At 41.0% G+C, this 65,633-nt stretch overlaps 1 protein-coding gene and 2 pseudogenes across 1 annotated transcript; 1 reads left to right on the forward strand and 2 right to left on the reverse strand.

The window, feature by feature from the left end:
* Positions 1-533: 533 nt before the first annotated feature.
* On the reverse strand, positions 534-37,228 carry TSEN2 (tRNA splicing endonuclease subunit 2). Its single transcript, XM_043978960.1, has 12 exons — positions 36,978-37,228; positions 33,685-33,901; positions 32,444-32,525; positions 29,979-30,015; positions 26,162-26,690; positions 24,176-24,253; positions 21,009-21,059; positions 19,443-19,581; positions 15,123-15,159; positions 14,098-14,209; positions 3,885-3,974; positions 534-1,057 (listed from the first exon to the last, which is right to left on the reverse strand). The coding sequence occupies exons 2-12, from the start codon at positions 33,871-33,873 to the stop codon at positions 998-1,000; spliced, it is 1,404 nt and encodes a 467-aa protein (XP_043834895.1). The 5' UTR covers positions 33,874-33,901; positions 36,978-37,228; the 3' UTR covers positions 534-997.
* On the reverse strand, positions 6,997-7,854 carry LOC122743746 (annotated as a pseudogene).
* LOC122736618 lies at positions 8,819-9,445 on the forward strand (annotated as a pseudogene).
* Positions 37,229-65,633: the final 28,405 nt, after the last annotated feature.

A 65,633-nucleotide genomic window follows, 5' to 3' on the forward strand; every position in this document is an offset into this window, starting at 1 on the left:
TGATTAATCACAGTTCTGGTTAAAAGTGAGATGATTGCTTAATGTTCTCTAACACAAAGTATTATGCTAGTTCTGCACGATTCCTGTAACACCAAGATTTCTTTTTTTTTCCTGGATAATTTGATCATTTTATTAATAATGCCAGCATTTTAATAAAAGGACCAGTGGCACTCTCGAATGCCAAAGGCAATCATGGTGGGGTAGGCTCCCATTTTATATGCCTATCACAAGAGGGTTGCTCCAAGGTGGCGATCAAGCCTGATTGGTTAACAATTAATGAGAGAATGGATATTAAAATGAGGGGCTGAGCAACATCATGTCACAGAGCGACTACTCCTATACCCAGACCAGGGCAATCTATTGAAAGAATTTATGCCTACCCAAACCCAAGGAGAGCATGATGGCTTCCCGACCTGGGTGGAATCTGAAAAAGATTAACACTAAGATTTCTTTTGTGCTGTGGAGAGAAAAGGAGGAATCCCAAGACCTCATCTCTGCCACTCATTTGCTGTGACCTTGGAGAAGTAATTTCACTTACCTGGGCCTCAGTTTTCTCATCTGTAAAATGAGAGGTCTGCAGGAGAACTTCTTCAAGGCAGCCTCAAGTTCTGACATTCTGTGGCTCCAAGTAAGATAACAGAATACAGACTTTTCCAGAGAGGATGCGTCTCCTATTTGATAGAGAAGGTCTCCGAGGTTTGGAGAGGGGAAATGACTTGCCCAAAGTCAGCAAATTCGTGTAGAGACAAGACCCAGCACCTAGATTTTTGGATCTTAGGAATCCAGGATTCTTTTTTACCTACATCCATCTAAAGCTTACATTTTTAGGATACTAACATGACCTTTATGTTGGAATATTACCAAGAAAAGAGCAGGTACTTTTACTTTTTAATTAATGAGCATGACATTATTTTTACCTTGCCCAGGACTGGGCACATAATTGTTGTTCAGTAAATACTTATTAGTGAATCAAGAATTTGGATTTGGGGCTTGTGTGTTAAATTTCCTCTTGGTCGCTTCGCTCACGGGAAGAAACCCAACGATTCAGGATGACTTCCTGAAATAAAAACAAACCAGAAAACTCCCATCAATCAACCAATCAACAAGCACTACCCTGTGCCAGGCGCTACAAATACAAAGACAAAAATGAAACCAGGGGAGGAAACATGTACATTTCTAAGCATACACAAAATAGAAACACACACACACAAGGCACAATTTTAGGGAAGAAAGCCCTGGTGGCGGGGGAATCACAAAAAAAGCAGAGATGTTGAAATTGTCAGTTGTGCATTGTTTGGGAGGACACGTAGGATTCTAAGAGGCCCTGGGAGATGCCAGCACCTTCTAGGCACTGAGAGAGCCAGAGCAACAGTAGAGGGGGAAGTGGACGTTACGGGTGAGGACGAGCAAAGTCAAGCTGGTTGTGATGTCCGGTGCAGGATGGGAGCAATGAACAGCAATGCTGAAAAGGGAGGCTGGGGCCAGGCTGTGAGGGGCCTTCAAAATTAAATAGAGGATCTCAGAGTTAATCCTGGAGGCTCAGATTTACTGAGTCAGGGAGTGACATGGTCAGATCAGCCCCTCAGAAAATCACTTTGGCAGCTCTATGGATGACAGACCACAGAAGGGAGAGACAATTAGGGAGAAAAATGAGGAGACTACTGCAAAAGTCCAGACAAAAGGGGACAAGAGCCAGAAATAGGGTGAAGAGTTGTGTGAGAATAGAAGGGGTTGGATTCCAGAGATGCTGCAGAAGTGGGAATGTAAGGACTTGGCAAATGATTAGATATGTGGGGCAAGGGAGGGTGAGGAACCGAGGATAACACAGAGGTCATAAATCTGGGTGGTTGGAAAGAAAGTGGCGCCCTCAAGAGAATTACTGAAGTCTGGAAGGTGGGGTGAGTCTGGGCATAAATGAGTTTCGTTTTGGACATGTTGAGTTTGAGATGACTATTGTGAGAAAAGAATGACTAAAAATGGATTTCTGGGAGAAACCCAGATATTAGTTTAGCTGCTCTCCCCGCCTCCTCAGAAACCAGCCTGGGATGAGCCTTCAGCTTAACAAAAGGAGGGCAGATTGAGCCTTCTGATTAGCTAGGGGAAGAAGCACACCTAGATGGTTGGAATTTGATCTCTAGACCACCCCCCCAAATCATGCCAATAAATGGAGCAGAATGATGCTAACCAATTAGCTTAGATCAATGTGTGGTGACCTGCCTCTAACCAGAATGAGGATAAAGTCCCTGGGGACATGAAGGTCTTTTTCTTTTCTCTTGGATCTTCTTCCTGGGACTCTTATTCTCCAAGCTGGATATGTAATTGCTTAGGCCTGTAAGCCTGTGACTAATGGGGAAGTTAGGGAGATATGTGGTCAATACTTTATTAATATGTGATATTAATTAATAATAAATGCTTACTGCCAAACTGGTGCAATAGCCATTAATTTATAAGTAGCAATATTTTAGAAACCCCAGTATTTTTTTTTTTTGTGGGGCAATGAGGGTTAAGTGACTTGCCCAGGGTCACACACAGCTAGTAAGTGTCTGAGGCTAGATTTGAACTCAGGTCCTCCTGAATCCAGGGCTGGTGCTTTATCCACTGTGCCACCTAGCTGCCCCCTGAAACCCCAGTATCTTAAATAACACATGATGGTAAATCCAGTTTAAACTATCCAATAGGCAATCAGATAAAGTTCACCGGAAATAATTAACTATTAATCACCCCACTCCCCCCAAACCCAGAAATAATCACGACAAAACAAAAATGCTCTACAAATATTGTGCATGTTCTTATCTTTAGTTTTATTTTCATTAGAATGAGACTGGTTAATACCCTCAAATGTGTTGACAACCTGTTGCTTTTTAAACAATGGCCTTTATGAGGCTAGGAAATTATTTCATAAGCGGCAATTTATCCTTGAAGGAAATGAAATAAGGCTTTTATCTGTTTATATTCCTTGAAACTGTGTCCACTGCAGTAAACTCCTGTTGCTAATGTAGCCTGATCTATGGGGCTCCAACTTTTCAGAAAGAGCACTAGCCATACGAAAGCCAGGACTTGATCCTTCTGAGCAGAAATAATGTGCAAATGTGCATGGGTGTGTGTATAAAAATAGACACATTACATAATACAGAGTTACCTTCCAAATATCAGAGTTAAAATATGGGAGATTAAATTAGACTACATAATGCGGCAGAGAACACTGCAGGAGTTTTGCTAGTTGCCATAAAGAAGATATCACTTCATCCTCAGTTAGTTTACAATACCAACAAGGAGACAAAAAGAATATATGTGAAAAAATCAGAAGACAGTTCAAGGTGGTACATAACAAAGTTGACAATTATTCGGTACAGAGAAAAGAACCCAGCAAACGTGACAGACAAGAAAAAAGCAGATGCAGCAGAATAATGCAATATCAAAGAAGTCAAAGGAAATGAGAGTGGTTCAACAGTGGCAAATGTAAGCGAGAAGTCAAAGGGAGTGAGAGCTTAAGAAAAGGCTCCCGGGTTTGACAAGTAGTTTGTTATTAGCAACCTTCAAAAAAGCAGCTTCAGGAGAAAGAGGGGAATGGTTGGGAGCCAAATTTCAGGATATTCATGTTGAAAAGAATGCTGAGGAAATCTAGACAACAGACAGACCCTTCGTGTTCAATGGGTCTGGCAAAGTATAAGAAGATAACCAGGAAGGACTGAAAGACTACAGAAAAGATTTTCAAGTGGGGGAAGGTCCATTTAGATATGAAGGCAGAAGAGAAAGAATCACTGGAGAGAGATTAAAGTTGTAACAAAGGGAGGTTTTATTTCTGTTCTGCAACAGACGTCGTAGCTAATTTCCCACCACAAACAGAACCTTTTGGGTGCTAATCTGAAACTGAATCAACTCACCTGAACTTTAATTCTTTTCAGGCATTCTGGTGACTCCATTTCCTTGTCAGTCATGTTAGATGGTCTAATCAAGTAGCATAACATAAGCTCCTGTTGAAAAAAACAAACCAAACCCCACAACTTAAAAAGAATTCACTTTATTAGAAACTTAGATGATTCTATTACAAATACAGGAGGTCTCTCCTTTTCACCATGATGTGCTTATGGACCTTGTCATAAAGGAGAACACTCTACAGTGAATCACAGGAACAATCTTTTCTGTAGTCTTTCAGTCCTTCCTGGTTATCTTCTTATACTTTGCCAATGTTAAATTTGGGGAGTTTGTTCCTCGCCAAGAACCTGACATCAAATAAATTACACCCATGGTTCAAGCAGCATGTCACAAAATCAAAGATATAACAACTATAAATATCCACGATAATTGAACACAGCAAAATTGTGCTCCAAATCCTATCCTGTATGCAGTTATTTCCCTGTATCAAGGATACTTCGATAGATCCACGACCTCACTGAGGTAGGCACTGCTTCCAACTGCATACATCACTGCCCATCCATAATGTTTAAAAACATCCTGTGCAGGGGGCAGTTAGATGGCGCAGTGGTTAAAGCACTGGCCCTGGATTCAGGAGTACCTGAGTTCAAATCTGGCCTTAGACACTTGACACTTACTAGCTGTGTGACCCTGGGCAAGTGACTTAACCCCCATTGCCTGCAAAAAACAAAAAAAAACCCAAAACACACATCCTGTGCAGCGTTAGTCTATGTCCACCCATACATTCTTTTTTAACTTTTATTTGTTAATCAATATTACTTTCAAAGCTGTCCTACTTGTCTGTTTCCTCCTGTTCTCTTTGGTGCATTTTAAAATGCTATGGTGACCCTTTCCTTGGCATTCCAGTCGCTAATCCCTTTCTTCCCTTCCCTTGCCCCCATTCCTTCAATAAAACAACAAACCTTCCTTGTAACAAAGAAGAATTAAACAAAACAAATTCACACAATGACCATGTCTGAAAATGTGTCTCACTCTGCCCTGTGAATCCTTCACCTCTTTGCAGACTGGTATGTGGCATGTTTATTACCAGTCTTCTGGGGCAGTGGTCACTGCACTGAGAAGCCTTCTTAGTCTCTCGGTTTTTTCCTTTAAGTGTTGTAGTTATTTTATAAATTGTTCTCCTGGTTATGCTCACTTCACTCTGCATCAGTTCATAAAAGTTTTCCCAGGTTTCTCTGAAATTGTCCCTTCTGTCATCCATATGACAATCTGTTCTGTCACTCTCCAATTGCTAGCCACCCTATAAGTTTTCAGTTCTCTGCCACTACAAAAAGAGCTGCTACAAATATTTTTGTACAGATGAGTCCTTTTCTTTTTCCTTTTATCTTTTCGGGGGGGGGGGTATGTGCCTAGTAGAGATATTAATGGGCCAAAGAGTTTGCAAGTTTAGTGGCTTTTTTGTTCAGAAATTCTTCATAAAAAACCTACCTGTTTCAATACAGCAGGAGTTAATAGGATGGCTCTGCCTCAATTTCTGATTACACATTTCCTTGGTAATTTTTTTGCATGTGAGTCAGCACTGGTAATACTTATGTCCACCACATGCTCCTTCCCTTTGATTCACCCACAGTTTTGATTCTTCAGAGACCGTGGTGTTCCACAATTTGCAGTGTCATAGCAAGACTGAAAGACTACTGGCAAGCTCAATCTTTGTTTCAATGAAGAGCCTGGAATTGCTAAAAGTGTTGTACAATTTCCTAAATACGACCCCATTCAATTCTGGCCCCAGCTCACTGCCCATCTTCTTTGTCTGTCATTGTCTGATTTTTGTAGAAATGCACTGACCAAATGGGCTACCTATTCAACTTCATGTCATAGTCCAGAGAACAGGTATTCTTCTTCCAGTTGTTTTTTTTCTGTATCAATTGTTATGCTGGTCTCTTTTTCACTGGTCGTGAATCTCAGAGATGGCACTGTAGAATTCCGGGGCTTGATGCAAGCAGCAAAATACCATCCAAAACCTTGAGCACATGAAAAATTTCACTACCAACAGGGAATTCTTCTGTTAAGACTCTATGTAGGTACTTCGTCAATGACTATGATAAAATGGCACTTGTATGGATATATCTTGTTAGTGTGATTCTGGTACTCTATGTATTACTGAACAAAGTCCTCTGTCATTAAATCTATCCAGGAATCTCATATGACCTTAACATTCACAAGAGTTACTTTGTTGGAGTAAAGTCTTTTAAAATTGTACTTTGTTCAAGTAAAGTGCTTTCTACAGATCAATAAACAATTAATGGGATATTTTTCCTTTTCACCTTTCAGTTAACTCTGTGCCTGTGGAGATGTGGTCTGTGGCAGAACATTATTTGTGGCCTGCCCATTTCCTTTTCAGGTTTTCATCATGCATATTCTTGATACACTTATAGGTTGTGCTGAAAGTTTTTCAAAAAGAAGAGAAAACAGGCCTGCATTTGTGTTGTAGGGCACGTTCAACTACAATGGCTATAATTCATTTTATAGAGTTTGGTGTGTATTTACTATGACCCTTCTGATGATAACACGACATTATGTTTGTTTCTCATGTTTGTTAATAGACTATTTCTTAGAAGTTTTTGGACTATAAGAGCTATCCTTCCTCCAATAATGTCAACTACTTTATATTGCTATAGAATGTAAAAAGACACACATTATAGTTATAATATACTTCACTATATTAAGAGTTGAGGCCCTTTTCCCCTTCCAAGTTAGGATTCATGTTCATTGGAAAGTATTTCTACCCCTAGAAAATCTGATTCAGTATTTAGTATATAAGAATATAAGTATATTCTCTCACTTGGTGACCTTATCAAATCTTATCGGTTTAATCATTATCTCTATGAGGATGACTCAGAGCCCTAATATCTCTCTTGAGCTCTAGTCCCATATCACTAACTACCTACTGGACATTTTGAACTAGATATCCCACAGGCATCTCAAATTTGAGACGCCCACAAAAGAGTTCATGATCCTTTCCTCAAAATCTATTTTTCTCTTGAATTTCCTTATTACGTAGAAGAGGGCACCATCATCATTTTAACCACCTAGATTTGCAACCTTGATGTCATTCTCGACTTTTTTTTTTTTTTTTTTGCCAAATGTTAATTTATTGCCATAGTCTCCTTTGTAGTTTAACTTGCTGGGCATTCCACAGCACCACTATTGATGTCATCAATAACATCATGAGGATGCCTGCCATCAATGTTCAATGTTGCAGCCCACAGACTAGGCTGTTCTAAGGATCTCTTTAATGGTTCCAGAGAGCTCTTTTTTTTTTTTTTTTTTGTGGGGCAATGAGGGTTAAGTGACTTGCGCAGGGTCACATAGCTAGTAAGTGTCAAGTGTCTGAGGCCGAATTTGAACTCAGGTCCTTCTGAATCCAGGGCCAGTGCTTTATCCACTGTTCCACCTAGCTGCCCCTCCAGAGAGCTCTTTTGCCAAGGATTGGTGCCTCATCTGTTGAGCAATGTTGATGACCTCATTGAGACTGATGTTTCCACTGTGTTTAATATTTTTCTGCTTCTTTCTGTCCCGAGGAGGTTCCTTTAGGGCTTTGATGATCAAGGCTGAAGCAAAAGGCACAACCTCAACCTGGGCCTGTATGTTCTGAATGCTAAGTTACACTGTGATCCTCAGCCCTTTCCAGTCACCAGTTGCTTTGGCAATGTCATCACCAATTTTTTTTGGAGGCAAACCCAAGGGACCAATTTTGGGGGCCAGAGCTGATGTGGCACCGACTTCACCACCAGTGCACCTTAAAAAAATGACTTTAATTTTGTTAGGGTCAAACTTGGGCGGCACGGCAGCGACAAAGGTGGAGGATCGGCCTGGACGCTGCGGGATGCCTGCTGGTGACGGATGAACTCAGATTCAGGACGACTGAAAGAAGTTGCGCCTTCACCACCATGAGCTGGGAGCCAAAAGACTGGCCATTCTCGACTCTTTACTCCAACTCATGCCATATATCTAATCAGTTGCTGTATCTTGTCTTCGCAATCTCTCTTACATATGCCCCGCTCTTCTCCAGTCAAGCAGCTATCGCCATAGTTCAGATCCTTAACACCATTAACCTCCTATTTGGTCTCCCGGCTGCACATCTTTTCCCCATTCAAATCCATTCTACATACAATGATTTCCTTAAAGCTCAGGTCCTGACTATATCACCACCCTGCACCCCATTCAATAAGTTCCAGCAGCTAATTCCTACCCCAGGATCAAATACCAACTGCTCTTGTTTGGCATTTAAAAGTCTTCACCACCATATCCCTTTCTACCTATCTAGTCTCCTCACAAATTACTCCTCTTTGATGCATTTTATGGTCTGGCTACAGTGGCCCACTTACTGCTCCTGACACAATACATTCCTGTCTCTATGTATGTCTCCCTTTCTCTCCCTCCTATATCACCATCTCAAAGCACTACATTCTTTTTTTTTTGGGGGGGGGAAGGGGAATGAGGGTTAAGTGACTTACCCAGGGTCACACAGCTAGTAAGTGTCAAGTGTCTGAGACCGGACTTGAACTCAGGTCCTCCTGAATCCAGGGCCGGTGCTTTATCCACTGCGCCACCTAGCTGCCCCCAAAGTACTATATTCTGCAGGAGGTCTTTCTTGGTTCCCTCTTTCCCCCTTCTTATTCAAGGTTAACCTGTGTCTACTTTGTGCTTCATATATTTCTATGTACATGTTGTCTCTTCATTTGGAATGTAAGGTCTTTGAGGTCATGGAAGTTTTCCAATTTTGTCTTGTCATCTGCAGTGTTTAGCATGGTAAGTGGGATATAAAAAGCTCAATCATAAATGTTGCTGATTGTTCATGGATTGAAATTTCATAAGAAAGCTCTATTAAAAAGACTTTGATACCTTCCCGCTCAGCCCGTGAGGAGGGCTCTAAGCAGCCATGGCACCCAGCTGAAATGGCATGATTCTGAAGCCCCATTTCCACAAAGACTGGCAAAGACAAGTCGCCACATGGTTTAACCAGCCAGCCAGGAAGATCAGGAGATGAAAGGCCCGTCAAGCAAAAGCCCGTTGAATTGCCCCTCGCCCTGCCTCTGGTCCTATCCAGCCCATTGTGAGGTACCCTACTATCTGATACCACACCAAAGTACGTGCTAGCAGAGGATTCAGCTTGGAAGAGCTTCGGGTGGCTGGAATCCATAAAAAAGTGGCACAGACCATTGGTATCTCTGTGGACTCTCGTTGCCAAAATAAGTCTACAGAATTTCTCCAGGCAAACGTGCAGCGGCTGAAAGAATCCAAACTGATCCTCTTCCCAAGGAAACCATCTGCACTGAAGAAGGAAGATAGCTCTGCTGAAGAACTCAAATTGGCAACTCAGCTTACAGGACCAGTTATGCCAATCAGAAATGTCTTCAAGAAAGAGAAAGCTCGTGTCATTACTGAAGATGAGAAGAATTTCAAGGCCTTTGCTAATCTTTGAATGGCCTGGGCCAATGCCCGTCTCTTTGGCATGTGGCCAAAACGAGCCAAGGAGGCTGCAGAGCAGGATGTGGAGAAGAAGTAAACAGCCTCTGAGAACTTTCAATAAAATAATACCAAAAAAAAGACTTTGATCTCTCAGTTGAGAAAATACTTCAAGGTCATTTTTTCTGGCATTGTAGACACAGACCTCCCTGGGAAGATTTTTTTTGCAGGGCAATGAGGGTTAAGTGACTTACCCAGGGTAACATAGCTAGTAAATGTCAAGTGTCTGAGGCTGGCTTTGAACTCAGGTCCTCCTGAATCCAGGGCCAGTGCTTTATCCACTGTGCCACCTAGCTGCCTCTCCTGGGAATATTAATGGCCACACAAACTGCTAAAGTTATTTGCTTTTTTGCCTCAAGCAGACTGGGGAAAGAAGCATTCCAATCCTATAATTCTCATTCCTCTCAACTAATTATAATACTCAAAAATCCCAAAGCATAGTCTGGAAATGGAGGTAAATAGACACTACTTTGTTTCCCCATCAATCAGACTATCTTTTTCAGCTCATTGAAAAAGCAAAATAGCTTCATTAACACATATTAGAGATGTTAGGAGTTGCTTCCTCCTTCCCATCCCCACCAATCTAAAGGAACACTTCAAAACTGTAGCATCTCTGTCTCCAGATGGCTATAAAAATATCCTTTGCATATCAAAGTTTTGTGCATGTATTTTTTCCTTTTCTTATCTCTGTCTTGAATATGAATTTACTACATAACCACTCATCTGAAGGGATCTTTGTCACCAAATAAAATAATGAAATAGGTGACAAAAGCTGATCAACTATCCCCTATTTAAAATTCTTTGAACTTAATGGAAATACCTGTGATTCAGGTACATTAAAGCTGAAATGGCTGCATTAAATTGTCCTAATTTAGTTGGTAGTTACTGATATTCTCTCAAGTGCCTTTCAGAACACTGCCTATTTTTTCCAATTATTCAGCATTTTCCCTCATCAGATAGTTTGAAAAACCAATCAACATGAACATTTTTTCAAAATTGTGACATTCTGAAGACTTGAGAAGAAATAATTCTAATGCAGAGGGAAAAGAGATGTCTAAAGATGCTGAAGATATGTACAAGAAACTCAGTAACTCTTTTTTTCCTCTGTTTACCTTTTTAAACTTCTCTTGAGTCTTGTATGTTAAGTTCAAATTTTCTATTCAGTTCTGGTCTTTTCATTAGGAAACCTTGAAAGGCCCCAATTTCACTGAATGTCCATCTTTTTCCCCCAAAGAGAATGCTTAGTTTTGCTGGGTAGCTGATTCTTGGTTGCAATCCAAGCTCCTTTGCCTTCTAGAATATCATATTCCAAGCCTTGCAATCCTTTAATGTTGAGACTGCCAGATCTTGTGCAATCCTGACTGTGGCTCCATGACATTTAAAATGCTTCTTTCTGGCTGCTTGGAGTATTTTCTCCTTCAACTGATAATTCTGGAATTTGGAATTTTCCTTTTGGGGGTCTCTTTTAGGAGGTGATTGGTGGATTCTTTCAATGACGATTTTATCCTCTGATTCTATAATATCAGGGCAGTTCTCCTTGATAATTTCCTAGAATATGGTGTCTGGACTCTTTTTCTGATCGTGGCTTTCAGGAAATCCAATAATTCTCAAATTGTCTTTCCTGGATCTATTTTCCAGGTCTGTTGTCTTTCCAATGAGTTATTTCACATCTTCTTCTATTTTTTCATTCTTTTGATTCTGTTTGACTGATTCCTGGCATCTCATGGCATCATTAGCTTCCATCTGTCCAATTCGAATTTTTAAGGCATTGTTTTCTTCAATCTTTGTACTTCCTTTTCCAAGCTGTTGATTTTTTTTTTTTTTTTGGTGGGGCAACGGTGTTTAAGTGACTTGCCCAGGATCACACAGCTATTAAGTGTCAAGTGTCTGAGGCCAGATTTGAACTCAGGTCCTCCTGTATCCAGTGCCAGTGCTTTATCCACTGTGCCACCTAGCTGCCCCGTTGATTCTTTTTTCATAATTTTCTTGTGCTGCTTTCATTTCTCTCCCAATTTCTCTCAATTAATTTTTAAAATCCTTTTTGAGCGCTTCCAAGAAGGTTTTTTGGTCTTGAGACCAATTCATCTTCCCTCTTGAGGGTTACATGTAGGCAATTTAAGAGTATTATCCTCATCCAAATTTGTGTTTAGCTCTTCCCTGTTTACACGGAAGTTCTCAACGGTAAGAGTCCTCTTCTGTTTCTTACTCATATTGTAGCTTATTTCTTTAAAGTTGAGGTCTGCTCCTGGGACACAAGGAACACTGACAAGGGTCACTGTTTCAAGCTTCTTGTGCTGGGGAATAGGGACTGTGCCACTGGCTTTCTGCTCTGAGGCCTCTATGGCTTGTGGATTTCTCACTGTCCTGGGCTTGCTCCAGGTGCTAGGATGGCCTGGCTGAGTTGTGCCTGTCCTGTGGGTGGCCCTCTAGCTGGCAGCCTGTCCTCTCAGCTGGTGCTAGCAAATCTCATAACTGGCCCGCTGCACCACCAGTTTGCTGAGCCATGATCAAGGGACCTCAGTTGCTTCACTGTGGCCAAGAGCTTCCTGCTGACTTGCCCAGACCCACTCTGTGCTATGCTGCTCTGCGCTCCCCTTTTGCCCAAGTGAGACCGACCTTTCCTGAAGTCTTCTAAATTATCTCAAGCTGGAAGAATGTGTCTCTCTTGTCTTTTTGTAGGTTCTGTAGTTTCAGAATCCGTTTAGAGGCTTGATTTAATGTTCTTTCTGAGGGAACTGCAGGAGAGCTCAGGCAGCTTGCTGGCTTCTCTCCGCCATCTTGGCTCCATCCCTCAATGACTCTTAAAAAACTGATACAATAGAATGCAAGCTCCTTGAGGGAGGGGGCTGATTTTCAATTTCTGTCTTTGTATCTCCAGTATTAAGCACAGCACCTTGAGCATATTAGGTGGTTAATAAACGTTTGTGTAGTGAAGAAGAAATGCACAGAAGAGGTTTGTGAGCATTTAAAGGGAAGTACTGATCACTGAAAGCCAGTTATCCAGAACAAGTGATGCCAGGCTGATCCATGTGGGACTCATGAATGGCTCAACTTCATCTTGGAGGAATGTTCTTGTGACATCCCCAAGGGATGTTCTTGGCCCTATGTAATTCACCATTTTTATCAATGACCTGGGTAAAGGCATAGAAGGTATGCTCGTCAAATTTACAGATAACACAGTGTTTGTATGGGTAGTAAATAACTGGATAATAGAATTCAGATCCAAAAAGGTCAAAATAATGGGCTGAATAAAGATGCCTCCAATGTGTTCTATTTTGGCTTATGGAAAAGAGCTAGAGAGAATAAATGGAAGCTGCAGAAAAGCAGCCTTAGGTGTGACATAAGGAGAACCTGCCTAACGAGCAAGAATAGTTCCAAAGGGATGGGTCATCCCCTCCCCACCCCTAAAGGTCTCAGAAAGGGCTGGATACCCCTTATGGATGTTGTGGGGGAAATCCTTAGTCAGGCACAGATTGTATCATGTGGACATGGTAATTCTTTCCAACTCTTTTATTCTGCAACAGCAGGCAGCAGGGACTGATCACAAAATCTGAGGTGATTCTTTCTCTAAGGAACAAGAAGTTTGTTTCTTTTTTTCCTCTTGCAACAGTCATTTTTATTGGGTATAGGCCCTCAAAAAAAAAAAGGGGAGGGGGAAGTTTATAGTAGGATAAGGAGAAAAGGCAGGATTATATCTTGCTTCTTCCAGGGTCTGTACAATGATCTTTTTTGTTTTGTTTTGCTTTGCTGGGCAATGAGGGTTAAGTGACTTGCCCAAGGTCACAGAGCTAGTAAGTGTCAAGTGTCTGAGACTGGATTTGAACTCAGGTCCTCCTGACTCCAGGGCCAGTGCTTTACCCAGTGTGCTACCTAGCTGCCCCCCTGTACAATTACCACACAGCCTTTCAGAGGGTTCAACCACCAAACATAAATCATCACTATCTTCTTAGCACTTTGGTCTTGAGTTCCTTTGTTCATTCATAGAATGCCCTTCTGAGATGGGGCAGCCCTAGCCACTTTCTCCTTAGCGAGGCTCCCCCAGACTCCTCATTAGTAGATTTTGGTTCACCATGGCTTCCCAGCTTCCTCTCTAGCATGTCCCCTCTTTCTTCTTCCCTTCAAGGTTCTCCTCAGCTGGCTTTTCCTCCCCAGTGTCTGCTTTGGACTTCTTCTCCTTGGTGCATTCTGCATCCTCATGCACCCTCACAGCCAAAAGTCCTGTGGAAATTGTGTTCTGCTTAAGTTTCTTTTAACTTTTTCTGGATGTCTACCAGGGCAGTCAGTTTTTCTGTGGAACCCTGCTTGCCAGGAAACAGGCACAGTATCACACCAGAAACTGTTCCAAAGTGGACTTCCAAGAAAGTATCTCCTGTTTCTAGGATAAGGGACCTCAATTTCACTACTTCAATCATAAATATGGTTAGAACACTGATACACTCAATCAAGGAGTTTCATCTTATTTTTGAAGAGAGAAACAATGCCACCAGGACTTAATCATGCTTGATCACACTCTGCAAGTTTAAACTTCCAGAAGGTACTCCTGAGGAAGGAACTTATTAAAGATGCAAATTCCTTTAAGAATCAGAATGGCAGGACATTGTGAAGTTGTCATTAGTTAACAAACCCAATACTTCTTCAGAGAACAGTACACATTTTAATCAGACATGAACAGCACCATTCGCATTTCATTACCTTGGAGACATTAGCTGTAATTCTGTTTAACCCGGCCAAGGACTTCCAGCTGAAAGGTCTACGAAGTGATCCTTCAAAACTGTCATTAACCAACTCAATAATGACAGAATAACTGGAAAACACACACATTAATTTAATTTATATAGTGCTTGAGTCTTTTGCAAAAAAAAATTCTATTTCCAAATAAAAACCATGAAATTAGTCTGCTGAAAATAGTATTGCTTTTCCTGATAAACAAAATAAGTTTTTTATCATCCAACACTCAATTATAAGATTGTCAGTGAAAATATCAACTTTTACCAACTTCGAGTGATTATTTTTTACACTGAGTTTAACTTTTACTTTCTTTTTTTCCCCGGGGCAATGAGGGTTAAGTGACTTGCCCAGGGTCACACAGCTAGTTAAGTGTCGAGTGTCTGAGGCTGGATTTGAACTCAGGTCCTCCTGAATCTAGGGCCAATGCTTTATCCACTGTGCCACCTAGTTGCCCCCTAGCATTTACTTTCTTAGAAAAAGCTAATAGTATATTTTTTCTTTTTTTTTTTTTTTGTGGGGCAATGGGGGTTAAGTGACTTGCCCAGGGTCACACAGCTAGTAAGTGTCAAGTGTCTGAGGCCACATTTGAACTCAGAAACTCCTGAATCTAGGGCTGGTGCTTTATTCACTGCACCACCTAGCTGCCCCTTATTTTTTTCTTACATAAAACAAGTAGATATGATTTCATTTAACTGTTTGGAAAATGGTACTGGTCAAAGTTAAGAGAAACAATGGCTAAGCAGATCATTAACTCCCCTCCTCTCCACCCCACCAAATAAAATAAAGTTCAAATCTAAAACATGAATTTTAATACCAAAGGAGTAACTGGAACAAGGTGAAGTCATTTGGTATCTGTACCAATCAAACCAAAAAAGACAGACAACATCAATTGTCAAAGTAGAATTTCTCTGACAAAGTTTAAAACTGCTGTCAATTTCCTTGTCCTGTAATCCCCAAATGTAGCTTTTTCAAAACTGTGAACTCCAAACCTTGCATGGTAAAAAGGTGGGCCTTTTCGGTAGAGCACTACAAAAAGAAAAAGAAAAAAATATTACCATAAACATGCTATTTTGCTGACATAATTTTTCAGAATTATAGACTGCTTTCAAATGTAAAGTCAAAGATAGTTTGTTTTCTTACAAATCAGAGATCAACTCAAGTATTTACTGGGGATTACCCACTCTGTCAATTAACTACAGCCCAATTCTGGTAGGGTGTGGACTGGCTGGAAGGCCTTACTGTCACAAAGACCCAAGTTCAAGTCCTGCCTCTGACACATACTAGCTGTAGGACTAGAAGTAAGTCACTGAATCTCATACCATAAACTACAGAACATCTGTCAAACTACATCAGGGGAGGCAGTTTCCATACTTTGCATTCCTTATCCTAATAAAAGCAGAGGGCCTAACTCTTCCTCTGCATATATAAAATTACTTATATACAATTATTAAACTAAATATATTAACAAATGTATAAATATTATTATACACACACACACACCAAATTTGTGTTCAGGCACTACTCCATATCCAGCCTGATATAGAAGTGACTCTGGATACTTCAGGGCTCTGCCTGCAGAGAATAAAGTCTAGAAAGTCCTAACCAAAGGTGGAAATGCTTTGAGCAAGAACCTGGAGACAGACTATCTTCCTGATGCCCCAGACTAAAAGGGAGAGAAAGAAAAAAAAAAAGGAGGAAGGAAGAGGGGAAGGAGGAGGGAGAGAGACAGACAGAGATCTGGAATGTATATCCACACATAGGAAATCAGAGACTTAAAGTATTGAAAATCAACATTTTCAAAAAAGCAACCCATGGAACACTAAAAGTTAACTATATCATTCAACAACTTTTCTGTCTTTTGCTCTTATTATCTTTTTTATTTTTTTATTTTTTTTAAATTTTTGCAGGGCAATGGGGGTTAAGTGACTTGCCCAGGGTCACACAGCTAGTAAGTGTCTGAGGCCGGATTTGAACTCAGGTACTCCTGAATCCAGGGCCGGTGCTTTATCCACTGCGCCACCTAGCTGCCCCCTGCTCTTATTATCTTGCACAGAGGAGTAGGCAGTCAAATGTCTGTTGAATGAGAACATGCATTTTTATTTATTTATTTATTTTCTTTTTGCGGGGCAATGAGGGTTAAGTGACTTGCCCAGGGTCACACAGCTAGGAAGTGTCAAGTGTCTGAAGCCGGATTTGAACTCAGGTACTCCTGAATTCAGGGCCGGTGCTTTATCCACTGTGCCACCTAGCTGCCCCAGAACATGCATTTTTACACTGTAATGAGTATGTTCTGCTTTTTTCACTTAACATTACTTCACATAAATATTTCCAGGTCAAGCCACAGTTGTCAAGCAAGTCACTGTCATAAAGCATTTTTTGGTGTTAACATCTCAGGCTTCACTTAGTCATTCTACTTCGAAGCATTCTGGTTGCCTCTATTTTCCCCACTATTATTAATATTGCCATTGTGGGCATTTCTGTATCTATTCTTATTAATAATAATATTTATGTGGTGCTTTAAAGTTTGCCAGGTGCTTTACAGATAGTATTCCCTTTGATCTTTACAATAACCCCATAAGGTAAGTACTGTTTTTAAACCCATTTTAAAAGTGAGGAAACCAAGGCTGAAAAATGTTTTAAGTGATTTCCCCAAGGCCACACAGCTACTAAGGGCAGTATTTGAAATCAGATCTTCCAGGCTTTAAAGGCAAGTCTTCTATCTACTTTGCCATATGGCTGCCAACCTTGTTTTTCGAGGGGTGAAACATTACTTTCTTGAGTTATAGTTCACAAAGTGGAACTACCTGGTCAAAAGCTACGAACAATCTGGACAGTCTGGTTATGTACTCTCGGGCTGTTTTCCAGATAGATGGTATCAATTTAAATGGCATCAGAAATGAATAGATTTACTCCCATAATCCCTTTCTAACCAGCAGTCCAAGCCCCTTCCTGTCTTTGGGCTGAGAGCTCTCGTGGCTCCTGCTGCTGCTGCTGCCACCTCCACTGCCTCCATGTGTGTACACTTTGAACAGGCCTCCACCCCAGTGTCACAGACCTCTCCTACCAACATTCTAACTTTACTTAGGCTAGAAAACTGCCTCCCCCTGACCTTTTGTTGGCTCTGCTCTCCAAAATGTGATTTGAGCCATTATGTTCAAGTTGTTTGGAGGGGAATGCTGAGAGAGTTCAGCTGTGCTGTTGCCTCTATCCCGCCCTCTTGGCTCTACCTTTCCAGTGACTTCTTTTCTGTGGTCCATTTTAAATTGGTTTCTTTTTACTACTCAAGAAAATGCAGTTATGTATGCAAACCAAATATCAAAGAAAAATATCCACTAGCAAATGCTTAAAAATCATCTGCACATGGAATATGTCTGTTGTTTTTAATTAACCTTATAACTACTCACCTATTTTTTTGCTATTTCAAATAACAAAGAGCTGTCTATACTGGGAAATAAATTCACAGTTAATAATTGGTCAATATATCTGTTACACCTTGGTTACATGACATAGTATGGCTGGGGAGTAGTGTTCATTTTAATTGAAGATAAACTAAATAAGTTTCCCTTGACAACCAAATTTCAATATAGAAAAGGTGCCTGGAACAAGTTACAAATATCCATCATCATAGCATTTTTATGCCAGACAGGACCATGGCAACATCATTTAGCTTGCATTAAAAATGTACCAATGGAGCCCAACTTGGAAGATTAGGGAGAGCCAATTCTGTAAGCCTGCCTAAATTCATTCAGCTGATAAAGAGGCAACTAGAGAGTTATGTATTTGTTACAAATAACTTCAACAGATAGAGAAATAGCCCATAAGCACTGGAGTATTTATTGATTTGACTTTCTCTGAAGGCCTGGGAACATTAATCCTTAGGAAAACAGTTGAAAGGCACTTGGAAAGCCATAATTAGCGACATGATCATCTGTGTTATTTGATATGCAGTATACAGTAAAAATGTGCTGCCTAAATTAGGTTCCCCACATATTCCCTTAGCCTATATATCATCCACAAAGAGGCTGGATTTCACATCTCAAAATGTGCAAGTTCCTGATGCATTATCTGTCTCTTTGCCAGCTGAAAAGATTTCTTTTAAATTTTACCAGTGCAATGACAAAACTAGAGAATGACTGACAGTTGAAAAGACTAAGGCATGTTAAGTATAGCACAGAGGGGTTTACTATTACAGGAGAATGGGGAAGAGAATGGGCAGTATTCTAGTGAAGGCCAATGACACCAGTACACCAACTATTTAAAATCAGGTAGCTTGCAGGCAACATAATTATCTGGAAAGCTGATAAACAAATCTCAAGCTACTATGGTAACCTGAGTAATGACATAGTGAAAACCAAAGGGAGTTCTAGATCAGATATATAATTCAAAATCTAAGCAAGGAAACAAAAAGAGTAAGCTTATGAAACAATTTTATTTCAAAATAAGACAACCAAAAAGAACATTTCACTACTCCAATGGAGAGAATCAAGAATTTTTTGTTTTGTTTTTGTTTGTGGGTTTTTTTTGTTTTTTGTTTTTTGTTTTTTTTTGTGGGGCAATGGGGGTTAAGTGACTTGCCCAGGGTCACACAGCTAGTAAGTGTCAAGGGTCTGAGGCTGGATTTGAACTCAGGTACTCCTGAATCCAGGGCCAGTGCTTTATCCACTGCGCCACCTAGCCGCCCCCGAGAATCAAGAATTTTTAAAAGTCTTTAACATAAAGCAGAACCATGTGTAAAAATGAGGGGGGATGGACTGACTACATGGGCTCTAAAATTTCTTCCAGCTCTACGGCTCTGACTGCCTCACCATGTAGGTACAGAGCAGTTAAGTGATATGCACAAGATTAGACATAACAGAGAAAAAGAAGCTACAGATGCTTGAACATTTACAGAGAATTTTTCACACAGCAATTCTGTGAGATCGCACAGTAGAGTAACTATGATCATACTCATTTTACAAAAGGGGAAACTGAGTCTTGAAGGGTCTAAAGTGACTGGCTCCAAGACATAGTAAATATGAGAGCTGGGTCTAGAAGGTCTCTAGACACAAGTCCTGAGCTCTTTGCTCTAGTGCACACTTCCGCTTTGGTCCCTCTTGCTATGTCTTTCACCCCCTCCATCTCATGACCAGGTAAATGCAGATAGTGCTATCTGTTCACCAACCCAGGAAAATGGGGTAGTGGGAGAAAGGGTGTCTATGCAGTTTGTAGATTACAGGGAAGCAAATCCCCCAACCTACTTTGGGTTTGGTGTTAGATGGTACCTATTAGAAGAAGTTCTTTCTTATAAAAGTCAACCCAAAGGTACTTACAGAAGTCTGTTCCATACTTGAGCCCCACTTTGGGCACCCATCCCTTACTTCGGAAGTAGTGGTAGGCCATATAGGTCGCTCTGAATGTGGGCTGAACTAGATGGAAAGCTTCCCAGAGTTTCAATATTGTTAAAGGCTCCTAAGGTCATAAGAAAGAGTATTAATATCATTTTCCCATAATGCTAACAACTCAGTATTTTTCAGTGGTCTATAATATGCTACTTATGACTGTTTATAAAAAATGCTGCCGGTGTCTAAAAAAGAAAGTTCAAAAGAACAAAATGCTCTCCTGAAAAAAGCATGCACACTTAAAATTAGGTGATTTGGGATCAGAGAGAATCACCACAATGCTGTTTTACTGCATTTTCATTTTTGTACTTGTTTATTCATTCAGACATTAAGCACCTATAATGTACAATGCCTTGTCCACTTCTAGTTCAGCAATTTTAGAAAATATGTACATTCATTAAATAGCTTCACTACCAAACAGAAATGTTACTTCAGCAAAACAAATACAAATGCACTGCCGGGCACATAGTAGGTGCTTAATAAATGTTTATTGAATTGAAATATATCAAGCATGATATCACTGGCGATTTGCAACACTGTCATTATAAACTCCAACAGCAAACATCATGAAAGTTTGCTGAAATGTTTACTATAATTAGGATGTTATTTCAATAGAGCTAAATGCTTCCTTTCTCTCTCTCTCTTTTTTTTTTGGTGAGGCAATTGGGGTTAAGTAACTTGCCCAGGGTCACACAGCTAGTAAGTGTCAAGTGTCTGAGGCCAAATTTGAACTCAGGTCCTTTTGAATCCAGGGCTAGTGCTCTATCCACTGTGCCACCTAGCTGCCCCCTTCCTTTCTCTTTAATGCAAGAACCTTCTACTTACAGAACTCTGGATAAGCCTGTGATATCTAGGTTTGCTTTGGGGTTCATTTGTTTTTTTGGTTTAAATTTTAACTATAACACTAGAATATGAATCAAATGGGAGGCACAAAAGTACATTTGCATGCTACTATTTTATTTTTTTAAAAGATTCATAAGATAGAAATTTTTAGAAACCAGGAAAAGACCAGTAACTTCTCTCCTGGTCTACTACCCTGACTACCTTTTTTTTTTCCTGAAAAAATTTAAATCCTCTGTTCTGAGGCCATTGTTAGGATTGCTAGGTAAGAAGCAGCTCTTTCAATTCTTGGGAGTAAGAAAGAGCCTGAAATACCAATATTAGCTTCCGACACCAAAGTTTGGTCATCAGAGCAAAGCTGCCTAGTAACGGAACAGCAACTATTGAGTATAAATCAAAGTTTGTATAACACAAGAAAGAAGATCAAGAGTGTACTTGTTTGGGGCAGCTAGGTGGCGCAGTGGATAGAGCACCGGCCCTGGAGTCAGGAGTACCTGAGTTCAAATCCGGCCTCAGACACTTAACACTTACTAGCTGTGTGACCCTGGGCAAGTCACTTAACCCCAATTGCCTCACTAAAAAAAAAAAAAAAAGAGTGTACTTGTTTTTATTATTATGAAAACTGTAAAGCATAACGAGACTACAAAAATACATTACCTCCTCATAGTAAATATTTAAACACCCCAAAGCATAGACCAAGAAAAATGCCTGAAAACACAAAAGAAAAATGTATTGATTAAAACATAACATTAAGTTCATGGAAATTAAATATTTTATAGGTTTTTCTTTGAGTTAAAACACAATATAAAGTTCCAAATACATTCAAAATTGCTGTATATTTGTAAATTAAAATGATAAGTTTCCAAGAGTTTTTTTTTTTAAAGTTCATTTGTATGTTATATTTTTTCCATTAGAAATCTTTTTTAAAAAAATCAGAGCACAAAGAAAAATTCAAGGAAGATTAACTTCTATAGAGAAAAGAGTGTATACTAGTTTCTTTCCTCTCACATCCTACCAACCAGCATATATAAACATTGTTTTTCACGTCAAATATACAGAAAGATACATAGACTATCCAAGAAGATAACAGAGGGAAAAGTTTTCTCTAGAATATTCAAGTCGTTTTTCTTTTGTAATCTTTCTATAATTGGACTTAGAAGTTTCTCTTCAGTCATTTTTGAGTGGTCGGACTTATCAAGTTCATTATGCATTGCTGGAAAAGACAACAAAACATAAAGCATAAATAATGTCCAATCTTTGCTCAGCAACAGAGTCAGGCTCAATGGCTGCTTTCACATGAGTTCTTCAAAAACTGTCTTATAGGCAGAACTTTTTATAATCCTAGTTATCATCTTGGTTAATTATGAGAACGGCCACATTGCTTCCTTAAAGGGAAATCATTTCATTTTATGTAAAAAAAATGTTGTTCCTACCAGCCTTAGGAAGATTACTTTGGCAGCTGTGTGGAGAATGGATTAGAATGGAGAGAGGAAGACCAATAAGAAAGCTATTACTGACGTTTACATGAGAGGTATTGAGGGCCTTTACTAAGGTAGTGGAAGTAAGAGTAGGTCTAGGGTACTATAAAGGTACTAGGGTGAGTAGACAATTCTACAAAAACTGAGATCATAGTGAATGTAACATTTCATTGTTCTAAGACTTCATTCAGCAAAAACCAAAACAAAAGCAAACCATACCCTTCAGAAACACACCAATTAGTGGCTTATTCTTCAGAGACTGGTTCGGAATGGCTGCAGTGGCTCCTAAGGAAATGACAATCCTGGCTTCACTTCATCCCTGTGTGAAGCTTTCATGGATCATATGATGTCACGTTTCCTCCTGCTCTTATTCTAAGCAGCTTTTGAAACTGTATCAGTATGATTCCCAAATGATTTCAGAAATAACTATAGGTGAACCATGACAGCTAGCCAGGGATGACTTAGGCTGCTGGCCATACTGGCTCCCAAGATTTGCAAATGACATTTTGGGAGACGCTAAGCCACGAAGATGCCATTATACGGCTAATTAATAGACTAGAAATTTACCAAAGCACAATTAAAAATTAGAGCACAGATAAGGATTTAGTATATACTCTTGTAAGACTAATGCTAGGGGAATACTGTCAAAAGACACATTGCTTCCAGAAATGTGGGCCAACTTCACTCTGTAGCTGCTGCCATCTCCAGATGCTTCCTGGAACAAGAGCAGCAGCTGCTGCTGCTCACACATATCATGATACCTCAAGTGAAATATGAACATTTCTTGCCATCAATAGCAGAAATACCATCACCTACTCTCAGATTACTGCTATAGCTTTCAAAGAGATCAGAATTTTTGATAGAAGGCTGAACTGAGTCAGAAAACCTAGGCTTTATTTTTGACTCTATTAGACCTTAGTCAAGTAATTTAGCTTCTCTAGAACTTAAGTCAGACAGGTAAGGTGGCAGGGTGGATAAAGTGTCAGGCCTGGAGTCAGGAAGACCTGAATTCAAATCTAGCCTCGGACATTTAGCAGCCTATGTGACTTTGGACAAGTCATCTAACCTCATTTACCTCAGGCTCCTCATCTGTAAAATGATCTGGAGTGGGGCAGCTAGGTGGCGCAGTGGATAAGCACCGGCCCTGGAGTCAGGAGTACCTGAGTTCAAATCCTACCTCAGACACTTAACACTTACTAGTTGTGTGACCCTGGGGAAGTCATTTAACCCCAATTGCCTCACCAAAAACCAAAAAAAACCAAAACAAAAATGATCTGGAGAAGTTAATGTCAAACCATTCTAGTATCTCTGCCAAGAAAACCCCAAACAGGGCCACAAAGAGTTGGACATGACTGAAATGACTGAACAACAATAACAACAGAACTTAGTCTTTGGCCTCCTTTGCAAAACGAAGGGGTTACACTGGATGATCTCTAAGGTACCTTCCAGTTCTAACACTGAGCTTGTTTGTTGGCATCAGGAAAGTCTGAATTGGGAGTTTTAGAACCATAATTTTTTCCCTCTATGGAAAGCCCATTAATGAAAATTAATTCAGTGAGTATTTACTGAATGTTAATTATGTGTCTAGCACCGTGGGGGACAAGTGTAAAACTTGCTCTATATATTCATAGAAGCTTATAAGTAGGGAGTAAAGACATATTCACAGAAATAACAAAACAGGACACTAAAAATGGTTAATTCCAAGTGCTAGAGCACTTCAGTTAGAAGGATGATCATATTGGGCTAGAACAGCTGAAGAAGGCTAGGAAACTGAAACTGAACCGGACCTTGAAGAATGGGTGGGATTTGGATTGGCAGAGAAGGGGGGCACAAGAGAGAAGCGTGTGTATGTTCAACCTGAGCAAAGACACTGGGGTGGCAACGAGCACATAACTGACCACAGAAAACACGATGTGGTTTATAGAAAAGCACTTTACAATTAATTTTTTAGAATGAAACTGACATACAAAGCAAACAAGGGCATCTAGTTAATTGTAGGAGTCAATAGTCAATGAACTTTTCTTAAGTGCTTACTACGTGTCTGACACTGTACTAAATGCTTGGGATACAAATTCAAAAAAAGAGAGCTAGTTGAGGAAGCTGAAAAGGGGGTAGAGGTAGGAGAGGTGTGTGAAGGGAAGGTACCCAATGCACGGGCATGGAGGAGAAATCAGAGAAATCCCAAAGTAGTACAGCCAGGTGGGGCATGATGAGATGTGCTAAGGGACACTGTCTCAAGGCAGCCTGTGCATAAGAAGGTTCTACAGCATGAATCCTAAAAATAGCATTACACTGAGGGTCCAATATAGAATAGTTAAAATGTTTACAGTAATTAAAAAAAAATACCTCTTCTAGGCCGAGTTGTAAGTACTCAAAGATCCTATATGGATTTCTTCTGCACACTAGCTTTTCTCTTTTGACTGCCTAAAGATAAAGAAATAAAATAAGTCATATACTGACCAAGTTTAAACACATTATCAAGAGAGGGACTAAATAGTTTCATTTCAGCATTTTTCTCTTAAACTTTTAGTGTTGTTATATTGCCACCTTACAAGTGAGTTTTAAAAACACATTTATATGGATAGAGCACTGGCCCTGGAGTCAGGAGTACCTGAATTCAAATCCAGTCTCAGACACTTAATACTTAACTAGCTGTGTGACCCTGGGCAAGTCACTTAACCCCAATTGCCTCACTAAAAATAAATAAATAAATAAATAAAATTTAAAAAAAAAAACACATTTATAAAAACATAAGAGTCTTACTAGCTGTGTGACTCTAGGCAAGTCACTTAACCCCCACTGCTCTACAAAAAACCAAACCAAAACAAAACAAAAACCCCACACAGAAGAGTAATTCTTCAAATATATACTTTATCTTGTACTATTTATAATTTAAGTAATTCTGAAGGTCACTGACACTGGGGTTTTTGGTGTTGGGTTATACCACATCTCCTACACTGCAACCACACATGCAAACAAACACATCTTTCTTTACTGGAGTAGTGAGGCAGAACAGTGCAGCAAACAGACTGACCTGAAGTCAGTCGTTCTAGGCTAGAGTCCTGCCTTTGACACTACCTTGGTCTGGGGCCTTGAGCAAGCCCCTTAGCTTCACCGATTTGGAGCAGGAAGGGACTGTGGGGGTCACTCAATCCCACTCTCTTGTTTTACAGCTGAGGGAGGGTGCTGAGGCCCAGAGAGGTAAAGGCTTACCCACCATCACACAGAAAAAATCTTCCTTAGGGTCTTCCTGCTTCCAAGGCTCATCCTCTGTCCACTATACCAAACTTCACTTGTAAAACTAGAATAATAATACTTGTACCATTACAGGTCACACAAAATTACGCATGTGAACTCTATAAAGTGCTCTGTCAATGGGAGCTCTTCACTACTAAAGAGAAATACTGCTTTTTTCCCTGGGTCTGTGCTATCATTAATGGAAGCAGCTCTTCTACATTGAGGCACTTCTTCAATCAATGCAGACTTGTACCTTCTTTGCTACTTAGAGGTACTTGGGAGTGCAGGATAGAATACATGGCCTGGAATCAGGAAGATCTGAGTTCAAATGCAGTCTCAGACTCTTTCTAGCTGTGTGACCCTGAGCAAGTCATTTAACCTGTCTGCCTCAGTTTCCTCATCTATGAGGATAATAAGAACACCTACCTCCCAGAGTTGTTGTAAAGACAAAATGAGATACTTATAAAGCACTTTGTAGATTTTAAAGCATTCTTGAAATGCTAGCTATTATTAACTTGCAGTCTTAGAGAGCTGCCTGGCGACACAAGAGGCTAAATGACTTGCCCAGGGCCACAAAATCAGCATGTGTCTTTTTTTGGGGGGGGGGGGGGAGGGGCAGGGCAATGTGGGTTAAGTGACTTGCCCAGGGTCACACAGCTCCCAAATCCAGGGCTAGTGCTTTAGCCACTGTACCACCTAGCTGCCCCCATCAGTATGCATCTTAAATGGGACTTGAACCTGGGTCTTCCTGACTCTGAGGCAAACTATCTCAACCAAAGATGTCAAATACCAGCCTACAACATGCATGAGCATAGCAGGAACTATATTAAAATGAAATTGGAAAACATTTAACAAAATAAACATAAATACGACAGGACAGAGATAATGTTAAATGTGTTTTTCTACGTCAGTCGACACCAGTGGGAATCCTCGTATGGTTTATTTAATGGCCCAATGGCCCCTGTGTCTGTTTGAGGTTGACCTCACTGGTCTAAATTGCCTTATTGCCTCTTATCACTATTACACTAACATTTAAATTGCTTTAAATTGGTAACAGAAAAATTCAAAGAAAAGACCTTTTCTTCTTATACTTACTCTGTTACCTGCTGCCGCCTCTTCATCTGCTAAACAATCTGTTGTTTCTTGAACAAGCACATACTCATGATCACACTCCCCATCTGTGGCAAACGCCAAATGCTTCTGTTGGACACAATCTTTGGGCTGACAATCAAGTGTGATGAAATCTCCGTGTGTGAGATAGTGTGTTTGACCTGAAGCATCACCGTCACTTCCCTTTTGTTCATCACAGCCATGTTTAACTAATGGATCACCTACAGAACAATCCTTCCAGTCCATGTTTTCAGAGCTTGAGCTTTTGCTCTCATCTTCCGCATCCGGTTTGACAGACTCTCCATTTGTGACTAGAAGTTTTGCTTTATGTTCTCCATTTTCTATTTCTGGATGCAACATATGGCTAAGTTCATCATTGTGCTGATCTTCATTTCTTTTCACAAAAGGGAATTCAAGTGGTTTTGTAAAATCCTCAAGAATTCTGTGAACTGAACTTTCCTCCTGCCCTTCTCTTTGCATAAGATTTGCAGCCCATGTTACACCATGCTGGTACCTACATGACGGAAATGCCATTAGTAGTTTTTAATCTTGAAAAATCAACAAAACAAACAATACTATTGCCACCATTTCTCATGATTTAGTAGTGTGCCTTACCACTTGTAATAAGCTCAATAAAGTTTACAATTAAATGATACTGGTTGTTAAAGTAACTTAGAAACTGGATACTACATGAAAATGGGATTCTGCTCTTTAGGGGAAGTTGTTAAATTATAACATAAAAGTTAAAATATAACTTAAAATCTCTGATTTAAGTTAAGAGTTCTATAATAACTCCAACTTGACCTGAGTATAAAATATAAAAAACAATACAATGCCAGAGATTGTTCTCCCTATATAATTAAAAAGGAATTTAATTTTTTAAAAAGTAGCCTCAGAGAAAATAATTTGATTCAATGGATGCAAAGCAGTTAATATTTGTCCATTTCTGTAGAAAGAGAGGAGAAGTGTGGTATGGTGGAAAGAGAACTGGACTAGAAGACCTGGGTTCTGTTCGGACCTTGCCACTGTTTGGGCAAATTACTAACCTTTCTGTATCTAGTTTCCTTCTTTGTGAGGAGAAATCACACCACCTGCCCTTCCTACCCCACTGGGTTATAAAGATAAAATCAGATCATGTCGTCAGAGCGAGCTTTGAAAAATAAAAAGCACCTCACATTTAATCATATGCAGTTGGATGGTGAGTTCAAAACGACTGGCCCAGAACTGGACAGGAAGAAGACGGAGGGCTAGAAGGCACAGAACTTTGGATGATACTAAAGAATCTCCTGAAACTACTCCTGCCGGCCCTCTGCCCTTAATACCCGTGTTGTTCCAATGATTTCATACCACCATCTGCAAAGAATCAACACCACAGACTCCCCCACAGGTACGGATAGGTACATGGGGGCATAAATAGACTGTAGCACACTACAAAGATCATACAGAAGCTGTGTACAAGATAACATCAGTTCTCAAAGGAAAAAATGCCAGTTATCAAGGCACTTTAGAGATGCCACAGATGCCTTGATCTGGGCAGTGATCTCCTGCCTTGCCACCCTGAAGGTGTGCAGGACTTAGGTACAGATATACAGCTACATGGTAGCCACACAGACATGCTTGTCCTAATCCCTCCATGGTGAAGACAGAGACCAGAAAGAGCCCATTACAACCTTCTAGAAGATTTTTTAGCCATCTTGCCAATTAAAAAAATTCTACTGAGCTCCTAATATGTGTCAAGCATTGCATTAAGTTAATGGAGGAAAAGGAGAAGACAATGCCCATGGCCAGTGAGGAACTTAGATTGTGCTTGAGGAGATCAGACTGATATATATCAACAACGAGAGAACAATGGAATGCATGGTGAAATCCTTATATAGTGGCCATCAAATGTCCAGTCATTCCAATGGTCCTGGAAACAACTGAAGAAGGCTTTGTATAGAGCTTCAACAATGAAAATAGCTGAAAAGAGCAAGAACATTACAGAAGATGTGCTGTGACAAGCCAGGTCACCAACTAGAAGAAAGGAATGTTCTTACTGTTTAGTGAGAACAGTAAAAACTCAGGCTTTTCATCTCTAAATGACGGGAAGTGCTGAATGAGCAAAAGGACAAAAAAGAAAGTTAAAAGAGAGAAGAATATCATGTAGAAGTCTCATAGAGGGGTGACAAGAAGCAAGCTCATTCAAAGAATAATGAACTAGAAGTCAGAAAAGTTGGGCTCCAATCTTGACTCAGTCAATTATTAGGTATGTGATTGTGCAAATGACTTACCCTTCCTGGACCTCAATTTCTTCATGTATAATATGAGGGAGGCTGAACTATCGATTTCTAATGTCCCTCTCAACATTAATCCTATGAGTCTATGAATGTAGGTGGCTGCAAGTGAAGAGAGGGGGAAAACCATCAAGGCAGAAAGATGGGGGCATTTTCATAAGAGCATCTAGCCCATAAATTTCGGAGTCCTCAGAGGACATGACTACCCAATCCTGTAAACAGCAAGCATAACGATCATCCAATGTCATTAAGAAAAAGTTAGGGGGCAGATAGGTGGCGCAGTAGATAAAGCACCGGCCCTGGATTCAGGAGTTCCTGAGTTCAAATCCGGCCTCAGACATTTGACACTTACTGGCTGTGTGACCCTGGGCAAGTCACTTAACCCCCATTGCCCCACAAAAACAAAAAAACAAAAAAAACAAAAAAAAAGAAAAAAGAAAAAGTTATATTATGGTTAGTAATACTGTTGAATAAGGCAAGCAAGGATGTAACATATTTTAAGAAAGATTTCAACAAAAACATCAAAATCTTAAGTCAATGTTTAGTGTGTTTTGGGTTATTTGTCAATCTTTTGTTCAATAAGCTTCATTCCTCCAAATATGCCAAGTAACTAAGGTGTTACCTATAGATAATGAAGGACTAAGTTATATGGTTTTGGCTAGGAGTACCATGGGAGTTCTGAGAAGGGGTAGATCAATGTGAGATGAAATTGTCAGAGAAGGTTTCATGAAAAAGGTGGGACTTGAGTTGAGCCTAGAAGGAAAATTAGGATTTGGATGGGCTGAAAGGAAAGGAGAAGTTGTTTCAAGCAGAGAAAACTGTAGGAGCACAGGTAGAGAAAAAAGAATATGCTATTTGAGGCAGACAATAAATAAACCAGTCACTAGGCAGTTAGGTGGTACAGTGGTGGATTGAGTGCTGGGCTTGGAATCAGAAAGATCTGAGTTCAAATCCAGGCACTTACTAGCTATGTGATCGTGGGCAAGTCACTGCACTTCTTTTGTCTCATTTTCATCAAATGTAAAATGGGGGTGATAATAGCACCTACCTCTCTTAGGGCTGCTATGTAGATAAAATAAAATAATATCTGTAAAGTATCTAGCACATGGGGCTATATAAATGCAAGTTATTGTTATTAATCTGGTTAAGATAAAAGGTCATTGATGAAGAGCAGAGAAAATACCTGTTCCTTCATACTGTACAAGTGGTAGAGGGAGAAGAAAAAGATGGTAGTACTAGTTTTGTCTACAAAAGGAGGTCTGCCAGTTTAGTGGGTTCGAATATCTGAAACTTACAAAACATGTTAGAAGGTTAAAGAGAAGTCATGCTTTACTAAAGGTTTTCACATAGGGTTATTATTATACACAGTGTCAGGGCATTTAAGCTGACTTAAATCAAACAATTTCAATTTAGACACATTTTTCAAGAACTTATCTGCTGTGTTCCTCCTTCCTACTTTAGCAGTGTAAAAAATATAACTAAAACCATATTAAAACCATCAATATGATAGACTCAAAACACTGACTTACCTCTCTGATGTAAGTATAGGCATGCCCAGCTTAGCATCTGTAATAATACGATAAGTTAATGACCACATGCAGCTTTTTAAATATTAAAAAAACCCCAAACAACAGAATCTAGAAAGGATAATAAAGATAAGCTTCACAGGTGTCTAGCTTCTGTTTGAAAAAGAACTATGAAGTTTACTTGGTAAATTCCCTTCCCTGAGAGGGTGATGAATGTTTTCCTGTCTCCAGCTTCTTCCGTTGGATTACCTATCTTTCCCCCCAGAGACCTCAGCACTTTGTTCTCCACCTTTCTAACAAACTTTAATTATTTGTTTATTATAGCTCTGTATGTCAGAGGCACTTGTGGTCATGGTACTTTGTTTTTCTTTTCCCCCTTTCTTTTTGTTGCGGGGCAATGAGGGTTAAGTGACTTGCCCAGGGTCACACAGCTAGTGTCAAGTGTCTGAGGCTGGATTTGAACTCAGGTCCTCCTGAATCCAGGGCTGGTGCTTTATCCACTGCGCCACCTAGCTGCCCCTGTCATGGTACTTTGTAACTTTAGATCTCCTACTTTTATTCTGCATACAGTTAGCACTTAATGTTAGCTGAATTAAAGGAAGAAACTGAGACATTGAAGCTAAGTGATTTGCTGAAGGTTAAAGAGTTAATTGGCAGAAGCTGGACTAGAATCTAGGGGAGGCAGTGTAGTATGGAGGGAAAAAGATAGTGAATAAATAGTCAGGAGACATGGGTTCAAATTTGAGTCCTGCTAAATAAATACTCTTCGATCTTGAGCAAATCATTTCATCTCTATAGGCCTCAGTCTCTTCATCTGTAAAATGAGATTGATCTAGATAGTCTGACAGCTTCTTTTTGCTCTAAATGCTGACTTCTAATTCAATGTTCTTTTCCCAGCACCATGCCATATCAACATGAATACAGGCTTAGCCCAAGTTTATAACACTTACACCAGTGAAAGCACTAAAAAGTAATCTGATATGCAATCCGAAAGAGTAAAGGTCTGGGAGCTGGAGATCTAAATTCTATTCTCAGGTTTCTCACTAACTAGCTGTGTGGCCCTGGATTAAGGCACTTAGTGGGTAAGACCTTTAACTTCTTTTCACTCCATTTGCAGAATAAGGGCTTGGAACAGATGAGGCGAGGCTAAATGGTCTACAGCCTGTTCTTGTACAACCTTGGAGCTATGAAGGGTTTTTAGATTTTTAACTATAATAAAATTTTAATTTAAAAATGCAAAAACCCTTCTTAGCTCACAGGCTGTACAAAACAGGTGGCAGGCTTGGGCTGGTGGTTTGCTACCGTTTACAACAGAAGATCTTCTAAGCTCCCTTCTAACCCAAAAATTCCATTCGAGGCAGCTCTTCACCATCCAAATGGGGAAGATGAACTTCTTCAGGGCCACACTCTCCTTGTACTAGGAAGCTGGAGTATCTGTGGCTTACTATGAAAATATCTGGTGTGTTCATTAGGTCAAACAATAACCGTAACTTTTTCTTTCTTGATATAAACAGATTATAACTCATTTTCCCGAGGTTTAAAAACGAGGCTATTCCATAAGTCCGGGAAGTATGTACAATTATTGTGAAGATCACTGCAGCATGAACAGTGTCCTCCATTTATAATCTTTAACTTGTTCCTGTAGCTCTCCAAAGGTATCTCCATACATTCTCTCCTATGAAACAGAGCTCTATGTCACTGTGGCCTCCGCATCGCTTTCCAGATAGCCACATGCACTCTCCCAGAAACCTGGGACTTGATCTACCCCGAGTCCTCCAGCAATGATGGGTGGGCCTTTGCCTTTCATGCCACCACCACACCACTTCTGTCCATCGCCTTACCATGCCCCTTCTAAGTGCCCCCTCTTCCTTTCCTCCAGACCTTTCAAGTGTTGTCTTCCTCCATCAGAATGTAAGCTTACTGAAGGTAAGGACAGTCTCGTTTGCTTGTATTTGTATTTCCAGCACTTAGCATGGTGCTTGGCATACAATAAGCAGTTAATAAATGGTCCATCTATATTTTGTATATTAAAGGGAAAGATATCAGAGAGTGAACAACAACACATAAATGTTTGTTTTATTGAGTTTCTGTCTCTTATCATTGCTTACATACAAGCTTGTGTCTTATGTACAAATTACTGGAAGAAGGAATAGTAAGGATATCATCAATTCATTTTAAAGGCATCACAAGCAGCTGCTAAATCTATTAACTATTCACTATGTGCCAGTTATGTGGACTTGTGCTGTGATTAAAACTGTAAAAAATGTTTTTGACGATAATAACAATTCTAGAATGAAGAGGACACACAAGGCTCTACGACTACAAGCACCTACCTTCTCTAGATAAACTTTCCTCCCGTTAACCTTTTTTTGGGCAGAAAACTGCAACTAACATCTTAGAAACAACAGGCCTAAATGGACTGAAGTGGAAGTATAAAAGCCAAAAGGACCCAAGAATGAACAACTTACCTTTCCATTTAGCAACCAGGGCAGGATCTGAAATACTAAAGTCTGGTCGACTTCTTGAGAGAATGCCTTTTCCAAAATAACCCTTCCAGGAAAATAAATATTAATTCATGTTCAGTGATCTGTTGTTTAGTTAAAAGTGAACAACTGACACAGACAGTTTGTAACATCTGCTGCTTCACTTATTTGGGTAATAACTATCTGTGAAAATTTAAATCTAAACTTTGGCATGATGAGCTACTTCTTTGGTTAAAGGCCATCATGGTAAGCTTTCAAAGGAGATAAACATCTACTTGTGATATCCTTGTAGCTTTATGATTATTTATTTCTCATGGGTGTTAAAGCTAAAATTCTAGCTAGTCTGTCTAAAATATCTAATGAGTGGTTGCCAACAAATTATAAGCTTTAGCAAGAGTTAGGTTTCTAAGCTTTTTTTTTTTTTTTTTAGTGAGGCAATTGGGGTTAAGTGACTTGCCCAGGGTCACACAGCTAGTAAATGTTAAGTGTCTGAGGCCGGATTTGAACTCAGGTACTCCTGACTCCAGGGCCGGTGCTCTATCCACTGCGCCATCTAGCTGCCCCTCTAAGCATTTATTAAGGAGAATAAGAATTTGGTAAAGAGAAAAAGGCCTACATTCATCTATCTATTAAAGGGAGAGCGCATTTCTAGCTCCGCTCTCTGCCAGAGTCCACACGAAAAGAGAGCAAGTCAGAGCGCCAGGCTCCCCCTTCTTCCTCCCACCAGCAAACGTCACTTCCTGACGCCAAAGAAAAGACGCATGGTCTTGCCCCCTCAGAGATGTTCACCTCATGACGGAGCTTTTCTACAGTAAGTCTCCAGCAGGTGGCGTCATTCCAATCATTACATGGGTAAGTAGAGTATTCCCTTGAATACATTTGATTAGCAGCATTAATGAGGACAAGATCAGTTTCGATTCCCATACAGACCAGTTAACTTTTCTGATAAAAGCTTTATTTTACATAACCATATCATCTACATCTAGAGACAGGCAGTTGATGAGAACCTATTGGTCACAATGGAAAAGGAGACTGATTATATATGACACGGCCCAAGCCCACCACTCCTACCAGAAAAAGTAAAAAAATAATAGTGTACACTCTCTAAAGCAGAAATTCCTTGTCAAGTGGCTCATTACGTGTTTACAAATCTCCAAACTGGTTACTGCCACCATATGCCCAAGTTATGATACCCCTTTAAAAGAACTAAAACACTTCACACTTACTTTACCATACAACTGTTTAATAGCCTCTGCATTCCTTACAATTACATTATTGTTGATAATTTCAGCACGGTATACATTGAAATCTCTTTGAAGTGTAACCTCCTCACAGAAAGGGATGGGGAATGGTGATTCATAAGTCTCATAAACTCTTCTTTTCCTTTTTGGGGCATGGAAGACTGCTTCTGCCATTTTCTAAGGCTCCTTAATCAATGGATAACTAGAAGCAAAGAACAGGCAAATTAATAATATTTGTTGTTTGATCAGCATCAGTGCACAAATCGCTGGGATGATACTGAATACAATGACGACAGTTAAGATAATTTTATCAGTACTATTTGCCATGCTATCTTCTGTTCCGACACTCTAACATGATTTTTCCTATAAGAAGCCTGATCAGAATCCTCATGATTGTTCAGGTTTTCTCTGAGGCCTGAGCCAATGCTTGAACATAATAAAAAAATATAGATTTTTTACCTTAATAACTTCTGTTGTTGTTTTGTCATGTCTGAGCCTTTGTGATCCCATTTAGGGTTTTCTTGGCAAAGGTACTAAAGTGGTTTGCCATTCCTTCTCCCACTCATTTGACAGATGAGGAAACTGAAGCAAAATAGGGTTAAGTGATCTGCCCAGGGTCACACAGCTAGTAAGTGTCTGAGGTCAAATTTGAACTCAGGAAAATAATTCTTCCTGACTTAAGGCCTGCACCCTATCCACCAAACCCCGTAACTAATCATAATTTCTGTTGTGGTAAATATATATTTGGCAGCAGTTACTCACCACATGAACTCAGAGAGGAGATATTTCTCCTGTAACAACCACGTTGGTTTAGTGTGTCCAAAAACTTTTAAATTTCACATAATGAAAATTGTCCATTTTTTCTTTTGTGAACCTCTCTATTTGTCCAAAACATCGTTTCCTAGAATCTGATTCCAGCTTCAGGGCAGCAAGCCAAACTCTGGTACTTTTAGCTTACAAATTTTAAAAAGTGACACTTTCATTTTTGAATATTTGTTGGAGAGGGAGGCGCACCTCTGAGAGAAGAGACTGTGTACTTTTTTTTGTGTGTGTACGTTCTTAACTTTTGAATTCCAGTCACTTCCCATCATGCTTTGCATATAAGCACTTAATAAGTGTTGAACTTTCAATAACAGGAGGGATGGATGGCCAATGCCTCAGAGCACAGGTTTCCTGTTCAGGCCGGCATTCTTTCTACTTCACCTAGGAGCCACTAATAGCTATTAAATTAGTGGCTCAAATGATCCAATGCTTGAAGAGCCTTCGTATTTAAAACATAGCATTCGGGCTCAGATGGAGCTGGTGGAGCAACATGAACACTTATTTTCTATACAGCTTTAAGGATCACCGACATGGCATTGTTTGCTCTCTATAACAACCCTGTGAGGTAGACTCCTTCCTCAAAAGTTTGTCAAGATAATGACTTTCATTCAATCTTACCCAATGCTGAATCATCTTTCTGCATTTAGGTAGTAAGCTATAGTTCATTTACACCAGAGGTGCCAAACTCAAATAGAAGTAATTCCCGTAGGGGATCTCATCTTGACTTAGAAAACCACACATTAACATCATCTATGTTTGATTGTATCTTTATGTTAAACATTTGCCAATGACATCTAGTTCCAGCAGCTCCAGGAGGGCCCAGGTTTGACACCTGTGCTTTATACCCCTAGCATCTTGAGATCCCCTTCAGTTAAATTGTAAATTCTTTAGTTCAAATATTTTCTACTCCAGGAAGCTTTTCCTAGTCTCCTTAACTGGAAGTAAAGTCTTCCTCATCTGATCTCTGAGTATTTTGTATTCTTCTCATGCACTTAACGATATTCTAAAATGTATTAAATGAATGTGTGTATGTCTTAAATTAGGGATAAGTGTAGCAACAGAAGGCTGGACATGGAGTGCAGAAAGATTCCACACACCCGCACCCCTCCCCAGATACTCACTAGCTGTGTGACTATAGGTAAATTACCTGACCTCTCTGATCTCAGATTCCTCATTTATAAAATGGGATCATGCTGAGCCTATAGCACTTATATCACAGGGTTACCGTGAAACTTATGAGACAATATATGTGAAGTGCTTTACAGAAGTATCAGCTATTGTTAGTACTCCCAGTAAGCCATCCTTATAACTTCCCCAATGCCGAGCACAAGTTTCTGGGCCAATGTTTCAACTCCTCCCTCATACTCAAGTCCCTTGTTCTCCATATTCTAACCGAACTCTACTGCTTAGCAAACCTAAAAACACGATGCCAATGTGAGTTGTTACTCTGCTTTAGGAGGACGCTGAGAGACAGCTTGGTTCTGAGTATGTAAGATTTAGGTTCAAGCATCGCTTCAGACCCTTCACCCTCTTCTCCTCCTATTATAGGGCAGTCTCGGTGCTAAGTGCCGGGGATGTTAAAAAAAAAAAAGGCAAAAAACAGTCTCTAATTGGGGAGATAACGGTCAACAAACGTATACATTTTGTATGAGCCATACAAAAGATAACCAGTAAATAAGAGAGGGGAGGCTTCAGAATGAAGGAGCTGGGGAAGGTTTCCTAGCGAAGGGGGACTCAGCAGAAGCTGGGTCAGTGGCTGGCATGGAGGAGGGAGAATGTTCCAGGCATGGTGGACAGCCAGAGAAAACGCCTAGAGGCGAGGGACGGAGTGTGCTGTCCCTGAAATACGAAGGCGGCCAGGGTCACTGGATGGAAGAGCGGGCGTGGGGGGGGGGTAAGGTGTGAGAAGACTAGGAGAGGGCTTTGAATGCCACACTGCATTTCTTATTCCATCCTGGAGGCAATAGGGAGCCACTGAGGTTGGCGGGGTGGGGAGGGAAGCTTCCAGCGCTTTAGGACTTTAGAGGCCGCATGGGGGACAATGGATCAAGTCTCGATGAAAACCCCACCTTCTGCAAGTTTTTCCCGGTTCCCCTTAAGGCCAGACGCACCTCGCCCCCCCCCTCCCCGTGCTGATCCCCAATTTATTTGCCTCCTCCCCCCACCCAGGGCCATAAATTCCTCGAGGGAGGGCGTGCATCGTTTTTTGCTTCTTTGTATCCCCAGCACTTAGTATGCACCAGGGCCAGGCACACAGTAGGTACTTCATAAATGCTCGCAGACTGGGCCGGATCCTTTAAGGGCCGAGGGCAGGGGGCGCTACCCCGCTCCCCCATCCCCTGAGGGCAGGGCTGATAAGAGCGCTGGGTTCGAAGTCGGAAAGATTCGGAGGTTGCGAGGTCAGGGAGTGCAACTCTGAGCCTCAGTTTCCCCATTTGTAAAATCGATAAGAGTACCTCTAGTTCGCAGGGAGGCTAACCACGAGACGCTGCACGTAAAGCGCTTTGCAAGCTACAAAGCGCTACGTCCACGCCCCAACTGTTATCATCTCACCATCAGGGGCTTAATCGAATTGTGCTTGGACGGAACTTCCCATTTCTCGGCCCGGTCTCTGGCCCAAGCGGCACTTCCACGCCCACTGGGGCCTCTCGCGGAGGCTCAGGCCCTCTGACCACCCCCCTGGGGTACGCGAGCCCCCGACCCGCATCCTTACCCCTTGACCAAGAGACAGCACTACCGTCGAGCACTCCCACGTCACCACGGCAACCAGAGACGGGCGGCCGCCGTCAAGCATGTTCTGTCGTCCTACTGCGCAGGCGCAGAACCAGCGAGCGTTCACAGGACCACTCCACGTGTCTGCGTCACTTAGGTTGCCTCAGCCCCGCCCTCGGAAGGGAATCTTTCGCAGCGCACGCGCAGTGTTGAATTCTAAACTCCGCCCATTCAGCCTTACCTCCGAAATTGATGGTAGTGGGTTTCCTCACGTGGCTAATCCCTCACCTGCTCTGGAACTTCTCCCAGTTGCTAGTTTTGGGCTTGGAACCCGAGGCCGGACCGGCCCAGCAGGAGCTGGGACACTTTGCCTTTTTTTCTTTTTTAAAAAAGTTTTTATTGATAGTTTTTGTTTATCACATCACCATAGTTATCCCAAGAATCCCTCTCTCTCCCCGAAGAACCATCCCATAGGATAAATTGTATTTTTTTTAGAGAGGAAAATAAAAGACAGCACAACTGATCAATACATTGAAAATGCCCTAAAACCACAGCTGTGGGGGTGTCATCTCTCTTTATTTGAGGCATCCTGTTAATGTCCCTAGTCCTATTCCCAAGGCTTTTCTCAGCTACGGCTTTGGCCAATCAACCGATCTATAAACATTTATTAAGTGCTTACTTTGTACCAGGCACTGTGCTTAGTACCAGTGACTCTAAAGGCAAAAGACAGTCTCTGCCCTCCGGAAGCACAATGGGGGAGAAACCAAATATATGCAAACAAACTATATACAGGATAAACAGGAAATAATTAAGAGAGAGATGGCTTCACACTTAAGAGGGGTTGGGAAAGGTTTCCTGGAGAAGATTTTAGTTCAGACCTGAAGTCAGGAAGGTCAGTAGACAGATGAAGATGCAGAATATTCCTAGTTTAGGGGAGAATATTCCTAGCCTGGAGTGAAGAGATGGAGAGGCTTCTTCATGAAACATCCAGGAGGCCATTGTCACTGGATCCATGACTCTGTTGGGGAGTAATGTGTATGAAGACTGGAAGGTAGGAGGGGGCAGGATTATAAAGGGCTCTGGATGTCAGGTGATTTTGTATTTGATCCTGGAGCAAGCCACTGGAGTTTATTGAATAGGCAACTGACAGGGCAGATCTGTGCTTTCAGAAAATCACTTTAGTGGCTGATTGGAGATTGGTCTAGATTGGGGAGAGACTTGAGGCAGGTAGACTCACCAACAGTAGTCCAGGGGGTAAGGTAATGGGGACTTGCACTAAAGAAGTAACAATGTCAGAGGAGAGGAGGTGGTAATTCAAGGGATGTAGCAAAAGTGAAATTGGCAAACCTTGTCAACACATTAAATATGGGGGGTGGTTCGAGACATAACCAGAAATAGGTTTGACTCTTAGGTTGTGAAGCTGAGAGACTGAGAGGACGGTGTTGCCCAGTGATGACCATCTATCAATGGGGGAATGACTACTATTTTTGCATTGAATACTTTTTGAGGAAGCCAGTGGCCTGAGGATAGCACCACCTGGTGTCCAAATTATATACTGTACTTCCTTGGTAATTGACAACCTCATTTTCTCTTCTTTCTTTCTCTCTCTCTCTTTCTTTCTCTCCTTCCTTCCTTCTTTCCTCCCTCCCTTCCTTCCTTCCTAACTTCCTTCCTTCTTTCCTTCTTTCTTCCCCTTCCTTCCTTTCTTTTCTTCTTCCTTCCCCTTTTCTCTCTCTCTTTCTCTTTCCTTCCTTCCCTCCTTCCTTCCTTCCTTCCTTCCTTCCTTCCTTCCTTCCTTCCTTCCTTCCTTCCTTCCTTCCTTCCTTCCTTCCTTCCTTCCTTCCTTCCTTCTCTTCCTTTCCTTTCTCTTTCTTCTTAATGTAAGCCTTATTTTACTAACTTTTTATGCCTTTTGTTTTTACATCATTTTTGTATCCCAATATACATTTTTCCCTCAGAGAGCCATCCCTTATAACAAACAGTAAACAATAAAGGTTAGGGAAGCATTTAGTTCAGCAAAACTAACATTAGTCAAGCCCGGCTGCACATGCTGTATTCCACACCTCCGCAAAGAAGGAAGGAAGGTTCACTCTCGTATCTCTTCTTCAGGCTCAAGCGTGATATTTACAATTAGTGTTTTCTAAAACTTGCAGAAAGCAGGAGAATGAGCCAGATATTGATTGTTATTGTTTCAGTGGCAGCTAGCCCATAATACTCATCACATTTCATGGTCCTTTCTTCACACCTCCTCTTATAAATCATCTTCCTTCATCTCAGTGTTATGTTTATACATCTGTACCTCCATTAGATGGTAAGCTCTCTTTAAGTAGGTTTTCTGTGATTTTTACTTTTGTCTTTAACACACAGTAGATAATTACTAAACATCAGTGAAACTACTTAATTGTTCTTCCCTAACTATAAGTACCTCAGAACTTCAAGGGGTGAGACAGTGCAGAATTGGGTTGACTCAGGTTGTGAAACTGAGGGATGAGAGGAAGGTGTTGCCCTGCAATGACCATCTATCAGTGGGACTAGTCTTAAAAGGGGATGGGATTCAGAACCCAAAAGGAGGAAGAGAAAAGTTGTCTAACTGGAGTTTGGGAGGGAATATAGTATGGTGAGTAAAGTTCTGAGCTTGGAGTCAGAAAGACCTGAATTCAGATTCTATCTGTGACACTATATAACCAAAGGCAAATTACTTTAACCTCTCCATAATCCTGTGTACTTTACCTGTGTATGTGGTAAGTGGAAAGAGTAATAATAATGTTGTTTAGTCATGTCTGACTCTTTGTGACCCCATTTGGGGTTTTCTTGGCAAAGAGACTGGAGTAGTTTGCCATTTCCTTCTCTAGCTCATTTTACAGATGAGGAAACTGAGGCAAACAGGGTAAAGTGACATGCTCAGGACCACACAGCTAGTAAGTGTCTGAGGTTGAATTTATACTCAGGTCTTCCTGACTCCAGGGCCAGTGCTCTATCCATTGCACCACTTTGTTACCCTATAATAATAATAGTAATAGCTAGATTTATATAGCACCTACTTTGTGCCAGGCACTATGCTAAGTGCTTTAGAATTTTTATTTCATTAGATTCTCACAACAATCCTAGGAGGTAGGTGCTATTATTATCCCTATTTTATAGATGAGGACACCGAGGCAAACAGGTTCAGTGACTCGCCCAGGGTCACACAGCTAGTTATGTGGCTGAGGCCAGATTTGAACCTGAACCCAGTGCTATATCCACTGTGACACCAAGCTGCTCCACTGTACTTGGATTTAGGAGAGATAGGGATTTGAATCCTCTCTCTAACACTTATTGGCTCCATTTCATTTTCTAATAATATTTACATTATCTCCCTGATTATGTTGAAATCTGGACTTAGCATTTTCCTAAAGGCTTGGGTTCAAGTTCTCCCCTGATATGCACTATCAATGTGACTGGTGACACAAGCAACATTCTAAGATGATAAATTGCAGGTGAGTTCCTGATCTGCATTAGTGGAGGGAATCTCTTCCCTGGGAGTTCCCTACCTCAATGAAATCACTGAGATAGACTAAAAAAAAAATCCCTACTTCACAGGCTTATTGTGAGAGTCAAATGGTATAAAATCAGTTGTTATCGTTTTGGAGAACTTTTTTTTTTCAGGGAAGTGAAAGTTAAATGACTTGCCCAGGGTTAGTCACACAGCTAGTATGTGTCAAGTGTCTGAGTATGGATTTGAACTCAGGTCTCTCCTGAATCCAGGGCCAGTGCTTTATCCACTGTGCCACCTACCTACCCCTGAAGAACATTTTTGAGAGTAAGGACTTAAGTGTTTTAAGGCTCAAATTAGAGCTTTACAAATAGGACTATGTAAGAATTGGGCACTAGGTGGTGCCATAGTGCACAGAGCGCCAGGCCTGGAGTCTTGAAAACTCAATCTTCTGTGTTCAAACGTGGCCTCAGACACTTGCAAACTGTGTGACCCTGTTTGTCTCTGTTTCCTTATCTGTAAAATGAGTTGGAGAAGGAAATGCAAACCAATTCTAGTATCTTTGCCAAGAAAACCCTAAAAGGAGTCACGAAGAGTTGGACACAACAGAACAAGGGACTTTATAGGCCCCACATGCCACACTGTGCCACCTGGCTGCCCAATAAAGCCTTGGTATCTTAGGCCAATTAAGTCTTGAAGATAGTTTCAAATACTTTTTTCCTTTCTTGCAGGGCAATGAGGGTTAAGTGACTTGCCTAGGGTCACACAGCTAGTAAGTATCAAGTGTCTGAGGCTGCATTTGAACTCAGGTCCTCCTGAATCCAGGGCCGGTGCTTTATCCACTGAACCACATAGGTGCCCCCTCAAATACTTTTAAGAAAAAAACAATCTAGCCTTTATACGGTAAGGACTTAGGTACTGCCCCCATACTCCCTTTTTGAGAAATTGGACTCATTCATTTGTGTCAACATGTAGGATAGACCCAAGGGCTTTGGTCTTAGAGTCAGTAAACCTATAGTCAATGTCTGCCTCAGATACAGACTAGCTATGTGATCCTGGGGACGTCTTCTAACCTCACTGAGCTTTGCTTTCCTCGTCCTTTGGGAATAAGTAAGTACTTGCAATAGCTATATGACAAGGTTATTGTAAGGAAAGTCCTTTGTAAACTGTAAAACCCTTTGGAAATTTGTGTTGGCACTTAATATGCCTCTTTTGTCTCATCAGATTATGACTTCAACTTTTAAAATTTAACTTTTGGGAGTAGATCTCAGCTCCTAGTTTATCCTCTAAATAAGTTTGTATTTTTAGGGCTTATCGGCCTTTCCCAACACTGAGTCTTAAATGCTCTCTAAATGGTTGTCTTCTGGAGAGTCAGTGACAATATTAGAGAAGTGAAAAAAAACAACACATTCACAAAATGGACATGCAAGAGGCCAAGTTAATTGGCATGAAATTTGGGGATATAGTTAGCTAGTCCTTGGTCTCATATGCACTGCAATAATATTTCTGGCTTCAGATTACTAGTTTCAGGCTACTTCTAGTTCCAGATGAGCCCGGGGATTTGGGGGGTGGGGATGTGGGCTATTTTCTAGTGTTCAGCCCACTGCTGGTCCTTACTGGTGTAAGTGCTAATATCTGGGAGTAGGTAAGTTTAACTTCATAGCTTTCCTGAATGTGGGGCTTTAATAAGTCTGCCCTCTTGTACAGAGAGGAATCTTGTTTCATCAAGGGAGCTATGAATTTCCTATCAGTCTTGCCTGCTTCCAAGATCCATATCACATGGGGCTTATGAGGTCAGAGATTAAACTTAACAGTCCTTGGGCCTGGATCTGTGAAAGGATGGTTTTATCTGACCAGGTGAAAGATGGGAAGAGAGGGACTTTTTTTTTTTTTTGGGTGGGGGCAATGAGGGTTAAGTGACTTGCCCAGGGTCACACAGTTAGTAAGTGTCAAGTATCTGAAGCCAGATTTGAACTCATGTCCTCCTGAATCCAGGACCAGTGCTTTATTCACTGTGTCACCTAGCTGCCCCCAAGAGAGAGACTTTTAACATGAGCTTTGTACCCATGGGCTCATAGCTTTTGTCTAGACTTTTTTTTTTTTTTTTGGTGGGGCTATGGGGGTTAAGTGACTTGCCCAGGATCACACAGCTAGTAAGTGTCAAGTGTCTGAGGTCGGATTTGAACTCAGGTCCTCCTGACTCCAGGGCCAGTGCTTTATCCACTGTGCCACCTAGCTGCCCCTTGGGCTCATAGCTTTTGTCAAATAATGGGGCAGGTAGAGATGGATCAATCTTATGAATTCAAGACCAGTGATGAACAATCTTATTTTTTCCCCTGGGGAATTTTTAGACCCCCAAAAAAGTCTAAAGAAATAAATGCACATACATACATACAAACATCTGTGTGTATGTGTATACATACACATATATATGCATATACATGATCATTACAATGTTTTTCTGACTAAAGTACAAATAATAATACATACAAAAGGCTATATAAGAAATTCATTGTTACAATACTTAGCATGAAATCTAGTAACTTCTAGTAAAACACGTCTCTAAGTAAGACTATTCAACTATCTGCTTTCCTTGTACTTTGGATTTAGACTGGTTTATTGAAAAACAAAGGAAATTTTCTTTAACAAGTGAACCATAAAAGCATGAATTTTTCTTTTTTTTCTTGCTGGGGTTTGGGAGAATATGCTGGTAAATGTTTAACAACTGACTTGGGTAGGTGAGGGGGGAAAGTGCCCATGATACAATTTTTTATAGTATAATAAACATTTTTATTTATAGCTTTGGGTTCCAATTTTTTCCCCTCCTTTTCTCCCTTCCTTCTCCCCTCTCTGATATGGGTTATACATGTATGACCATGTAAAACATTACCATATTTGTCATTTTTTTACAAGAAAACTGGATTAAAAGAAAAAAATGACAAATAGCATGCTTTGGTCTGTTCCATCAATATCAGTTTTTGTTTTGGGATTTTTTTTGCAGGGCAATGAGGGTTAAGTGACTTGCCCAGGGTCACACAGCTAGTAAGTGTCAAGTGTCTGAGGCCAGATTTGAAATCAGGTCTTCTTGAATCCAGGGCCAATGTTTTATCCAATGTGCCACCTAGCTGCCCCCAATATCAGTTCTTTCTTTGGAGGTGGATAGTATGTTTCATTAATAGGCCTTTGGGATTGTCTTAGATCATTGTACTGTTGAGAATAGTCTAGTCATTCACAGTTCTTCATCAAACAATATTGCTGTCTCTGTGAACAATGTTCTCTTGGTTCTGTTCACTTCACTATGAATCATTTCATATATATCTTTCTAGGCCTTTCTAAATTCATCCTGCTTGTCATTTCTTATAGCACAATAATATTCCATCACCATCATATAGCACAGTTTGTTTAGCCACTCCCCAATTGATGGGCATTCCTTTGATTTCCAATTCTTAGCCACCACAAAAAGAGCTGTTATAAATATTTTTGTACAAATAGGACATGACACACTTTTAAATTTAATTTGCTTTATTAGCATTTTCTCCATGCTTTCTTAAGTCTAGGGAACCAACAGAACAGTAAAACAAGCCCTAATTTGTAGTGTTTATTGATTTTCAAGGTATAAATGCTCATGCTGAAAATTTTACAATCTGCCCATGGCTTACTCGTGCAAAAGAAAAATGTACCTCTTAATTAAAAAGAAAATTTCATATAGCTATATATCCATACAATATAAATGTACATTTATTTGGGTAGCACTATCATCAAATTATAAAAATTTGGTTAATGCTAGTATATATTTCAACCAATATTGCCGTTCAGTTTCTTACTGAAAAGAGTGATTTCATAGTTTCACAATGAAAGCAGCTACTCCTTCTTAATCATTGTTTTAGAGAGGGAGGAGGCTGACCATAGATGACCATTTCTTAGTCTTAGAGGCCAAAAAAGGCTATTATCTATCTTAACTTAAAACGAAAAAGAGAAGAGAGTCAAAAGTCTTTTTAAGCCATTGCTGCCTTAAAGAAAGATGGGGGTGAGGTTGGAATATAAAATGCAGGTGTTGTCTTGAGGGTACATCTGAGAGCTGTACCCCCTTTTTTAAAACCATTTTTGTACCCTTAAATGGGAGTCTCAACAAATCTCCTGGGTTGAGAACTCAGCCATGTTGTTCAATTGTGTTTTTGGTTGTGTCCAACTCTTCATGACCCCATTTGGGGTTTTCTTGGCAAAGATACTGGAGTGGTTTGCCATTTTCTAGATAATTTTTACAGATGAAGAAGCTGAGGCACACAGGATTAAATGACTTGCCCAGAGTTACACAGCTAGTAAGTGTCTCAGGTCAGATTTGAACTTAGGAAGATGAGTCTTCTTGACTCAGGGCCTGACACTCTATCCATTGTGCCACCTGGTTGCCCATCAGAGGCATATTGGACCCATTTCAGTGCTTCATATATTATGAAGTCCTTAATCCATGATAAGGATCAGCAGAGAAATTTAAAGAAAGAACTAGGATAAGACCCAAACCAACAAATATATCAGTGCATGACAGTCTGAATCCAGCTGGTCATGCAAGCAGTTTGTGTGTGTGTGTGTGTGTGTGTGTGTGTGTGTGTGTGTGTGTGTGTTTGTTTTGGGGCAGGAGGGAGGGACATACAGGACTCTAGTTCCTTCAGGAAGCTTTCTTTGCCTCCACAAAAGAGTATTAAAATTGCAAACCAACTGTAAAAAAAAAAAGACATTAACTTTTACTAGGAATATTTTATATTATATTTAAATGCAGCTACAACTAACAAATTAATATAAACACAGTAATATGTACCTTCCCAGGCTCCACCAACCAAAGCATTCCTACTTTTATACCAGCAATCCTCTCCAAATTGCTAATATTTGAAAATTCAGTGTACAACAAATGTCTGCTTTGTATAAACAACTTCAGATGATTTAACCACCAGGAGGCGCTGCTAGAAGGCAGTATAACCCTATTCTGCAGGAAGGATCATTCACTGAGGAGTTCCATGCTTAAACCTGATTGATGGTTATGTTTTATCCTAGAGAGGAGAAGTCTTGGGGGGAATACCAGTGATTCTATGATTCTCAGGGAGTGGATTAGCTTTTATCAGTCTAGCTCTGTCTCTCTGGGTGTCCCATCATCTTAAAAGTCTAAGGCAGGGGTTCTTGACCTTGTGTCCATGGGTCCTCAAGGGATCTTTTACTAGATTCCAGGGGGTCAAGGTTTCTCAGGGAAGGACAGATCAGCCCAAGAAAGAAATGGAACAGGTCAAAGCTTCCATGCTCATCAGAGTAGGACCCAGCTCCTGGTTGGTACCCATGTTCACCCCCCGACTAGGATGGGAGATTATGTCTAAGAGGATTGGTCACTTGGCTGAAGAGCTGCCCATTCAGGGAACTTTGAAAAGAGAGACAATTTTTCCTCCTATTCTCTTCAGAGCATGTGACTTGGAATTCTAATAGCTCTTCTTGGACTTCCCCTGAGGGAGAGGAAAAGATATTTCTTCTCTCTCTTCCTTCCCCTTCCCCTAACAATAGTGGCAATGAGCATACAAGCTGGCCTATATCCCCCTAGGTGGACCTGAGACAGAGACCTTGGGGCACTAGCTATTTCCTGTACTTTGAATTTCTTCCCCTGAGCCCAGGTGGCTGGCTAGCACTTCCAAGATGGATGTTTCCAGACAGAATTTAGGAGTTCTGGGTCTGGGTGCCGGCTGCCCAGTAGGAGGTGATCTCTGAAAAAACTTCTCCGAAGAGAATCATTACAAGGAAGATGAACCAAATCATGCCTTGGTTTGGCAGAATATATGAACCTTGAGAGAGTTGCTCAGACAGTATAGAGAGTGGAAGTGAAGGCGATATGCCTGTTCAGCAGTTTAACAAAATGTTTCATGTTTTAGTCTTTGAAGTATTCATCTTCTAGAAGAGTATTTTCAGAGTTATGGAGTTGTGGGATACTGTTTCAAGGTTTAAGTAGTCATCAAGCTATGCTTGTGAATCTTTTGTGTTTTAAGCATTTCTTTTGTAGTAGAACAAATAAATAGCTATTTGTACATTTTTTAGGTGTCTTTTTAGAAGGGACCCTTTCTTTTCAGTCTCTTTTGCTGAGACCCAGACATGAGCCAAACCTAGGCTTTAAGTGATTTTTACTTGGGTTTTGGGGTATGGGCAGCACATTCACCCAGGACATGAACCCATTCTGCTTTGGGCCAAGGCCAAGGCCCCTTTTTAGGAGAGGGTGTTCTTACTCACCATAGCCAGAGTTCTTTACAGCTAGAATGCATTCCTTCCTCATATCCTACCCAGAGAATCCTTTTCTTGCTTCAAGCCCAGATTGGCTGTCACCTTCTTGGAGCCTTTTCTGATCTTGTTGCAGTCATGTTTGACTCTTCATGAGTCTTCACAGGTTTTTGTTTTTGTTTTTGGTGCTGGGGGAAGCAATTAGGGTTAAGTGACTTGCCCAGGGTCACACAGCTAGTAATTGTTAAGTGTCTGAGGCTGGATTTGAACTCAGGTCCTCCTGAATCTAGGGCCGGTACTCTATCCACTGCGCCACCTAGCTGCCCCATGTCTGACTTTTCATGATCCCATTTGGGGTTTTCTTGGCAAAGATCCTAGAGTGGTTTGCCATTTCCTTCTCTAACTCATTTTGTAGATGAGGAAACTGAGGCAAACAGGGTTAGGTGACTTGCCCAAGGTCACAGAGCTAGTAAATGTCTGTGGCCAGATTTGAACTCAGGAAGAAGTCTGTCTGACTCCAGGCCCTGTATTCTATCCACTGCACCACCTAGCCTGATCTCCTTAGGTGAGAACTTTGTCTAGGTCTCATGTCTGTTCCCATCTACTTATCCCTCTACCCCTGTAGGATGCAAATTCTTAGAAGATGGGAATATCTAGTTTTTGTCTTTGAATGCCCAGTGCTTTGTGTATTAGTCAAAAATATTAGTATTGTTCAGGATTTGTGATTTCCCCTGGCCTTCCTCCCTCTTCCCTCCCCCAGTCACAGGCCATCTCAGAATCTATCCCAGATTCCCGGATGGCAGAAAAAACTGCCAGCATTGGGGGCATCCTCTTCCCTTGCATTCACCCTTGCCTTAGCTGCTTGGCTCCTACTAGGGCCTGGATGAGAGAGGAGTCAACAAGAGTCTTCTCTCTGCTGGGATGGAGGACCACCAGGCCTGACCATTGCCCCTAGCCCTCTAAGTCCTGTAGTACTCCTAGTGCTGTCTTCTGAACTCCTTACATAACTCAAGGGCCTCTGGTCTTGCTAGAACCATTCCTTCACACGTGAGATTTCTGGGGTTTTCCATCTGGTCTGTAAGTGAACTTTCTTTCCTGCATTGGTTCCCCTCAACAGAGTGTGAGCTCTTTGAAATCAGGGACTGTCTTTCTTTTTGTATCCTCATTCCTTAGCACCATGCTCAGAACACAGCAAGCTCTTCATGGATGCTTTTTCTTCATTTGTATAGTCTCTGGGGGTCCTTAACACAACTCCCACCCTCACTGATGAGTCAGAAGGTGGGGAGGGCTAGGACTGGCAGGAAGGTGGGAGATGGATGACAGTGAGCAAAGACTCAGAGATGGTAAGGAGCATACCATAAGAGATGGAGACAGCCCAGCTGGAACCTATGGGGGAGTAGGAGGAGGAGATAAAGTCAGATAAGTTGGGTGGGGCCTGATTGTGGAAGGGCTGAATGGCAGATTGAGAAATTGGACTTTATCCTGCAGACACCGAGGAGCCACTGGTAGTTTCTGTTCAAGGAGGCCTGAACTAAAGGCTCACACAATTGGCTTTTGGAGCAGGCACCCGAAATTCCAGTGACTCGTTACTGCCAGTAGATGTCAATGTTTCAGTAAATTTCAAATGCCTTCCATATTCTCAGTCTGGTTTCCATCAACTGCCTTGGTCCATGGAGGAAGAAAAAGGCCAGAAATCCTGTCCTCATCTCTTCTCTCTGTGCTCTTTCTTTTAAGGGTCTTATCCATGTCCATGGTTTCAGTTAACATCTGTATACCAATGTCTCTTTTTTTTTTCTTTTTCTTTTTTTTTTTTTTAGTGAGGCAATTGGGGTTAAGTGACCTGCCCAGGGTCACACAGCTAGTACGTGTTAAGTGTCTGAGGCCGGATTTGAACTCAGGTACTCCTGACTCCAGGGCTGGTGCTTTATCCACTGCGCCACCTAGCTGCCCACCAATATCTCTTAAATGAATAAATGGTATCAGAGCTTCCTTTTGAGCCACAACACAAACTGCCTGCTGGGTATTTCCAGCAGGCTGGCCCATTGGCATCCTCAAACTCAGCATGTCCAAAGTCTAAAATAAAGTCATCTTTCTTTCCCTGTAAACCTTCCTATCTCCCCCCCCCAACTTTCTTATTTCTGTTGATTATACTGAATTCTATCCTAGTCACCAAGTCTGACATTTGGGAATCATCTTGACTCTTCCCTTTTCCTAAGTTGTCAAATCATATCCACCTTTCTCAGATCCATCCTTTTCTTTCACACGTTGGCCACCCTAATTCAGGATCTTATGACCACACACCTAGACTCTTGTAATAGCCTTTGAAATATTTTCTCTGACACTGATCTCTCTGGCTCTGAATGAAACAGTATTGCCAAGCCCATTCTTCCTATGAGGAAGAAATAGCTAAGGACTTCAGTTGAGGACAGAAACTGAAATCAGAGGGAATCCCCCTAACTTCATATCCAGTGACCCTGTCTGGATAATAATAACTAGCACTTATATAGTGCTTAAAGATTTGCAAAGCACTTTACATTTGTTATCTCATTTGATTCTCACAACTTTGTGAAATGTATGCTATTATTACCCCCACTTTACAGATGAAGAAACTGAGGCTAAGATAGGTTAAATGACCCAACCAACTAGTATGTATCTGAAGTAGGATCTGAAACAGAGTCTTCCTGCCTCCAAGTCCCATGCTCTATCCATTATAAGTACATCTGGCTGGGGGCAGCTAGATGGCGCAGTGGATAGAGCACCGGCCCTGGAGTCAGGAGTACCTGAGTTCAAATCTGGCCTCAGACACTTAACACTTACTAGCTGTGTGACCCTAGGCAAGTCACTTAACCCCAATTGCCTCACTAAAAAAAAACAAAACAAAACAACATAAGTACATCTGGCTGCCAAAGAGAACATGAGTTCAGGACAACAGCATCCAATGAACAGCTCCAAGCAGAGACTATGTGTCTAGTGAAGACCACCTGGGAGCAAGCCCTGTGGGAGGAGTGTGATATCTATCACTAGGAGACATTAGTTGCCCTGTAGTTGGGAAGTCATGATCTGCCGGTCCATATAGGCGCCTTTCTTATATGTATTCCCTACACGTCCATTTATCCTCTCCATTTTCTCTACCTGTGTGCCTCTCCACATATGTTCCCTACATGTGTTCACTCTTCCCACGGACACTGGGTGTATTTGTGGTCGGGTTTCCCAGGTTTATGTGGGGGAGTGTTTTGTTGTTGCTTTACTTACTATGACATTTCATTAAATGTCTGCTTTAAATTAATTGTGACCTTTGGCTGACTCTCAAAGGTAAATACATTAGTGGGGGCTCCTGAGTTTTGCTTTTAGTGAATGCGGACCCATGGGATACCCTTGAACTTGGAGTAGCCTTCTCAAGGAGACCCATCCTGTGAGTTGTGAGGTGCCCTTAGATTCTATAGTCAATAAGAAGGGAAGAGCTAGAATGTAATGACCAGTATCTATAATAATAAGTATTTTAGGAGATCAAAAAAGGAAATATTACAGTAAACTAGATCAATAAAAAAGAAGATGGGGCTTAAATCTGGCCTTAGGTTGGTATGATTTATATAAAGGGAAAAGAGGATCAGAAAAATGGAAGGGTCCTTAGAGGTTATCAATTTCAATCCTCTCATCTTATAGATGAGGAAAGTAAGGCACAGAGAGTTTAAGTGACTTGCCCAGGGTCAGAGAACTACTAAGTAGTTGAGGTAGGATTTCAACTCAGAACTTCCTAACTCCAATTTTAGCACTACCCATTGCACCCAAAGGGGGAAATGATGAGTAAAGGTAGGTCCCTTCAAGCTCTAACATCCTATGTTTCAAGAAATATACAAGTAGTCTATGTAAATTGTGGGGATCCCTATCTACCTAATATTCACAGGATCTTCTGTAAAATTTTTGCTTAGCGGTTCTAATAAAGGGTGTTATTAAGGAGAAAGATATTAATCAGATATTGACAAAGTGCTCCCAAAGGTATCTCCAACCTGCAAGGGCAGTGAGTTAAAAGGAAAGAAGGCTAGAATAGGGCAAAGTCTCATGGGGGAGTAAAACCAGAGAGAAGAGGGGACATCATCAGGACTGAGAGAAGGCCAGAGACCAGAACAGTGGCCTGAGCTGAGAGAGTGGTCAAAGGAATCAAGAAGGCCAGAGCTGCGAGTAGCAGCTAAGCCACAGAGATAACTCAAGAGAGGGCTGCAAGGATTCAAGAACATCTCAAAGTAAAGGCATTTGCTATGATGTAAGAATAGTGGCTCCAACACATATGTAGCCATGACAACTCTTGCCTCAGCTACTGTGTGGCCCTAATGCTTTTTGTCCTCTTATGGTGTTTTCATGTTGCTTCACCATGTCATATCTATCTTGAATGGCTTTATCAGCTGGGCTCCCTCACTGCCCTCTCTGAAACTCAGCGCTTGACTGCCAGGGTTACTCCTCTCTTGAGTTCATAGTCTGCTTTCTTCTCTACTGCCAGGGACCAGGCTTCAAGCTACTTCCTGCCCCTTAAACTCCATGTGTCTGTGTCTTGATGTGGTATCTCCTCCAGGGTCAATGGTTCTGCTGCCATCCAGATGCCATGGCTGATGGCATTAGGAGGAAAGAAAATACCCCTCATTTCCTCCACCCTCTGGTAGGGGAACACAGGTTACAAAGCTGGTCACTGCTTACAACATTCTCACTTGCAGTTTAGTGTTGACAAACTTGTCTTTTAAAGGGCTATGGGGTATGGCCCTTCTAATTCCTTGAGGAACATTTTGTCACACTCTGTAAAGGAATAACAAGAGTTAGATGCACTCAGTCACTCAATATAAAATATTCATTAAGTGCCTATCTTGTGGTAGGAACCATGCTAGATGCTAAGGATACAAGTATATGAATGAAACAATCTCTACCTGTATCCTCTCGCTTTGTTGTTTTTTGTTTTGTTTTTTTTTTTTTTACATTTAATACCTTATCTATTACCAGCCCACTTCTGTGATTTCATGAACTGGCCTGGGAGGCAAGGAGGAAATAAATCAGTCTGTGAACTTCCCCTTACTCCCTCAAAGACATGTGTGCATAGACAAATCCTCAATTCTTGAAACTAGCATTTGTAACTAGTTTCGAATATCCTTGTGGGATGATAAGAAGGTGGGGAAGTTTGTTGAAAAAATTAGATGATACTCTTCTCCTCACCTTTATTTTATAGGGGAGGAAAAACAGAGATTGGTCCTGGGGGAGGAAGATCTTGATTGGCTAGGTAGAACCCTGTGCTGAGTTGAAAAAGATGACATTTCATAAGAATAAATGTATGTTTTACACTTGGGCTTAAAAAACCCACTTTGCAAGTACAAAATGGGGCATCGGCATTGCTAGACAACACTTTGTCTAAGAATAGCAATCTGGGCACCCATCTGTTGGGGAATGGCTGAACAAATTATGGTATTGTTATATGGATGTGATGGAGCATTATTGCACCATAACAAACAATGAAAGAGATGGTTTCAGAGAACCCTAGGAAGACTTGAATGGCCTGAAGCAGAATGAGGTGAGCAGGACAAGAACACTTTATACCATGAAGACAAACAACTTTGAAAAAACCCAAGGAGTCATCAAGGCAGTGAACAGCCATTGCTCTGGAGGTCCGATGAGACACACCTTTTTGGAGATGGCCATCCTGGAAATTTTGCCCTTGGAGATCCACTCTAGCCTTAGATCTCTGATAATGACTAAGTGTTGAAAGGACTATCTCACAGAAGAGGGAAGATAATTATTCTGCTTGGACTGACCTATGAGGGAAGGATTAGGAATGATGTGTAGAAATAAAAAAGCACACGTGAGGGAAATCTTCCTAATGGTCAGTTCTTCTAAAGTAGGATGGTCTGCTGAGGGGGGCCATGGACTCTGTCTCCTTTGAGGTCTTGAAGCACTTTTCAGCCATATTGTGGAAGGAGTGATTGTTTAGGTGCAGGTTGGAGCAGGGAGCCTCTCAGGCCACTTCCAACACTGTGATTCTTTTTTTTTGCAGGGCAATGGGGGTTAAGTGACTTGCCCAAGGTCACACATCTAGTCAGTGTCAAGTGTCTGAGGCCGGATTTGAACTCAGGAACTCCTGAATCCAGGGCCGGTGCTTTATCCACTGTACCACCTAGCCACCCCCTAACATTGTGATTCTAAGAAGTAACTTGCCCAAGGATCACATAGCTAGGAAATGAGACAACTAGGACTAGAACCCAGATGGCCTGGTTTCCAGGTCAGTGCCCTTGCTCCACACAGACATACTGGTTGAATTGAATTAAATTTAATCGAACTGACCTGAAATAAATGAAACTGAACTAGATAGAACTGATTTTTTTTTTTTTTTTTGCTGTGGGGCAATGAGGGTTAAGTGACTTGCCCAGGGTCACACAGCCAGTAAGTGTTAAATGTCTGAGGCTGGATTTGAACTCAGGTCCTCCTGAATCCAAGGCTGGTGCTTTATCCACTGTGCCACCTAGCTGCCCAATAGAACTGGGTAAGGGAAGTGTTATCCAACTGGCTGTGGCCGATAATCCTTTCCTGAATGGACCTGGGGCAGAACCAGCCAGCTAGTGGGGTTGAATAATTCAGTTCAATTCAACTAGCACATATAAAACACCTACTATGTGGAAAGCACTGTACTTAGGTATACAAAGAATCTTCCTCTTTCTTCCCCCAAGCCACACCCCACTAAAGTGAATCAAGGAGTTTACATTCTAATGGAGAAAAAAACATATATGGGCAGACCTCAGAAATATTGCTGGTTCAATCACAGACCACTCCAGTAAAGTCTCATGAATACCACAATAGCGCGTATCACATGAATATTTTGGTTTTCCAGAGCATATAAAAGTTTTTTTTCCATTATACTGTGGAATAGTAAGTGTGTGCAATAGTATTATGTCCAAACAATAATGTACCATACCTTAGTTTTTTATTTTTCTTTATTTTTATTAATATTTATTTATTTATCCATTTATTTATCCATCTGTTTATTTATTTATTTATTTAGCAGGGCAATGAGGGTTAAGTGACTTGCCCAGGGTCACACAGCTAGTAAGTGTCAAGTGTCTAAGGCCGGATTTGAACTCAGGTCCTCCTGAATCCAAGGCCACTGCTTTATCCACTGTGCCACCTAGCTGCCCTCCCCATACCTTAATTAAAAACCACTTTATTGTTAAATAATGCTAACCATCATCTGAGCTTTGAATGAGTCATAATCTTTTTGCTGGGGGATGGGTCTTGCCTTGATGTTGATGGCAGCTGACTAATCAGGGTAGAGGTTGCTGAGGGTTGGGGCATCTGTGGCAATTTCTGAAAATAAGACAACAATGAAGTTTGTCCCATCCATTGACTCTTCCCTTCACTTGAAAACTTAGAAGTTATTGTAGGGTTATAAAATGGCCTAATTTCAATGTTGTTGTGTCTCAGGCAATAGGGAGGCCCACGAGACTGGGAATAATGGCACGTTGACGGAGCAGTCAGAACACACAACATCTGTCAATTAAGTTTACTATCTCTTATGGGTGCAGTTCATGGAACCCTAAAATAATTACAATAGTACTAACATCAAAGATGATTGATCACAGAGCACCACAACAGATATAATAATAATGAAAAAGTTTGAAATATTGCAAGAATTTCCCAAAGGTAACACAGAGCCATGATTTGAGTACATGCTATTGGAAAAATGGTGCAATAGATTTCCTCACCACAAACCTTCAATTTGTAAAAAATGCAATATCTGCGAAGCGCAATAAAGCAAAATGCAATAAAACTATGCCTTTACACAGATATGGAAATGCAAGATATATACAAAGCAAATACAGGGTAATTTCTCGGAAGAGCTCAGATAACTAAGGCCTCACCTTGTAAGTAACAATTCAGCTGAGTCTGGAGAAAGAGCATGACAGGAAAAAGGCAAGGAGAGTAGAGATGGCCCGAGTGCTGGTCTGCAATGTCTGGACCTTAGGCTTAGCTCTTTTCTTCATGGCTTCAGAAGCTGGACCCAAATCTTGTCACATAGGAAATAGCCTGGCTGGTTATCTTCTAGTAACAGCTCACATTTGGAAAGTGTTTTATGTTTTCAGATGTACAGTGTTGCTTGTTTCCTCACAACAGCCCCAGGTGTAGAGAATGTATGACTTTACCCATTTTATGGATATATGAAACAGGAATTAGTTAAGTGACCTGTCCGTAGCACCTAGTTAGTAAGTTTCTGATTTAAACCCAGACCTCCTGATTCTAAGTCCAGAGTTCCAGCCATCACTTCACATTGCCTTTCTCAAATACCCCTATTTGCAGATTTTTTCTGAGTGAGAATTAGCCTAAAACCTTATTTTCCCTTGAATTATTCCATATCACTGCTGATTTTTCCTATAAGCATGGCAGGATCTAAAGAACATTGTATCCTGGCTAACTGGGGATGGAGTTCTTGGTTTGTTAACTTTATCTAGACTGATTAGAGCACAGAGAGGTATCTTGTGGTACTTGGACTAGACTTGACCTTTGTTATAATTCCATCTGACCCCTGGGAAGTTTTACAAAATGAAACATCTGGTGGTGACCGCTACTCTTCATGATCAAATTCAACAGAAACAATGAATTGCACGTGCCATACCCCCTGAGGGGCAACTTCCCCAACTGGCCCCTTCCACTCACAGAAGGGGTCCCCAAATTGTGCAGCTGGCTACTTCTCCCCTCAGTGTTGCAGCAGTAACTCTGAGGGCCTGGGTTTCTAATATTGTTTCTCATGACTGCCCCTGGTGAACTTTCCATTGATTATCAACCTGACTTAATTAGTTTTTACAGAAGGGCATTTGCTGAGAAAGTATAGAAAGAATAATAGTTATAAAAGCCTTCCTCTCAATCCAGGGGTACACAATGCTCTTTCACGTACAAAGACCCTGGGAAGGATGGGATCAAACTTAGGATAAAAGGGCGGTGAGGCACATGTGTAGAAAACACAGATGGCAGAGGGTACCTCACAGTTCCCCTGCTCCCCCTTGGCAGAGTGCCCATGAGGTGTCTCTCCATAGCTGTAGCTCTCTGTTGAGCTCCATGAAGTGGTATCTTTATAGTGACTCTTCTCTCCATCACAAGGGGTTGGTGATTCCTCAACCTGCTGCCATCTTCGGGTGACCGTCCTTCCTCATGCATCTGTAGATACTTCCTCTGCCACTGGCCACTACACCCCAATGGCCAGTGCTATTGGTTCTAGAGGACTTTGCTACCAATTCATATTACCAGTAGACTTTCTGAAGGCTCTTGAACTCTGTTCAAGGGACTGTTGGGACTTCTTCCATAGGCTGTCCTGCCTCTGGAATACCCGCTTCCAACCTCTCTTGCTATTTTATCCATAGGCCCAAAGGCATATCTGGGCAAACTATTTCCTGTGTGGTGCCATATCTATTAGTACAATTATCAAAGCACTTTATTCCTTCTCAAATTTATTAAAGACTTTTTCAAAACTAGTTTATACTTTTGATTAGTTGATCAATTCAACCCAGCTCTGGCTAGGCCTTCTGTGATTACATTAATTGGAGAGGAGATAAGAACTTCCCAATTAAACATTTGGGCAGTTAGGTGGTATGGTGGATAGACTGCTGGGCCTAGAGTTAGGAAGACATGAGTTAAATCCTGCCTCAGACCCTTACTAGCTATGTGACCCTGGGCAAGTCACTTAACCCTGTTTCCTTCAATTCCTTATATTTAAATAACCTGGAGAAGGAAATGGCAACCCCCCTCCAGTTTCATTGCCAAGAAAACCCCAAAAGGGGTCATGAAGAGTTGGATACAACCGAACAACAATATGTCGGACACTGTGCTAAGTACTAGGGATACAAAGAAAGGCAAAAACAACACCAGTAACAACCAGTCTTTACCTCTCAAGGAACTAATAGTCTAATGCAGCCCTATATCATGTGATTTAAAAAGTATTGCTGTGGACCAACAGCAGGGCCTAACACAGACTGACATTTTAAAGTGTTCTTTGAGCCCTCAATGGATCTTCCAACTCCTTATCCCCCCCTACCTCACTCCTTGCATGCCACTGGGCCTTAAGAGGAAAAACAAAGGCTAGACTAGACAGCACCGCACAACCATAAGACAGCTGACTTGAATCAGAGGGCTTGTCTTGGAATCTCTGAATTCTGCTGCTTACTACTTGCAAAACACTTACAGTCTCTGGTCCTTAGTTTACTCTTTTGGAAAATGAGGGGATTAAACTAGATGAGCTGGAAGGCCCTTCTAGCTCTAAATCTATGATTCTAGAATGTGAGACGTGCTGGGTTGTTGACGGGAGAAAGCCAGGTACAGGCCAGGACAAACCCAGGTCCACTCAGACTGTGAAGCAGAGGGGAAAGGAGCCCTGGGCCACCCGAAATCTGTGTTTCCTGCCTATCTGAGATTATGTACCTCAGTGTCAAAAGGCCTGAATTCCAGGCAAACCAAGAATAATGCCCCAGTCATCAAGTTAGAAACCAAAATTCAGCCAAGAAATGTATTTGCTGCCAGAATGAGCATTGCCTTTTCTTCTCTCTCTCTCTCTCTTTTGCCCAAACTAAACATCCTCTTGTGAAATGTGTCCAATTTGCAATATTTACTTTCCGTTTATTTAATAACAGGAAAAGGTTTGCATGCCTTTTGTTGATTTTTACATTTCTTATTAAAATTCTTAAGGGGGTTTTGGGGAACTTAATCAGCAAAAAATAGAGGAGGAGGAAAAAAAAAGATCTGCATTCCACAGCCTGTAGTAATGTAGGAAACAGAGTGTTTATTTGGAGAGCCTTTCCAAGTGGGGGAAGGCAAACAATCCCATCTAATAGTCTCCACTCTGCCTCCATGCCTCCCTTCCCCAGCTCTGCTGGGGTTCCTGGGATATCTCCTTAGCATCTCTGTGTCCATTGTAACTAGCCAGTTGTACATCTTGGTTGGGATTTCAGAAGACCTTGGAGGTTTTGTGTTGGAAAGGGACCAAAGAAACCACTGAGTCCAACCCACACCTGGAGAAGAATCTCCTATTTGATGTATACCACAAGTGGTCGTCCAACCTTTGCTTGAAAACTTCTATTGAGAGGGAATTTGCAGCCTCCCAAAGTGGCTTATTCCACTTTGGGATAGCTCTCATTGTTAGCCAGTAATATTTTGTGGGGCAATGAGGGTTAAGTGACTTGCCCAGGGTCACACAGCTAGTAAGTGTCAAGTGTCTGAGGCTGGATTTGAACTCAGGTCCTCCTGAATCCAGGGCCAGTGCTTTATCCATTATACCACCTCGCTGCCCCTGCCAGTATTTCTTTTTTTTGGGGGGGGCAATTAGGATTCAGTGACTTCAGTGAGGGTTAAGTGACTTGCCCACGGTCACACAGCTAGTGTCAAGTGTCTGAGGCCAGCTTTGAACTCAGGTCCTCCTGAATCCAGGGCTGGTGCTTTATCCACTGCGCCACCTAGCTGCCCCCCTGCCAGTATTTCTTAATGTCAATTTTAAGCCTGCCTTTCTACAAGTTCCAACTACAGCTCCTGCTTCTGCCCTCTGGGGGAGGATCGATTTACTCCCTCTCCCACCTGAGTTCCCTTTTTCTGGGTACTCTCCAGGTTATCAATATCCTTCCTTAACCTAAAGATGATCACAATGTTCTTGATATGGTCTGGCCAGGGCAGACCATAATGGAACTATTGCCTCCCTAGTTCTGTATCTCTTAATATAACCAAAGATTGCATTGACTTTTTACACTGTTTATGCATATTTGAGCATTAGACCATTAAAATCTACAGAACTTTAGGGCAGCTAGTGTTAGACCTGGAGTCAAGAAGACCTTAGTTCTAATCTGGCCTCAGACACTTTCTCATGGGACAAGTCACTTAACCCTTGTCTGTCTCAACTTCCATATCTGTAAAATGGGGGTAATAATAGCACCTACCTCTCAGGGTTGTTGTGAAGATCAAATGAGTTAATAATTGTAAAGCTCTTAGCATATAGTAAACACTCCATAACCACTAGCTATTTTCATTTTCATGAAACAGCAGATGGACTGCTATTTAGTCATGCCTCACCTGTCTTAAACTTGGGAAATTGATTTTTTGAATCCAAGTGTAAGACTTTACATTTCTAATTATCAAGATTCATTCTGTCCATGGGTTCAGTAGAGAGATGGGCAAACTGTGTTTTGTGATCTCAGATGAAGTCACCTTGCCCTGTTTTTTGCTTAACTTCTTTTCCTTGTTACAAGGTAAGGTTCGATTGTTGGGGGGGGGGCAAGGAGGCAATTAAAAGGAAATTATTTTGATGCATAAAACAACAATGAAATTTATTTTAAAAATGAATTTTGTTCTTCTGAGTAGCCATCTCTACTACAGGTAGGTCCTAATGAGTATGTGAGACTAAAATTGGATATTAGATCATAAATCTACCCTACTTAACCTTTCCCTTAATTTATCTCCCAGACTAGTAAATGGAAGAAGCTTCTGGTTTTCTAGATAGAGCTTTTATTGTATGGTAGTCACAAGGTGATGTTGATTAGAAGGATAGGAAAGTAGAAATACAATACAAATCATCTTAAGTCTAGGCTTAGTCTATATTCTGTATAAAACTCACCAAAAGCCAAGGCCACCTTTGGGGAGAGAGACTGAGTCAAGCGCGTGCTGTTAACTGAGAGCCGGGCCGAGTCAAACTCCAGTCCACGTCTGTCAGTGCAGCACAGCCAGGAGACCGGCGGAGCAGGAAAAAGCCCCACTTCTGTTCTCTCCTTGCCTTTTAAGCTCGCACCCCGGAAGTCGAGTGCTCAGCAGGCAATCTGGCGTGCGTCGCAGGCAGACTGGTGTGCGTAGCTCATGCTGTTGGTCTCCTCCCCAAAAGGGTGGTCCTAAAAAAAAACTGGAGTCTCTCCATTATCTAACCGACTGTTAAAACTTTTTACCATAAGTATGAATAATGAATCTCCTTAAGAGGCCACATTATTCAAATTTACACTGTGCATTTCCACTGGACTGGAACCAATTGCCTACCGTATTGCACATAATTATAACTTCATATAGTATGAATTCTAAAACATGTGACCACATCAGGGGATTTATTATTCCTACTCATCAGGACCTAGCTGTATTACATTCCTCCCAACATTTCATCCTCTCAGCCTATCCATATCTTTGGATTCTCACAGTATATCACAGTATGCTAGCTGTCCCTTCTAGTTTTGAGACATCTGCAAATTTGAGGGACATACAAATCTATAAAACTGATAACAGCATTAAACAGCACAGGGACAAGAACAGATTTCCAGGGCACTCCATGGAGACTTCCTTCTATACTGACATCAAACGATTAGTGACTATTCTTTGGGTGAATTGTTCAACCAGTTTTGAATTCACTTAATTGACAAACTATCGACAAACCCATATTCCTTCATCTTTTCCACGGGAATAGTATGAGAGGTTTGTCAAATGCTTCTCTGAAATTTAGGCAAGCTCATCTATATCATTCTCCTGATCTACCAGTCTAGTAACCTAGCTGAGGTTAGTCTGAAGACAGTTATTCTAGGTGAACCCATTGTGGCTCCTTGTGATCACCTCTTCCTTTTTTGAGATTTTCACATGCCGTGTAACCAAGAATAAATAACACATTACATAACACATTCTAGAATTTTGCCAGGAATAGAAGTCAAATTCTCTGGCCCATAGTTACTAGCTCCCACTATCTTCCCTTTTTATGAAACCTGGACAATATCTGCTCTTCTCCCATCCGATGCTACTTTTCCTATTCTACAAAATCATTGACAGTGACTCAGCAATCTTAAAGAAGGAAGGAAGAAAGAAAGGAAGGAAGGAAAGGAGAAAGGAAAGGGAGGGAGGGAGAAAAGAAGGAAGTTGAAATCACCTTCCATGTTGTAACTTTCTGCCATTCATTATGTTAGTAGTATGGAAGCTTTCAATTTGATTTTTAATTCAACTTGTTCTTTTATTGTGGTGGACTTTTTTTTTTAACCATAAAGGCAAATCCACATTCTCCTTTGGGGGTTTATTTTGTTTACTGTTCAGTGATTTGTGAATGCCTCATTTTGTTCCAACATTGAACCTGAACTAGGAGAGTAGTGGTATTAGAGTTGCCTCTGATGACGGTCATGATGATAACAGTTCTTAAAAAGAACCTTGAATTGTGAGTAGAAGTCCTGAATTTAATAAATGTAGTGATTTTGTGCAAACTTCTTGATATCTCTGAGCCTCCGTTTACCTACTTGTGAATATAGATGTATATCTATATACCTATTTATATAGATAGATCTATATATTTTGATCCATATCCCTTTCCATGTTTCTCTATATACATATATCAAATTATTCCTTGCATTTCTATAGTGCTTTTCAATGTTCAAAGCCCCTTGTACATTGGTTAACTCATTTGATCATAACAACTCAGAGACATAAGCAAGGCAGTATAAGAAACAATTATTTCTCTCTTGCATTTAATAACTATTAGGACCAAGGTTTTCCCCCTTTTCTACTTCCTTATCCAGAAATCAACTAGTGTGGGAAATCTTTCTAAAAGATTTACCAAGCCAGGATGGCTAAGATCTAATCAAAGACAGTAAAAGAAATTCCAAGTTTTTAGGCTAATAAGTACATTCCTGTCCTTTATGTTTTCTCAGACAGGTCTGGGAAAATATTGATTCTCCCTTTTTCAGATAGGTGATATGGAAATTGGTAAGTCTTTTTGACCAAGATTTGGGGGATCCATCCAGGGCCCTGGATTCAGGAGGACCTGAGTTCAAATTTGACCTCAGACACTTAACACTTAACTAGCCGTGTGACCCTGGGCAAATCAATTAACCCCCATTGCCCAGGAAAAAAAGATTTGGGTGATCCAAAAACCCTTGTTGTAATGTAGCCTACCCTCTCATTGTAATATTGTTTTTCTCATTAATTGTTAACCAATCAGAATTGATTGACACCCTCTGGAACACCGGCTCTCCCAAGGGCATATAAACTGTGAGCACACTGCCACAAGGGGTCTTTGGTCTATGAATGGCCAAATGGTCATCCTTTTATTAATAGACATGCTGGCCTTATTAATAAAATGATTAAATTACCCAGAAATGAAGTCTCTTGAACTGTTTTAAACACCACAGCAGGGATTTTTATCCCCATTTTATAGATGGGTAACATGCAGAATCATAAGGTTAGAAAGTGGTAGAGCCAAGATTAGAATTTACCTCGTCTGATTCCCAGTTTAGTGTTCTTTTTAAAAAAAAAAAAACAAGTAAATGTTTTATTGCTGCTCGTATGTTTATAATGTTGTCAGTTATCAATGTCACTCTCTCCCCCTACCCCATCCCATAAAACCCTCCCTTATAACAAAGAAGCATGGTTAAACAAAATCAACCAGTGCTTGGCCGCATCTGACAGCATTAGATCATTCCTCACCTAGGGTTCTCCCACACCCCGCAAAGATGTGAGAGACAAGAGGTGGCCTTCACCATCTGTCCTCTGCAGTCAAGACTGGTCATTGTGTTGATATGGGTCTGGCCATCTTTCAGCATGGTTTCTCTTTACATTCAAGTGGTCATTGTGTAAACTGTTCTCCTGGATCTGCTTACTTCACTCCATATTGATCAGCTCATATACATTTTCCCATTTTTCTGAATTCTTTATATTTTTTGCTTTTTACAGTATAATAAAGAAGATAGATGGTTCAGTGGATAGAATGGTGGGCCTAGAGTCAGGGAAACCTGAGTTCAAACCTGGACCCAGACACTTATTATCTGTGTGACCCTGGACAAGTTACCTAACCCTGTTTGCCTCAGTTTCCTCATCTGTAAAATGAGCCAGAGAAGGAAACGGCAAACCACTCCAGTATCTTTGCCAAGAAAACCCCAGAGGGGGTCACATCTTCCAGGATCTTTCCAATGGGGGAGACAACATAGAAACAAGTATGACCATATAAGGTAAATACAGAGTAGGGGGGAGGTAATTTCAGAGAAAAAGGCCAGAAAGCACCAGGGCTTCAGAGGACTAGGAAAGAGCTCCTGTAGATGGTGATGTTTAAGCTGAGTTAAAGGAATCCAGCGGGGCTAAGAGGTGGAGATGAGGAGAGAGACCATTCCAAGCATGGAGGGCAGTTAGTACAAAGGTATCAAGACAGGAGATGGAGTGTTGTGTGTGAAGAACAGAAAGAAGACCAGTGTAGCTGGATTGTTGAGTGTATGGAGAACTGGAAAGGTGCAAAGGGGCTAGGGCAGCTAGGTGGCACAGTGGATAAAGCACCAGCCCTGGATTCAGGAGCACCTGAGTTCAAATCTGACCTCAGACACTTGACACTAGCTGTGTGACCCTGGGCAAGTCACTTAACCCTCATTGACCCACCAAAAATTTAAAAAAAGGTACAAAGGGGCCAGGATGTGAAGAGTTTTAAATGAATGCCCCAAAGAGGATTTTATGTTTGATGAGATAATAGGGAACCAGTAGAATTTATTAAATATGGGAGTGATGTGGTCAGGGCTATGCTTTATAAAAATCACCTAGGCCATTAAGTAGAGGTTAGAGTAGAGTAGAAAGAGACTTGAAGCAGGGAAATGAACCAGAAGGCTATTGCAATAGTCCAGGTGAGAGGTGATGAGAGCCTAAACAAAGGTGGCAGCGATGTGAATGGAGAGAAGGGGGCCCATAGGAGAAATGGCGATATGACAGAAACGACAATATCTGACAACAGATAGCTTTTGCAGAGTGAGGTGGAATGGGGAGCCATAGATGACACTGAGGGTATAGACTGGATAATTAGGAGGATGGTGGTACTCTTGACAATTATAAGGGAGTTTGAAAGGGAGGAAGGTTTAGGGGGAAAGATAATGAATTTTTTTTGGACATGTTGAATTTGAGATGCCTATATATGTTTTGAGTTATCTAAAAGGCAATTAGCGAAGTGGGTCTAGACCTCAGGTGAGGGCTTAGGGATATACATACATACATAGATACATACTTACATGTATACATGTATACATATATGTGTGTATATGTGTATGTATCTGTGCACATATATACATATACATATATTTATGTATATGTGTCTGTGCACATATATACATATACACATATATTTGGGAACCATCTGTATAGAGATGATAATTACCCCCTGGTAGCTGATGTGATCACCCACAAAACTGTATAGAGGAAGAATAGAAGAGGGCCCAAGAAAGAGCATTGTTGGACACCAACTGTTAGTGGACATGACATAGATGATGACCCCAAAAGGGGATTGAATAAGAGTGGTCAGATGGGTAGAGAACCACAAAGAATGGCGTCATGAAAACCTAGAAAGAAGTGGGTGCCCAGGAGGAGATGTTGGTCAGCAGTGTCAATGGCTGTAGAGAGGCTAAGAAGTTTGGAGAGTAAGAAAAGGCCTTTGGTCCGGCATGGTGGCACATCCCTGCTACTGAGGGAGGCTGAAGCTGTTGGGTCACTTGAGATCTGGAGGTTTTTTTTTCATATAAGTATTTTTTATTATTTTCCAGTTACATTTAGAGATAGTTTTCAACATTTTTTTTGGTGAGGCAATTGGGATTAAGCCCAGGGTCACATAGCTAGTAAGTGTCAAGTGTCTGAGGCTGGATTTGAATTCAGGTTCTCTTGAATCCAGGGCCGGTGCTCTATCCACTCCACATTTCTTTTTATAAGATTTCTAGTTTCAAATTTATCTCCCTCACCCCCCTTCCCCAAGACAACAAGTAATCTGATATAAGTTAAATATGTACAATCACATTAAACATATTTCTGCATTAGTCATGTTATGAGAGAAGAATCAGAACAAAAAGGAAAAACCTCAAAAAAGAAAAACGACAACAAAAACAATAGAAATAATATGGTTTGATCTGCATCTAGATTCCACAGTTCTTTTTTTTCTGGATTTGGAGAACATTTTCCATCATGAGTCCTTTGGAACTATCTTGGACTATTATATTGCTGAGAAGAATCCAGTCTATCACAGTTGATCAACACATAATGTTGATGATACTGTGTATAATGTTCTCCTGGTTCTGCTCATCTCACTCAGCATCAGTTTATGCAAGTCCTTCCAGGTTTCTCTGAACTCCTCCTGCTCATCATTTCTTACAGCACAATAGTATTCCATTACATTCATATACCACAACTTGTTCAGCCATTCCCCAATCGATGGGCAACCCCTCAATTTTCAATTCCTTTCCACCATGAAAAGAGCAGCTATAAATATTTTTGTATGTGTGGGTCCTTTTCCCTTTTCCATGATCTCCCTGGGAAAAAGACCTAATAGTGGTATTGCTGTGTCAAAGGGTATGCACAGCTTTATAGCCCTTTGGGCATAGTTCTAAACTGCTCTCCAGAATGATTGGATCAGTTCAAATTGAGCTCTGGAGTTCTGAGCTGCAACAGGGCTAAAGGCTACTGGGTGTCTGTGATCAGTCTGGCACTAATATGGTGAGCACCTGGGAGCAGGCAGCCCAGTTCAGAAATAGAACAGGTCAAATTGCCAAATATCCTGCCTATGTGCTGTCTGTGTTATCCTTCCTGTATAGACTGAATCTCTCCTGCTTTGTATATATTTGTTTGTATCTCCCCTCCACCTCATTAGATTGTAAGCACCTTGAGGGCAGAGATTGACCTTTGCCTTGTTTTGTATCCCCAGTGCTTGGTACAGTGCCTGGCA

This window comes from Dromiciops gliroides, chromosome 1 (assembly GCF_019393635.1).
Source record: "Dromiciops gliroides isolate mDroGli1 chromosome 1, mDroGli1.pri, whole genome shotgun sequence".
Taxonomy (NCBI): Eukaryota; Metazoa; Chordata; class Mammalia; order Microbiotheria; family Microbiotheriidae; genus Dromiciops; species Dromiciops gliroides.

Coding starts and splice junctions, on each gene's coding strand:
- TSEN2 (XM_043978960.1), bottom strand. CDS start 33,873: ATGGCAGAAGCAGTCTTCCATGCCCCAAAAAGGAAAAGAAGAGTTTAT. Junction 21,060..24,175: donor TACAACTCGGCCTAGAAGAG/GTATTTTTTTTT, acceptor TTGTGTTTTCAG/GCATTTTTCTTGGTCTATGC. Junction 19,582..21,008: donor TAAATATTTACTATGAGGAG/GTAATGTATTTT, acceptor TTATGACCTTAG/GAGCCTTTAACAATATTGAA.